Source organism: Theropithecus gelada, chromosome 14 (assembly GCF_003255815.1).
Source record: "Theropithecus gelada isolate Dixy chromosome 14, Tgel_1.0, whole genome shotgun sequence".
In the NCBI taxonomy this organism is placed as follows: domain Eukaryota; kingdom Metazoa; phylum Chordata; class Mammalia; order Primates; family Cercopithecidae; genus Theropithecus; species Theropithecus gelada.
This window is the reverse complement of record NC_037682.1, coordinates 115,054,422-115,125,419: the sequence shown is the minus strand read 5'-3', so window position 1 is coordinate 115,125,419 and position 70,998 is coordinate 115,054,422. Positions and strand designations below refer to the sequence as shown.

Genomic DNA, 70,998 nt, shown 5'->3' with positions numbered 1-70,998 from the left:
GTGTTGTAAAATGATCAAATCAGGGTATCTAGCATATCCATCACCTTATGCATGTATTATTTCTTTGTGATAAGAGCATTCAGAAGCCCCCCTTCTAGCTATTTCATAATATATAATACCCTGCTGTTAACCAACTTCACCCCACTGTGGTTCCTCAGAAAATTAAATATACAACTACCATGTGATCCAGCAATCCCACTGATGGATACATATTCAAAGGAAAGGAAAACAGTATATTGAAGACATATCTATACATCCCTGTTTATTTCAGTGCTATTTACAAAAGCCAAGATATGGAATCAACCTAAGTATCCAACAGCAAATGAATAAAGAAAATGTGGTGTATATACACAATGAAATACTATTCACCCATTAAAAAAATGCTGTCATTTGTGACACTATGGGTGGACATGAGCTCATTATTAACCAAATCCCTTCACTGTCAGGCATTAACTCTCTGTTACTTACAGCTGGCCCTGTGCAGGATTAGCATATTCATGGCCAGAAAAACAAGCCCAAGAGCAGAAAGTTACAGGTGTACACAGAAAACTGCCTTCAAACGTAGAGATCAATGCTAAGGGGGCCAGGCACGGTGGCTCATGCCTGTAATCCCAGCACTTTGGGAGGCCAAGGCAGGTGGATTACCTGAAGTCAGGAGTTTGAGACCAGCCTGACCAACATATAGTGAAACCCCGTCTCTACCAAAAATACAAAAATTAGCTGGGCATGGTGGCACATGCCTGTAGTCCCAGCTAGTTGGGAAGTTGAGGCAGGAGAATCGCTTGAACCCATGAGGTGGAGGTTGCAGTGAGCTGAGATCACATCACTGCACTCCAGCCTGGGCCACAGAGCAAGATCCCATCTCTCAAAAAAAAAAAAAAAAAGGCTAAGGGAATGGGATGGGGAATGAAAGAACCCTATTGAACACGGTATGCTAATTATTATAGAGAGTCATTGAAGGATTTTAACAGGAGTATGATGCGCTGTAGTTCAGGTTGTTAGTTTTGGTTGCCCAGGTACTTTATAAGATCCTTGAGAACAAAGCACATACTTTACATTTCTTTAGCACTAACCACAGCAATGACACAGTGCAGTTTACAGAGGAGGTACTGAATAATTGTGTTGACTGTCCAGGAGAAAAAGCATATGATGAATCCAAGTTAACTGGACCAAAAACAGACCAAATTAAAACTTTTACCTATAAAAATATTCAGCGTCGCCTCCTCTTTTTTGATTAGAAATTGAGATGGTATCTCATTATGTTGCCTAAGCTGGTCTCAAACTCCTTGGCTCAAATGATCCTCCCATCTGTGCCTCCTGAAGTGCTGGGACTACAGGGACAAGCCACCACTCTCGGCCTATCATCGCTTTCTACTAACTCTCTTAAAGTAGCCAGATGGTGCATGGACCACCTTGGTATCCAGGGAGTTAGCTATTATCTGGACTTTCTAAAACTATTGGTTTTAGAAAGAATTCAACCATTGGATGAGAGAATAAAGCCCGATTCACTTATTTTGTTTTTTATTTGTCTTTTTTTTTTTTTTCTGAGATGACTCTTGCTCTCTCACCCAGGCTGGAGTGCAGTGGTGTGATCTTGGCTCACTGCGACCACACCTCTTGGGTTCAAGTGATTCTCATGCTTCAGCCTCCTGAGTAGCTGGGAGTACAGGCGCATGCCACCACACCCAGTTAATTTTTGTATTTTTAGTAGAGATAGGGTTTTACCATCTTGGTCAGACTGTCTGGAACTCCTGACCTCAAGTGATCCACCTGCCTCCACCTCCCAAAGTGCTGGGATTACAGGCATGAGCCACTGCGCCTGGCCAAAATTTTATTTTTTATTTTACTTTTTTAGAGATGGGGGTTCTCACTATGTTGCCCAGGTTGGTTTTGAACTCCTGGGCTCAAGTGATCCTCCCATCTCAGCCTCCCAAAGTGCTGGAATTACAGGCGTGAGCCACCATGCCTGGCCCAAGCCTCTCTTACTCTCAGAAGAACAGAGTAATATTGCGGACGAAAGCACTGACTTTGGAGTCCCACCCAGAGGAGACACGGCTTTGATCCTTAGCAATTATGGGGCCTTGAGCAAGTGACTCAAGCTCATTAATCTTCAGTTTCCTCATCGGTAACATGGACATAGTAACAATGGCATTTACTTCAAAAAGGTTAGTGTAAAGGTTAAATAAAATAATACTCTCTGCCCAGTATAGAATTAGCATTCATCGTATATTATTATTAATAATATTTTTACTTCACTTAGAGTTATTGTTTATTTTATTTTATTTCATTTTTTTCTTTTTTTGACATTGCCTTTTTCCACATGCTCTAACACTTTAGGTTATTCTGATAGGTTTTCTGGAATACAGCTGTAGATTTACTATGAAGTTTAGGCCAGGACAGCTGTGGTGGCTCACACTTGTAATCCCAGCACTTTGTGAGGCCAAGGCAGGAGGATCACTTGAGCCCAGGAGTTTGAGACTAGCCTGGGCAACGTAGTGAGAACCTGTCTCTATTAACAAGAAAAAAAGTTTTGGCTAGACCCAAACTTTGGAGGACCCTCTTGTCTGCCTCCACTTGTTTCTTTAAGCCTATTCTGCGCGTGGAAACATCTTTATTTCCAATAGACAATTCTTTCCAGAAGTAGACTTTCCCCCAGGAAAACCTGTTTGTGGAATGAACAGAAGTGTGTGAGATGCCCCCGTGTGGCCTTCCCACCGTCTGCCTTGCTCTTGTCACTGATGCTGTCTCTGATCCATGTGCTCCCTGGAGAATCCAGACCCAGGCGTGCAGTATCTTCACTGAGCACCTTTACAGTCTGCAGCAAAAGGCCTGACCAGCCAGCACTGGACTGAACAGAGCCGCACTTGAGTATTTGTCTTTTCTCATTTGCATTTTTTCCTGATTTTATTGAGATATGTTCTCTTTGCAGAAGTTTGGAAAATGTATTAAAGTTTTAAAAAGCAGGAAAATAAAGCTCTTTAAAAACCACTCTAGGCCGGGCGCGGTGGCTGACGCCTGTAATCCCAGCACTTTGGGAGGCCGAGTGGGGCGGATCACGAGGTCAGGAGATCCAGACCATCCTGGCTAACACGGTGAAACCCCATCTCTACTAAAAATACACAAAATTAGCCGGGCACGGTGGTGGGCGCCTGTAGTCCCAGCTACTCGGGAGGCTGAGGCAAGAGAATGGTGTGAACCCGGGAGGCGGAGCTTGCAGTGAGTCGAGATCGTGCCACTGCACCCCAGCCTGGGCGACAGTGAGAGATTCCATCTCAAAATAAAATAATAAAATAAAATAACCATTCTAGGATATGGTTCTATATTTGTCCAACACGTGTTTAGCTGAATTTTTTTTAAAAAATAACCTTACAATCAAGTGCTTTCATATTGTATCTGAACTAAAACTCTTTACAATGTATCCTCCTGTTTTTCTTGCTCTGGCCTATATGCAAATAGAAACTGGGGGGTACTATTCTCTGCCTTCGGAGTGTGGATGTTTGTCCACTTTTGTACCTCCATTTCCAGGACACTCAAAAGAGCCGTCTCCCTCAACAGAGGGAGCCAATAGGCTGGCAAGAACAGCAATTCCCAGATCAAAGTCAAAATGACACCACGGCTGGGGTCAGAAGGGCAGGTACAAACCCAGAGCTGGGTAAAGACCAGCAGTCGGTTGGTGCCCATGTAAGGTGAGGAGTTGTCAATTCATTCACCTCTTAATGAATTGGCACGCTGGAGGATTTGATGCTGTTGCCTTCTCACGGCAATTATGAATTCAGCTTGCAAAGGCGGCTTCAATTCCCTGACTCACGGGTAGTCTTCCAGCCACAGCCTTGTCTAGTTTGCAACAGACATTCATGCAAATTGAGAGCAGTGAGTGACTTTTTGAGCGAATCTAAATAAAGCTCTGAAACCCAGCAGCTGCAGGAAATGCTCATCTTACCTCACTTGATTAGAACGCCTTTCGGGTTGCTAGGTCAGGAACTTCTAGGAAAGCTGCGGATGGGCTGCTGCTGTTCTACTGAGGGGTTCAAATCAGCTGAGTCCAGGAGTCAGAAAGTGGAAACTGGGGCTTCTCAGCTCCACATCCTGAAACGAAATAAATATATTACATTTATTTATTATATAATAAAGTTACATATTCTACATTGCTGAGAAATGATGGAGCAGAAGCCAGTGGATGATGCACTTGGGATGCCGAGGAAAGACTCGTCGGCATTCGCAGGAGGGTGCTGGGAGGTGCCTCCCGATGCCAGTTTCAACTCAGGATTTACAGTGGGAACTTGGGGCTGCATTCAAACAGGAGAAAGCTCGCTGGAAACTGCCCTGGCCAGGGGACAGATTGACAGAGGAGATGAAGTTGGGACAGATTTCTAGCTGTCATTCTGGCTTATTCCTGCTGACAACAACAACTCCAGGAAGACGTATCTATCTTCGATTTCTAGTGTCTTTCAGACACTCAAAAAGCTCTTCCTTAGTATAAACCCAAGTTTCTCTTACTGTCATTTGACCTCAACTGGTGTTTATTTCCTCTGGACTATAAAATGTCTTGGCACACGAAAGTTGGTGTAAGATAGTATGGTAAGCATGCTGCCACTGGAATCAGACAAACTTGAGCTTCAGTCTCAGATTCTCCACTTGTTAGCCAAGTGACTTCGCCAACTTTACCTGGCCACCCTGCACTTCAGTTTCTTCCTAAGTGAAATAGGCATAACAATAACACATACCTCTTAGAGTTGTTGTGAGGATTAAATGAGATAATATATGTAATGCTCCACAATTTAGAGGTTAGTAAATATCAGTTATAAATAAAATGTTTTTGAGAAATACACTGGGGAATCAATTAATCAATTAATAAAATAAAATGTTAATAGCAAACATGTATGTGGCATTTGCAATGAACCTGGCACTGTAATCCAATTTTTAATGCCAGCATATGAATTAGATTATTTAGCCCCACCCACCCACCTTTTTTTTAAGGCAGCCTATAATCCTTATATGGGTTAGGGTTTGCTTTTGTGTTTTTAAGCCACTTCTTGATTTTGGAAAGTAGAATTTAAAGGAATCTAAGGTTCTTGTCAATTTACTTGAAAAACTAAAAATCACCCTGTACTTGGTCTGTTCCAGAAAAATTATGAAATCCTTTTATCCCTTTTCCTTCTGGTCCAGAAGATAAAGGCCAAATCATTGGCTTATTAGGGATGAGATTTTTAAAAGCAGCCACTTCCTTACTCCTAGCTTCCACTTCAGTTACACACAAAAACAGGGCCAAGGGTGTGTCTCTTCTGTTCTGCATAAAAACAAGAGGCATCTTCTCCCTCTGAGATTTGACTCCTCTCTCAAGGTCTTCAAGGCCCTTTGGGATTGCTGACAATGCAGTTACTTATTATTTGGCCTATATTTACACATCATAAATGCCAGTTGCAGAGGAACCGTGATGTTATCTGAAGTCAGCTTTGTCCTTTTATGAACAAACTTTTCCCTGATTTTGACTTGTATGTCCTTCACTTCTATTCACCGCGCCTTTTCTTGCTCCCTCCCCTGCTCTCGACAATACTGAACTGCTTGAAATCCCCTCAAAGGAGGCCATATGCTCTACCTCCTCCTTTGCTCCGGGAAGAGAGGAATTCATTATCCTTCCCCCATGCCCATATTCAGACCCCAGTTGTGTCCACAGGACTCAGCCAGCTTTTCTTTTGTGGAGTTCATACAAGTCACTTTGTCACTCTTTCTGCACCATCCTCAATTCTCTACCAGCTTCCCTATAATCTCTTATTCAGTGATGGGAAAAATGACTGTCCTCCCTTTTCCCACCATCACCATGCGGAATGCCAGTCATCCATGGCAATAATGCTTCCCATAATCTCGCCTCACATGTTCTTTTCCTTTTCTTCTTATTTCAGAGAACTGCCAAATATCCATCAACTTTCAATCCAGTCCAGCAAAACATATGTGAGTTCAGTAAAGAATTGCTGGCCGGGCGCGGTGGCTCAAGCCTGTAATCCCAGCACTTTGGGAGGCCGAGACGGGTGGATCACGAGGTCAGGAGATCGAGACCATCCTGGCTAACACGGTGAAACCCCGTCTCTACTAAAACATACAAAAATCTAGCCGGGCGAGGTGGCGGGCGCCTGTGGTCCCAGCTACTTGGGAGGCTGAGGCAGGAGAATGGCGTAAACCCGGGAGGCGGAGCTTGCAGTGAGCTGAGATCCCAGCCTGGGCGACAGAGCAAGACTCCGTCTCAAAAAAAAAAAAAGAATTGCTGACTTACTGACCTGGATTTGAACCTGAAATTTCTCCCTCTGTTTTGTTCCTTGTAATATGCCAGAATGTATCTGTGTTGCTTTTATTGCTTAAAAAAAAAAAAAAAAAAAAATAGCAGTATTAGTTCCTTATTGAAAAATAATTCAAATTTGTAGAGAGATGTATAAATGTTAACAATTATGAATTCCTGATGTCCTTAACTCCAGTGCCCTCCACCTGCAACGCACCTCAGTCACTTAGCAAGAACCCTAAAATACAGACTTGCTTATCCTTCACTATGGCTCAAAATTAAAGATGCCACTCCCCCATATATCCTCTGTGACCATCATCAACTGTCCTTCCTCCTCACTCAATTGCTTGCCAGTCCTAAAGGCGTTTCTATTTTTATTTTCACCACCAGTCACACTATGATCCTCTATTCTCCTTTTCTATCACATCTGCCAGACTTGGCATATTATTAACCACTTCACAGACATATTCACTACCACCCTAGGCTGGCTCCTGTATTCGTCATTTATCATGCTGCTATAAAGAACTGCCTGAGACTGCATAATTTATAAAGGAAAGAGGTTTAATTGACTCACAGTTCAGCATGGCTGGGGAGGACTCAGGAAACTTACAATCATGGTGGAAGGTGATGAGGAAGCAAGGCACCTTCTTCACAAGGTGGCAGGAAGGAGAATGAATGCAGGAGGAACTACCAAACTCTTATAAAACCATCTGATCTCCTGAGAACTCACTATCATGACAACAGCACGGGGAAACCACCCCCATGACTCAATTACATGTGGGGATTATGTGGATTACAATTCAAGATAAGACTTTGGGTGGGGACACAGCCAACCCATATCAGCTCCATCCTTTTATTTCTCCTGTTCCACCTTGCCAAGTCTGCAGCCTTCAAGAGTGGTTGCAAACTGTTATTGGAGAAAATTGTGAAACGGTTTTAACTGGATCCACCCCGAATCTGTTCTTTGTTGGGTTTACTGATACTCACTGCTTTCCTTTACCTTTAATCAATCCATCATCGCACTTCGCAGACACTTTTCTATCTCTCTTATTCTGCATGAGGCCCTGATTCTGTTCAGCTCCCCACTCAAAGCAGATGACTTTATTTCCTGTTTTACTGAGCCATATTCTCTCACATTTGATAACTTCAAATTATTTTATTTCCACTTCAACATCTCTGTGTATCTTTCCTCTTTTTCCTCCTCCTCCCTTAAATCTGAGGTTAATCCCTCAGGCATTGCTCCTGATTCAAGTTCCTTCTTCCTCCTTGGAACTGTGCTCCTCCATCAGTTACCTCGCTTCTGTCACATCTTCCATCTTTCCTTCTGAGTTCATGTCTCAGCTTTTGTCTATATAACCTTCTCTAAGGAAACCCTTACTTATTCTAAAGTCTCATCATTTTCCAAACTCTCTTCCATTCCCACTATCAGATGCTTTGAAATTATAGTTAAACCAATCACATCCACTAGGTTTGCACCAACACTTCTTACTTAACATCTTCCAATATGTAATTGTCCCTCAGTCCCTCCAACTAAAGTCCTCCTAAGGTCATCAGTGATTTCCGAGTTACTAAGTCTCCCCGCCAATTATTCCCCCAATCAATTCTCTGCTGCAGAACTCACTGCTGACATGGAACATTCTCTCTCTTTACTCCCTAATGCAGCACTGTTTTGATCTCCTCCTGTGATTTAGTCTGTTCTCACATTGCTGATAAAGACATACCCAAGACTGGGAAACTTAAAAAAAAAAAAGAAGTTTAATGGACTTACAGTTCCATGTGGCTGGGGAGGCCTCACAATCATGGCAGAAGGCAAGCAGGAGCAAGTCACATCTTATAAGGATGGCAGCAGGCAAAGAGAGAGTTTGTGCATGGAAACTCCCCCTTACAAAACCATCAGATCTTGTAAGATTTATTCACTATCACGAGAACAGCAGGGGAAAGACCCACTCCCATGATTCAATTACCTCTCACTGGATCCCTCCCACAACAGGTGGGAATTCAAGATGAGATCTGGGTGGGGACACAGTGAAACAGTATCATCCTGTCACTTTGATCATTTTTTTTTTCTGTCTCTGTTACTGGCTCTACTGCTTCCTCTCCCTCCTAAATTCAAGTATTAACACAGGGTCTCCCTCTGTCACTCAGGCTGAAGTGCAATGGTGTGTGTGATCATGGCTCACCACAACCTCAGCCTCCCAGGCTCAAGCAATCCCCCACCTCAGCCTCCTAGTAGCTGGGACTATAGGTGAGTGCCACTACACCCAGCTAATTTTTTGTACTTTTTGTAGTGATGGGGTCTTGCTATGTTGCCCAGGCTGGTCTCAACCTCCTGGGTTCAAGTGATCCACCTGCCTCAGCCTCCCAAAGTGCTGGGATTACAGGTATGAGCCACTGCGCCTGGTTCTCAGACTTTCTATCTCTTTATATTCTCTTTTAAATATCATCAATTTCCATTACTTTGATTATCACTGTGTATGGATGACTCTCAGATCTGAATTGCCAGCACTTATTTTTTCTGAGGACCTGACTTAAATTTTCATTCAGTATCTGAAACCCAAAATATGCCAAACAAGATCTGTCACTTTTTCCCCCAAATCACCAATCCTGTTATCTTCTCTATAACTTCCACATACAAAATGGCATAACTTTTTATACATAATGTGGTATCAGTAGTACAAAAAGTTTGCCCAATCTACCATGACTAGAGTGATCTTTCCTCTTTTGCCTCATATCTTGTCATTTGCCAAATCCAATGTATTTTACCTTCACATTTTCTTTAGGATCAGACGTCTCCATCTCACACTGCCTTGCACTAGGTTCTCCTTCCCTCTTACTATGGCTACTGCAAATATTTCTCCTATTTTTCTTCATTCCATGTTTCCTATTCTGCCAGATTAATTTTTCCTAACTCTTTGCATATCACATGACTCACAGCTCCCAGTTCTCTATCAAACTAAGTCCAGACTCCTTAATAAGCATTAAGACTACTTACTTATCTTTCCAGCATTAACCACTATTATTTCTCTAAATGTTTCCAATGTTCAGATAAAGTATATCATCTACTTTCCCCAGCTCAGACCTGAAACTTTTCTGCCTTTATGCTTTTGTTGGTGTTTTTTTTTTTTTTCCCCTGCCAAGAATGTCATGCTTTTACATCCTGTAGAAATCCTATCCTTGCTTCAGGACGTGTTTTATTTTACTTTTTTACTTTTTATTTTAGACAGGGTTTCGTTCTGTCACCCAGGCTGGAGTGCAGCGGCCTGATCTCAGCTCACTGCAGCCTCGAAATTCTGGGTTCAAACAACCCTCACACCCCAGCCTCCCAAGTAGCTGGGACCACAAGCATGTGCCACTATGCCTGGCTAACTTTTGTATTTTTTGTCCATATAGTGTTTTGCCATGTTCCCTAGCTGGTCTCAAATTCCTGAGTTCAAGCAATCTGCCCACCTTGGTCACTGTGCCCAGCCAGGACCTATTTAAAATACACCTTCTTCATGTATCTTTTACTGCTTGGGGCTAAAACTTGTCCTCTGATCCCATATATCTTACCTTGATCTGCTCTGTGTCATTACTATTTGTAAATGTGCCACCTTGTCACAAATGGTGTGTTGTCCTCACTGTAGATTATGAATGTCTTTATACCATTTTCCAGGTATTTTGCTACGTTCTGCAGGCCCTCCAGATAAAAAGTTTTTCTAATTTCCCTGGGAAATTCAAAACCTTCTTACCCAGAGAAAAAATGTATTTATGTTCCTCATCCCCACTCTCCTATGCAGGTTTCTCATTCACTTAGGAGGTGAGTGAGTTCCTGTTGCCACTCCTTAAAATGTGGAGAACATAGAAAAAGTGGGGCCATCTTTACCACGGTAGCAAGGGGGAGTGTGTTCTCAAATCTTCATGTTGGGATTCTGAATGCAATTTTTTGCTCTAGAGGGCAGATCACAGCCTAGTGATGGGGACAGACCCCAAAGCATCCAGTTACAAGCTGTTTGACAAGAATAGGAGTGTGTGCTGTGGGAGGTATGGGAGGTGTCACCTTCAGGGAGTAGGGAGTGGGAAGAATAGGTCTGATTGCAGGATGAAATAATTCAGCTCAGTCAGGTTTTTTTCAGTGTGCCTCATTAATCATTCTGAAATACAAAGTCCGGCACTATGTCTTACCCAAACATTAGGTATAGTCGTGTTGTCTTGCAAGTACTTACTGAAATGTAATAACTCATAGATTACATTTCTGTTTCAGATAGCCTAGTTATAGAGGCCCTTCTCTTTCCTCTTTTCAGTCCTGGGGTTGGTGTACAAGGCCTTTCCTGGCCATACGGCTGCTGGGAAATCTGGGTTCAGAGAGTGGTGATTAAGAGAAATCAAAGAATAGAAAATGAAGAATGGGTGGGTCTGCCACATAGAAGCTGAATGACCAAGTCATTTAACTTCTCTTGAGTTTAATTTCCTAAATAAATAAATAAAGGCAGCAGTAGTGCCAACTCTTTATTTATACAGAAGGGAAATAAACTAATATTTATTAAGTTTATGCTAAGGGCCAGGCATTGTGCCAGTTGACATACGTTTAATTTATTTAATCCTCATAAATAGCCATAAAATAATAGGTAGTATAAATATTCTCATTTTATGTCTGAAGAAACTGAGGCTCAGAAGAATTAAATAACGTCCCCAAGTAACAAGCAGAGTGTCCAAGATAAACCTGTCTGGTCCAAAGGTGTCACTCTTTTCCATTGCTCTATTCAGCTACTCCAAATCACAATCTTACTTGAAAATGGCCGTGTCATTCGGTGAGATTTGTGGCACTTTGAACTTGAGAGAGTTGATTTAGGATATGTGGTGGAAGAAATTTCTAATCAGCAAAGCATTCAAGATTTGACTTGGATGCTGTTAAAGGAATTCAGTTTTATAAGGAAAGCAGAGCATTAAAGTTTGAAAAATTTGCAGCCTGACAATATGATAGAAAAGAAAATTCCATTTTCTGAGGAGAAATCCAAGTGGGCTGCAGAAATTTGCATAAGTAATGAGGAGCAGAGTATTATTCCCCTAGACAATGGAAAAATGTCTCCAGGGCATGTCAGAGGTCTCCACGGCAGCCCCTCCCATCACAGGGCCTGAGGCCTAGGAGGAAGAAGTGGTTTGATGGGCTGGGCCCAGGTTCCTGTGCTATGTGCAACCTAGGAACTTGGTGTCTTGTGTTCCAGCTGCTCCACCTGTGGCCAAAAGGGGCCTATGTAGAGCTCAGGCTGTGGCTTCACAGGGTGCAAGCCCAAAGCCTTGGTAGCTTCCACATTGTGTTGAGCCTGCGAGTACACAGAAGTCAAGAATTGGGGTTTGGGAACTTCCACCTAGATTTCAGAGGATATATGGAAATGCCTGGATGTCCAGGAAGAAGTTTGTTGCAGAAGTGGGGCTCTCATGAAGACCTGCTAGAGCAGTGCAGAAGGGAAATGTGGGGTCAGAGCTCCCATACAGAGTCCCTACTAGGGCACTGCCTAGTGGAGCTGTGAGGAGAGGGCCACCATCCTCCAGACCCCAGAATGGTAGATCCACTGACAGCTTGCACTGTGCACCTGGAGAAGCCACAGACACAATGCCAGCCCATGAAAGCAGCTGGGAGGGAAGCTGTACCCTGCAAAGCCACAGGGGCAGAGCTGCCCAGAACCATGGGTACCCACATCTTGCATCAGCATGACTGGGATGTAAGACATGGAGTCAAAGGAGATCATTTTGAAACTTTAAGATTTGACTGCCCTGCTGGATTTCTGACTTGCATAGGGCCTGTAGCCCTTTGTTTTGGCCGGTTTCTCCGATTGGGAATGGCTGTATTTACCCAATGCCCGTACCCCCATTGTATGTAGGAAGTAACTAACTTGCTTTTGATTTTACAGGCTCATAGGCAGAAGGGATTTGACTTGCCTCAAATGAGACTTTGGACTGTGGACTTTTCAGCTAATGCTGAAATGAGTTAAGAGTTTAGGGGACTGTTGGGAAGGCATGATTGGTTTTGAAATGGGAGGACATGAGATTTGGGAGGGGCCAGGGGCAGAATGATGTGGTTGGCTGTGTCCCCACTCAAATCTCTTATTGAATTGTAACTCCCACAATTCCCATGTGTTGTGGGAGGAACCCAGAGGGAGGTGATTGAATTATGGGGGTGGGTCTTTCCTGTGCTGTTCTTGTGATAGTGAATGGGCCTCATGAGATCTGATGACTTTAAAATTGGAGTTTCCCTGCAGAAGCTCTCTAGCTGCTGCCATACTCATAAGACATGACTTGCTCCTCCTTCCCTTCTGCCATGATTGTGAGACCTCCCCAGCCATGTGGAACTTTAAGTCCAATAAACCTCTTTCTTTTGTAAATTGCCCAGCCTTAAGTATGTCTTTATCAGCACCATGAAAACAGATTAATACATAGTGTGTCTTAAAAATAAAACTTTTATATTAAATGAGGCTAAACAGTTGCTTACAGAAAAAAGAAAAACAACTAGGAGGTTTTCATTCATGTTAATCCATGTGAGCACTCTAAATCTTAAGCCACTAAAGAGAAAGAAAGGAAGAACACAAAATATATTGGATTTTCCTATGTCTATTTTCTTAGATTTTATACTTTCCCATCATACTAGAAGTTTTATGAGTAAAGGAATTATTCCTACTTTTTCTCACACATAAATACACACACAGCACACTCATTTGAGAACTACGCAACATACAACAAGTTGTTAATTTCCTGGCTGATATGCACATGGAAGTGTCTTTCGATGATGAAGATCTTATAGAAAGATATTAAGATCTTAAGGCTTTTGGAGACAAAAAATCGGGTTTCAATTATGGTTCTGCCCATGCACTTGAGTGACTAAGTCATTTAACTTCTCTTGTATTTATTCCCTAAAAAAAAAAAAAAAAAAGGAGAATTCTAATAGTGCCTACTTTTTAAAATGGTTAGAAGGATTAAATAAATTTATCAATTTGTCAATGCATATCATTGTTCTGGGGCCAATGCATGCCCTTAAATATAATGATAATGATGAAAATGATACTGGATTAATGATAGATTATGAAAGCTGATTATTTCCCATCATGCTGAAGTGAAGAGCTGAGCCTATCTCTGTAAGGATTTTCAAAACTTATCTAAATAGGAACTGAACACTTCTTGGTTTACAGGACTTGACAAAATCCAAGACACACTTGTATTATCTCCTTTGTGCTTCCAGCAACTCTAGGAGGCAGATAATTAGAGAGAGAATTGGTTCAGAGAGATTAGGTGAAAAGGTCAATACTACACTATCTCAGAGCAGCACCAAGCATGGGACACAGGCCTCCTGTATACCACCTGAGCCTCATTTAATGGTTCTTTTTCTTCTTCAATAATATTGCTTATAAACATTGAGCCAATCAGGGCTCAGTGTTGCTCTTGCCCCAAACTTCAGAATAACAACAGGACTTTGATCAGCACCAAAGATAATGATTGTACTTACTTCCACAAGACATCTTGATATGGTTTGGTTTGGTGTCCCCACCCAAATCTCATCTCAAATTGTAATCCCCATGTGTCAAGGGAGGGACCTAGTGGGAGGTGATTGTATCATGGGGGCAGTTTCCTCCATGCTGTTCTTGTGACAGTGAGTGAGTTCTCACACAATCTAATGGTTTAAAAGTGTGTGGTGGTTCCCCACCCCACTTCCTGCCACAATGTAAGACGCATCTTGCTTCCTTTTTGCCTTCTGCCATAATTGTAAGTTTCCTGAGGCCTCCCCAGCCATGCAGAACTGTGAGTCAATTAGACTTCTTTTCTTTATAAATCATCCAGTCTCAGGCAGTTCTTTATAGCAGTGTGAAAAATTAAACAATACACATCTTTCCTTTCTGCCTATCCTAAGAGCTGCAGCCATATGCATGCCAGAAATGCATTAAAAAATTATGCCATGCTAATAACAATACTTGAAATATATTATAACTTTGCTTCTGGGGAGCTTAAAGTACTTTATCACTGATAATATTTTCTTTATTTCCATTTACATGTTTGGGTGATCAAAACTATATATTAATAGTGTTCTGGCTGAGGCATAACCATGGACTTTCTAGAGATTGGTCAAGAGCAGATGGCATTTCTTTTGTGCACAGGGTGTTATAGAGGTGGGCAGGACTCTTCTGGATGTCAGGAAAGCGTTGGCTTCCATAATCAGTCAGGTGATATTCAGTTCATTTCAACAAACATTTTTTGGCCCTGTCTTACCTGCCAGGTTCTGTGCCATGTGCAAATCCAGGAAGGAATTGCGCAATATAATCATAATGTCACTGCTTCCTATTCTAATCCCAAACTTCCCTTGGCTGGTGACAACACCGCACAGCTGGCTGGCAGGATGAGGGAATAATTTGGAAGAGCCTGATATCTCTCAGTCCCATATGTGCTCATTGGCCACAGTTAAAAATGAACATATTTCTTCCCTTTCCTTGTCCCATGGGGTGTGCACTATTTTTCAAAATCCACTTTGAATAGCAAAAGCAGGTTACTTGACTTGCCTAGGTTGGGCTCTGATTTTTGCATTTTGACTCTTAGTTCAGGTATATGTTGATCTTGACAAGCTTTTCTTGACATTTTTCTATGCTTTAAGAAGGTGCCCACAGTTATTCAGACTATCTCCCTTGTCCCGGGTTCCCCTGTACCTCCCTACCACCTACACTCAATGGATAATGTGGCTTCCTATTTTACCAAGATCAACGTGTGCGTCTTAAGGTCCCACTTTATCTTTCCTTACAGTGTCACTTCCACTGCTCCTGTCTCGAATTCCTCTCCAGTAGTCTCAGTGAATGTGTTTCATTCCTCATGAAAACTAACATCTCCCTGCATAGCTCCCATTCAACTCTTCCTTCAGCAGTCACGCCATTCCCTCCACCTCAAGATCCCTGAACACCTAGGCTTTGTACTCCCTCCTCTTCCTCAATCTCTGAGCATAATTAGCTGAAGTCCCCTCTAAGGAGAAGTGTCCTCAAGTCTAAAAACCTTCTTTTCCCTGGCCTGCCATGGCATTGCCTCTTGCTGGGTCTCTTCCTATTTCTCTGACTCTTGGTTTTCTGTTCCCCTATTGATTCTGGCCTCAGCTCTTCACTGTTTCCACACTATTCTCACTCCCTTCTTTATTCATTTATTCATTCACTTGTGTCCTCTGTGAAGAGGACCCAATATCTCCCTGGCACTAATCCAGGTGCAGGATGACAGCAGTGGACAGAACAAACAAGGCTGCTGTCACCAAGGAGAACCAGCCTGATGGGAAGAACAGAAAATAAGCAAGTACATACATTAAAAATAAGATAGTTTTGCATAGTGAGAGAAGATATGAAGAACAAGAAAGAGGGCGATGAGATAGCAAGTAGCTTCAGGTGAGGAAGATGGCAGGAAACAATCTTAGAGTGACCAGGGAATGTCACTCTAGGGTGAAGTCACTTGAGGCAAGACCAAAATGACAAGAAACCAGCCACAGAATGAAGGGTGTTCTAGGAAGAGGGGACATCAAATGCTAAGGCTATAATAATAATGATGGGAAATATTAACAGTGGGGAAAAGTTTGATAACTATGAGGTACATTTCTTTAAAATTAAGTGTAGTTGGAACATTTGTGGACAAGACAGAGAGTGGTAGAAATGAGTATGGAGAGATAGCCAGAGCACAAGGCCAACTTTAGGCCATGGTGACAAGTCTACATTTCATTGCAGTGTAGTGAGATGCCATGGAAGGGCTTTAAGCAAGAGAAGTTCACATCTTTTAGAATACAAAGATTGTTCTGTCTACTCTTTGGAGAATAGAGCATATGGTTTCACCCATTAATTGTGAAGGGAGAATGATTATTAAATTGGGAGGCCAAGCAAACATCAATGAGAAAGGATTGAAGCCAAAATGGCAGGAAAGAGGAAGGGATAGCTTAATTTAAATGATTTTAAAACTCTCAGAACAAGGCCAAGAGTACTTCAGGGAACTTAAGGTGCTTGCAAAAGTGACTGAGAGTGACAGCCAAAAATCAAGGGAAACAGCAGGAGAAAGAAAAGACTAAATGCTCCTATTTTCAGTACAGGAGAGGACAGAAGTGGTGTACGGAAAGTGGAGGTAAAATCCTCACAGTACCCAATTACAATGGGGTTGATAAACAATTAGAAAAGAACATTATGAATATTAGCAATTCACATGAATAGACATAAGAAAAATTTTCTAGGGCTGAGCCAGTTCCTGCTGTGGTAGTTGATAAAATTACCCAGACTGAAAATATCTCAGTCTGTCTATGTATCTCAGTCTTGGTGAGGCTTTCAATAAAATCATAGAACCTCAAAGATGATTGGAACTTTAACATAATCTATTCCAAATTTCTAACCTATAAAGATTTTCCTTCCTAAACATCCCAGTAGTTGCTTGGATAACAACTGCTTGGACATAACGAAAGGTAATTAGTCCTATTTTGGAAAGGTTTGAAATGTATTGCTGAAAATCTGTTCTTGTGTTAGTGTAAGCCATTGATCCTATTTCTTTCCTGTGGATGACTAGATGTCTAATTCCTCTCACAGATTCCTTTTATTGTAGATTTTCAGAATGTGTCATACTGTACATATAAAAAATAGGGAGCTATGTTTGGGTTTTATGATTGAGCAACTGTACTAAAGAATTCTAATTAGGCCAGGTGCAGTGGCTCATGCCTGTAATCCCAGCACTTTGGGAGGCCAAGGCGGGCAGATCACCTGAGGTCAGGAGTTTGAGACCAGCCTGGCCAACATGGCGAAAACCCTTCTCTACTAAAAATTCAAAAATTACAGGTGGGTACCTGTAATCCCAGCTACTTGGGAGACTGAGGCAGAAGAATTGTTTGAACCTGGGAGGTGGAGGTTGCAGTAAGCCAAGATCACACTATTGCACTCCAGCCTGGGCAACAAGAGTGAAACTCTGTCTCAAAAAACAAACAAACAAACAAACAAACAAAAAGAATGTTATTATTAGCTCATTGTCAAGGTAGAATGAGGTCTTTAGAAGCAGGCCAAAAGACTATCTCTTCTTTTTTTCTATTACTTCTTTGTTTTTAAATCCATGTTTGGATCATGTGATTGTCAAGCCTAGAGATGAAACAAGACTAAAGAAGAGAGATATATTGGGCGATTGAATCTGAATTCAATAAAAGTATTAACACAATGTGATAACTGGTTGAAACTAATACATTTTAACAACAATAAGTGCAAAGTTTCATAATAAAATTTCCAAAATTGCCTGTACAAGACATAATGACTCTGCAACAAGTCAAGTGAAAAATACTCAGGGATTTTAATTGAATTTAAGCTGATTATGACTAAGATGTGGCTGTAAATGTATTTGAATAGTTATATCCTTCAAAGCAAATGTAGCCATAATTCCACTGGATTTATGCTGGTCAGACCACACAGGGACCATCAGTTCCTGTTCTGGACGTCACTTGGAGAATCATGCTGAGAAACTGAAAATCCTCCTGAAAAAGCAGCCAGGGTGGTAAAGGATTAGAAACTACTGGAAAATACACTGGAAGAAACTAAGGAAGAGTAGCCCCAAACAAAAATGTCTTAGGGTGGATGTGAGGAAGCATAGCTCTTTTAAAGAGAAAACAGCATTAGGGCCACTTAATGGAGTTTGGAGGGGGAGGAGGAGTGTACGGAATTCAACTGAATATGAAGAACTTCCTTAAGCATTAGAAGAAGTGAACTTGTGAGGTAGAAAGGTCTCATCACTAAAAAGATCAAGGCCGGGCGCGGTGGTTCATGCCTGTAATTCCAGCACTTCGGGAGGCCGAGGCGGGTGGATCACTTGAGGTTGTGAGTTTGAGACCAGCCTAACCAACATGGAGAAACTAAAATACAAAATTAGCCGGGCCTGGTGGCGTATGCCTGTAATCCCAGCTACTCGGGAGGCTGAGATAGGAGAATCACTTGAAGGAGGGGACGGAGGTTGCTGTGAACCAAGATCGCGCCATTGCACTCCAGCCTGGGCAAGAAGAGCAAAACTCCGTCTCAAAAACATAAATAAAATAAAATAAAATAAATAAGATCAAGTCCATTCATCCGAAATGTTCCTGGGGGAAGTCACAAATTGGAAAAGAGGTTGAATTAGGTCAACTTTAACTTCGCATCCAAGTTTAACACAGTGTGTATGCTTCAAGGCCTAGTCCTCCAAACAGCACAGAGTTCACGGCCTGGTGGCTCCCTGCCCAGGAAGATCCGACTGGGGACATTCTGTTGCTCTGTGAGATGTCAGGAGGGAGCATTTCTTGCTTCTGGTCCACTCACCGTCAGCTGTTGCTCTGCTGTTCCATTTTGGAATATCAGCGTTAAGCTTCCCCTTTTGGAAAGAGCAGAAGAGGAGAAAAAGGAGGCTGAAGGAGGGATCTTGGATTACTCTTTTACTTCAGTTCCAGGCATTCCTAATCTGTTATGTCAATTTGAGTTTAGAGTTGAATGCAAAGTTTCAGGTTTCCCTTCCAGAGATGGGGCGGGGGCACTCGAACAGCTGCTAGGACTAGGGAGTGGCTAATAGTTGGAAGACGCCGAACACAATCTATAAAGGAGTAATTAGAGGAAAAGGGAGAACTGCAAAGAACCTGGGGAAGGGAAGAGGAGTCCTCTTGGGTCCTCCTCCCCTTGCGCTGACATTGGGATCACCTCACTGAATGATGAGGTGAACACAGGAACAGGTGCGCCTCATCTCTACCCCATTTGCCTTAAACAGGGATTATCTTGCTGAGTTTGCTGTGTCCGGGGCCAATTAATCAAGGCTAGACAAAGGATAGACAGCGAGAACTGGAAGGGATGGGGTCTGGGAGGCGAAGCTAGGAACCGCGTACAGCGCGCCTTGCAGATGACATCATTGCCTGAAAGAGCTCTGGCCCTCCCCTTCCCGGAGCTACACCCGGCAAGTCCGTGCGGGAGCTGAGTGGGTTTGCCTGGAGGGCGTTAGCCGAGGGCGGCGGTGCGCCCGAGCTCGAGGGAGGTGCGGCGGCGCGAGAGGGAGACCTGGAGAAACCAGCCAGCGCGCGAGCGGAGATCTCTGGGCTGGAAGTGTCTGCGCCGCTCCCGGCTCCGCCCCCGCTCGGCGCGGCGCTGGGCACTGGGAGGGGCACGCCCATTAGGGGGTGGGGAGTGTGCACTAGGGGGAGGGTCCGGGGCGGCGGTGGGGGCGGAGAGCCGCCTGCGCATGTCAGGGCTGACAGCACACACGGCCTGGGGGCCTAGAGAAGGGTTGCTGATCACCCGCCACCCGGGGTCGGGGCCCCGCACCATCCGGGGGCGAGCTCCCGGGAAGGGGCTCCCCCTCTACACCCACCCCCCCAACCTCTGACATCGCCGGCCGAACGAGAGCTGCCGCTTCCTTCCCGGCCCCGCTGCACCTCCCCGGGGAGCCGTGGGCGGGCGTGGACGGCACCGACGTGGAACGCGTTCTGTAGCCCAGACGGGCGGCCCCGGCGGCTTCGGTTGTGGGGACACGCCCAGCTGAAAAAGCGGTCAGGGTGGACGAAGCAGGAGCTGCGGGGCTCGGAGGATCCCAGTCCGAGTGCAGCAGATCCTGGGGAGGCGAGAGGTGAATCAACCTGGACCCTTCGACAGCCTGGCTGCTAGGCCAGCAGTGCGACTCCCTTCCGAGCTGAGCTTGCCCTGGACGCAAACGAGCGAGGCAGGGGCGCGAGTGGAAGCTGGAGTTCCGGGGTGGGCGGGGAGGCGACTGTCCGTGGTGCTGAGCGCCGGCGAGAGCGGGCGCGGAGCGGCTGATTATCTCCCTCGAAGTGGAGAGGTTCAGTGGGGTCGCTTTGGGTCCAAAGCCCCCGCCCGGCTCCAAAAGCCCCCAGGGCCTCTCCAGGCACCGGTGCTCGGCCCTTCCTTCGGTCAGAAAGTCGCCCCCTGGGGGCAGTTCGTCCCAAACGGTTTCCTCGAAAGAATCTGAGAGGGCGCAGTCCTTGACCGAGGGAATCTCTCTGTGTAGCCTCGGAAGCCGCCAGCCCCAGAAGATGCCTGCCTTCAACAGATTGTTTCCCCTGGTTTCTCTCGTGCTTATCTACTGGGGTAAGTACCAGCACCTCGCCATGCCGCATGCAGGTAACAGTAATAATGCTAACAATAACAACACATTGATGTCGTTGGTGACAGAAAAGAGCTCTGGCTGGCTTCCCTCTGTGCATATCTGCCAGACATGGAGATCGCAGGGGTTCCATGAGAGCTGGGATTTTGAGATTGGAAAGGCGCCTCACCACCGCCCTTTCCCGGTATTCTCCAACCTCCTTGGGTGATTCTTCCGCCCTGCCTCCAGTTTCCTGATCATTCCAAAGTATTTTTTCCCTTTCCCTTTGCTGAAAGGAAATGCAGTCACGTTCACGAACAAAAACCTCCTGTGTGGTTACATTTTATATCTCATCAAGGAGTCCATACTCCTGGAAAGCTTACTGGGTCTTCAAATTCGTTTCTGTATATTAAAAAATAAACAAACATGAAAGCTGGATGCATGAATTTTGAGAGTGAAAATACTTTAGTTGCTCATCATCTTCTTAATTTTAACAAGGAATGGGAAGAAAACAGGCTTCAGCCATTTACTGCTATATAGTAAATAGGCAACTGTGAAACGCATCTTTCTTTTTTTTGTTTGTTTGTTTGTTTATTTGTTTGCATGAACCTGTGGAACTAAGATGCTTTGGTGTTTGGGGAGGAGGGCTGGGTTTTTGCCTTCAAAGGTGGATAGATTATTGCTTGTCAGCTGTGAGAGACGGAGGTGACCTTCCCTCTCCAAATAAGGGAATCTTACACTTGGAACAGTAAAGACTGAGGAGAGTGTCAGAAACGGTCTTGGAGTGCCTGAATGTGTGTAAAGGGAGTTGAGTCTATATGATAATGTCTAATTGTGTGATTGAGACAATGTTTTACTGTATGTAAATATATTTCAGTGTCTGGATGTATGCATTAGCATGTGTCTGAGCATGTTAGTATAGACATCAGAATGCATGGGTGAGAGTATAGTAGTATGTGTATGGTGGGGGGTGGGGCGTCATAGTTCTGGGCATCTCTGCCTTGGTGTCTATGATTAGATCCTCAGATAAAATATAGGTTCTCTTCAGCAGATAGATTGCTTTACATGATCTTAGCTACCTTTCTCCATGCTAAAATCAATACCCAGGGTAATTGGGCACAATTGTACCCACCTGCCTCCCTGAAACGAGGCATGTGAGCTTATGTTCACGCCTGAACATGGTTGGCATGAAATTCATCCAGCCTATATGGTGGCAGACATGCTGATGGGAACTGCCTCTTTGCTTTAGTATTACTTTTTCAAGCCTCCAGGACTAACTCTAGCTGCCAGCATTATCTGGATTTTGCATGTGACCAGAGGCAGAGCCAAGCTTCCTGTCAAAATGCCTGATGAGACAGACTACTAGGAAGGTCGAGGAGGGAGGTAAAGTCAGCCCCAAGGGCAGACTCATCACCAGCCATCCCCAATAGAGTACCAGACCTGGAGACGGAGTAGCCATAATAGGTTGCCAATGATCTCACCTGCCTTGAAGATTAAGGCTGAAATTTTCTCAGAGGAGACTAAGGCTGGGGACAGGAGGCATAGAAGATGATAGCCTGGCCATATAAAAAGAATGTAGGTAGAGCTGAAGTTGTAGATAAGGGTTGGGGTGAGTCTCTGCAGAGACTTTCTTCCTAAACTCTAATCTAAGATTTTGAGATCCCTTTCTGAATTGCAGTGGAGGGAGAGAACATACTATCATCCAAGAATCTTTTAACTAGAACTTGTGCAACCTGCATTGGAGTCTCAATTTTGCCACTAGCTTACGATGTAACAACCTTAGAGTGCTATCTGGTTCTTTCTGTGTAATGTTTGGAAGTTGGCACGGGTGATATCTAACATCCTTTTTAGCTCCACAGACGAATGGTAGAGAAATCTTTGAAGAATATTGCTAGAATTGACAGAGTGCCCATCCCCTCCCCAACCCCAAAAAAACTTTGGAAGACGTGTACACAGTATGCCCATCTTTGCCCATTCTCAGTTTCTTTGCAACCTGAGTGTTGTCTCACCAAACTGAAAGGCTGTGGAAGGGAACGAGCAGTGGTTCAGGATACCTGGTTGTTACATGTAAGAAAAACAGCCTCCCTTCACCAGGCGCTGTGGCTCATGCCTGTAATCTCAACACTTTGGGAGGCTGCAGTGGGTGGATCACCTGAGGTCAGGAGTTCAAGACCAGCCTGGCCAACATGGCAAAACCCCATCTCTACTAAAAATACAAAAATCAGTCAGGCATGGTGGTGCACGCCTGTAATCCCAGCTACTGGGAGGCTGAGGCAGGAGGATTGCTTGAACCTGGGAAGCAGAGGTTGCAGTGAGCCAAGATAGTGCCACTGCACTCCAGCCTGGGCAACAGGGCGAGACTCCATCTCAAAAGAAAAAAAAAAAAAAGGAAAAAAAGAAAGAAAAACAGCCTCCCTTCACAGACACAATTTCATTTGATTTGTATGTAATTCCAATATTGGACAATGCTGGGTTAGATGCATTCCCCCTTCCAAAGTTGATTTTTTAATATGATATACAATATGAAGGGAAAGAGTCTTTCCATTTACTTTCTGCATGCATGGAAAAAAGTTTCCTTATTTCCTTTATTAAAGCATGTAATAATTTTTACTTTTTAAAGAGATTTTTTAAAAAAAATTAATACAGACAATGTGTCGCCATATTGCCCAGGCTGGTCTCTAACTCCTGGGCTCAAGTAATCCTCCTGCTTCAGCCTCCCATAGTTCTAGGATTATAGGCATGAGTCACCATGCCCAGCCTTTGAAAAAATAAATAAATAAAACCCTATACTTGCCTGTGCATCACAGTTTACAAAGTAATTTTCAATACATTGCTTGTTTCGGTCCTCATATCTCTCCCCAAGGTAGTCAGGGGAAAGAGTGTTCTTTCCAGTTTAGAGGTGAGAAAATGAGCTCAGTATAGGGAAAGGACTTGCTAGAGAACCTTGTTTTCTGATTTCAGTCTTCCAGTGCTCCTTCCAGCACCTCTCATGGACACAATCACCAGGAGGGCACCTGTCCTCCCATTTCTCTTCTGAGCTACCATCCCATCCCTCCCCTACACCATCACCTGTCCTAGGGCCTCACCTACTAGCACCTAGTACCTTCTCTGCCCTTCCTCTCCAGGCCTGCCATTCTAGTTGCCCTGTGCATTAGGGAGTGTTTTCCTCTCTTCCCCTACTGGTCCTTCATGCATCCTATTCAAGACCCTAAGTGACCAGCTAAACTGGCAGACCAAGTCACGTCAGGGTGTCAGAATCTAAAAATAACTTCATTTATTACCCCTTTTTGGAAATTGTTTATATTCTAATCAAATTTTTCATTATCTCAGTGCAAAGGAAAGCATTTTAGAGCAATCTTAGAAGGAAAAATTTGGCAATGTCCAAAGAAGAGAAAGATTTGAGGGCCTCAGAGAAGTTGGTTCATAATACTTTATTATCCACCTATGATAGATGGATGCTACTCCTTAGTGAAATATGATCATTATTAATACATCACGGTTTTCTTTCTCATACATTTCTTCATTATTATTATGGAAATTGAAGAGAAGAACAAAGGTCAAATGATTTGGTCAACATTATTCCAAGAGTTTGTTACTTTTAGTCAGCAATGTAGGTTGAGCTCCTGCCATATTTACAGCCTTCTTTGAATACCTAAAGGGCTTCATAGAAACAAAGACAGTGGTGGGCCGGGCACGGTGGCTCACATCTGTAATCCCAGCACTTTGGGAGGCCAAGGTGGGTGGATCACCTGAGGTCAGAAGTTTGAGACTAGCCTGGCAAACATAGTGAAACCCCATCTTTACTAAGAATACAAAAATTAGCCAGGCGTGATGGTGGGCACCCGTAATCCCAGGTACTCAGGAGGCTGAGGCAGGAGAATTGTTTGAACCCAGGAGACGGAGGTTGTGGTAAGCCGAGATCGTGCCATTGCACTCCAGCCTGGGCAACAAGAGCAAAACTCCATCAAAAGAAAGAAGGAAAGAAGGAAGGAAGGAAGGAGAAAGAAAAAGAAAGAAAAGAAAGAAAGAAAGAGAGAAAGAGAGAAAGGAAGGAAGGAAGGAAGGAGAAAGAAAGAAGAGAGAAAGAAAGAAAGAGAGAGAGAGAAAGAGACAAAGAAAGAAAAGAAGAGAAAGAGAAAGAGAAAGGCAGTGGTGTGCTGAAGACTCAAGGGATGGAGAAACAGATGTTACCTCTTGAAGCAAGGAGCAGCAAGTCATACTGCACAAGGCAAGCAAACAGAGGTGGGGAGACTTTGTGGCCATTTTTCAATGTACTCTCCAGGATCACATGAGCAGAGTTCTCATGCCCTGAAACTGGATTTTGACTAGGAGGGAAGCAGTGGGACTTGCTCTATGATGATACCTTGGATTATTGTTACCTTAGGGGCAACCCAGAAAGGAGAGGGGCTACCCCACTTGCTGCCATATCCCAATTGCCATCCTGACTGCCTTCCCTCCATTAACTATAAATGAACTAACTGTGCTTCTATCTCTGCCATCCCATCTACTTGTTCCCTAGAGCACATCACCTCTCACCTAATCAAAGATGTTAATCCAGAAAATCATTTTCTTTCATTTCTTTCATTTCATTTCTTTCAAACATCACCAGCTCTACTGTCATCTTCACCCAAACAAAATCGTCTTCCAATCCGATCCCTGTACCAGGCCTCTTAACTGTTTTGATTCCACCCTTGTGTCTTTCACTTCATCAGTTTATTCCCAATGCAGCATCAGATCATATGATCTTGCACAAATCAGATCCCATCATTCTTCCTCTCAGAACCTTCTGCTGCTCCTATGTTACTCTAAGCAAATGCCAAGGTTGTCACATGACCAATAAGACCTGCCGCGATCTGGCCCTGCCCATCCCTCCCACTACTTCATCCCCTTCTATTCTTACTTTGTTTGCCGTAATTTCCACATTGGGCTGTTTGCTGTCTGTTGAGCACAACAAACACACTCCTTTGGGCCCCTTAAGCCCTTGAGTAGCAATTTCCTGTGTTTGACATGCCTTCACACAGATGTATATAGCTTATACCCTCATTTCTTTTCTTCAGTGCCTGCTCAATGATACCTTCTCAGAAAGGCCATCCTCCAATGATCCTGTGAACACGCTGTCTCCTGTACCGTTTTGTTTTTTCTCACAGAACTTTTTACCATTTAATGTTACTGTTTTCCCTCTACCTCCACTAGAATGTAGGCTCCATAAAACAGGGATTCTTCTATTTTGTTTTCTGGTGTATTCGTCGTACCTAGAATAATGCCTGGCACCCAGAAGGTACTCAGTATATTTGTGAAATAAACAAAGGATAGAATAACATGAATAATGACATTTGTACAAAGCGTGTTCATGTAAATTAAGCCATAGAACTCTCATGACAAACCTACTAGAGAGATGTAATTTTCAGAATTATGTTGATGAATAAACTGAGTCTCAGAGAGATCACATAGTACATCAAACCCAGCTCTTCAGTTGTCAAATTCTATCTTCACCTTGCCTCTATAATTGTAACTGTGCATTCCTTGAGACTTCTTACTCCACTTCTGAGTTTGTCAACATGAAATGAATGAATTTATCTTTGCCAGCTCTCATTAAATATGAATGTGCCTCAAGTTTCCATGCTACATGGAGTTCCTGCTACATACCCTCTACCCCTCTGCCCACTCACAAACTTTTGCACAAACCACATTTCCTTTTTGTTCAATCAGCTCTATAATCAATACTTCAAACTCATCACATGCCGAAGATGTTTCTGATCAGTTCTCCCTAGATGTGGGCCCCCTCTCCATTAAAGTGGCTCACCATCTGCAGAAGCACTAGGCCCTCTAGAAGACTGTCAGATAAGACTTGCCCAGCTTGCTGGAGAGTTGAAAACCCAATTAAATTTATTTTACCTGGATTTTTAAAACTTTAAGTTAATTATGGTGCCACTCGTTTTTAAACTCTATATTTTAAAATGAAATACACTGCCTTCTAAGTCAATCAAACACAGTTTTTGGACTCAAAATTCATTTATGTCAGTGTCATGTTAAGCTCTAAATAAAACCGTCCCCTGCTTTTAGGAGAGAGCGCTCTGCCAGGAGATGAACAGGCTGACCATTAACAGTGGACTAGTTTTTAAATGTCAGTGTGTAATATTTCTCTTTTTCTGGGGGTTCTGTTTTTATTATTAATTCACGAAAAAATAGCATCAGAAGGGATCTTCAAAGTCTAATTCTAATTCTAATGTAAGAATCCGTGGTGGCCAACTTTTTTTTTTTTTTTTTTTTTAAGAGATAGGGTCTTACTCTGTCAGCCAGTATGGAGTGCAGTGGTGCCATCATAGCTCATTGCAACCTCAAACTCCTGGGCTCGAGCAATCTTCTTACCTCCTGAGTGGCTGGGACTACAGTTGTGTGCTTTCATGTTTGCCTAATTTTTATTTTATTTTATTTTTGTAGACTCAGAGGTCTCACTATGTTGCCCAGGCTGGTCTCGGACCCCTGACATCAAGCAGTCCTCCCACCTTAGCCTCCTAAAGTGCTGGGATTACAGGTGTGAGACACAGCACCTGGCCTCCTCTTACTTTCAAATATCCCAAACAATGCTGTGTACACTCTCTTACCATTCAGTTATTTGCATTTGTGAACAGCTCTAAAACCAGCAAATTCTTTTTTTATTGCATTAAACTTACTTTTTTCTTATAACTTTTAGGGTTGCGCAGAATCATATTTCTCTTCCACCTGCCAGCCTTCAAATATTTGAAGACAGATATGTTCTGTGTCCAAGCTAAGCAACTCAAGTCCTCCCATTTGTTCCTCACCAGACTTTATCTCCAGACCCTTCACCATCTCCTTCACCTCTGGGCATGCACTCTTTGAACAACTTCCTTTTTTAAAATATGACATCCTGAACTGATCGTAATAGTCCAGATTTGTTCCAAAAGCAGTGCCAAGAAGCTACGCCTCCTTCCTCCTGCACACTGTACATCTGTTAATGCAGCCCACATTTGCACATGTTTTGCTGGCAGCCTTGTCCCACTCAAGTTATTCTGAATTATCAAGCTGATATACTTGCCTCCTTTTAAAAAGCAGACTTCAAGTTTCCAGAGGGCAGAAACACCAAGTCTAGACCTCTGTGTGGCATGCAAAGTGTCCCACAGTCTGACCCCCTCCAGATTTTAACTTGCCTCACTATACTCCTCTGCATAGACCATTGCTCCAGCCTAGTGGTCCGCTCGCCATTTTCTTCACTGCTGCTCCAACCTCCACCATGTGTCAGAATTACCTACAGTTTTCATGCAACACAGATATAATTACATCTCTCCATGGCTTTAAAACATTTGATACCTCACACTGGAAGGGACACACAGCGGTCTTCACAGCGTGGGTCCTGTCTACCTTTCTAGCCTCATGTTTCACCATCCTTCTCTTCCTTTCTCCCCAGGCCAGCTGGGAGTAACTAACTGCCTGTCTTCTGTGAGCAGAACATAGCATGAGTGTGTTACTTGCTGTGGTCAGGTTTAATCCCTGGTTAGGAATTGTGTTCCCTATTAGGTTATAAACGCACGTAGGGCATAGTTAGTGTTTTATTCATCTTCGCATCTCTAGTCTAGCATCAGACCTGGCAGAGAGTGGATTTTTTTTTTTTTTTTTGAGACGGAGTCTCGCTCTGTCGCCCGGGCTGGAGTGCAGTGGCCGGATCTCAGCTCACTGCAAGCTCCGCCTCCCAGGTTCACGCCATTCTCCTGCCTCAGCCTCCTGAGTAGCTGGGACTACAGGCGCCCGCCACCTCGCCCGGCTAGTTTTTGTATTTTTTAGTAGAGACGGGGTTTCACCGTGTTAGCCAGGATGGTCTCGATCTCTTGACCTCGTGATCCGCCCGTCTCGGCCTCCCAAAGTGCTGGGATTACAGGCTTGAGCCACCGCGCCCGGCCCAGAGAGTGGATTGTAATGAATGGTAGGGGAATGAAGGGGGATGGATGGTCGCTGGGTAGGCGCATGCCCGGTCTCCCACTTGGGCTGTAAGACTTAGAGGGCAGGGCTCAAGTGTAATTTACTATGCTGCATCTCCACTGCCTCCGGGGAAAGGATTTCAGTCAATGTCTGCATTGGAGGTCTAGGCCTCCAATGTGTACCTGTTCTGAGCCTGTACACTCAGGGAGCGCAGGTGAGGGTGTAGACACGTGCACGTGACTTTTTTCAAGTTCGCCTCATGACTCTTCCTTCTCTGTCTCTCCTCCCTCCCTCCTTCTTCTCCAATGCCTCTCTCCTGTGCCCCTCCCCCCCACCTGCTGTTCCTTCCCTGTCACCCGTCCTCTCTGCAGCCAGTGTCTGCTTCCCCGTGTGTGTGGAAGTGCCCTCGGAGACGGAGGCTGTGCAGGGCAACCCCATGAAGCTGCGCTGCATCTCCTGCATGAAGAGAGAGGAGGTGGAGGCCACCACGGTGGTGGAATGGTTCTACAGGCCCGAGGGCGGTAAAGATTTCCTTGTATGTTAGACTGCTGACTCTGGCCTTTCTTCTGCTGGCCTCTGCCGTTCCCAGCCTGGCTCCTGACAGTCTGGGGGATGCCGAGCTAGCAAACACTGGCTCTTTCTCTTTCAAACACTGACAGCTCCTCAGCAGATAACTGACAGCCTTAGTGAAGCCCCAGCTTGTTTGAAAGAAAGGGCACTGGGCCAGCTGCAAGCACCCTTGATTATAGGCTGGAGGAAGCAGAGGAAAGAGATAAGCCATAAAGCCTACTATGTGATAGGCACCTTGACAGGCGTTTTGCAGGTGTTTTCATCTAATCTTCTGTGCCATCCTATTATATGCATTAAATTAATAAATAAATGGGAATAACACAAAGCATCATTATGTGAAATAACAAAGGTTAGCTCCTTTAACTCCTACAGTCCTAGTGAAATAGGAAAGACAGGGATGACCAAGAGTGATCCAAGGGTGATATTCACCCGGGACACCCAGTACAGCCACATCAGCGAATAAATTATTTTAGACAGTTCTCTCATGGATACTTGCTGTGCCAAGTCTCCTAAGTGGCTGAACCCCCAGACTTATCCGTGATTTGGAAACTGAGAGATTCACTCCTGGCAGAGCAGGGAGTCTTCCAGATTCTGCTCCTGCACCATGGCCAATGTCAGTTCTGGTTGGTTGGTGCCAGTGGCAAAGTGGTTGTCATATATATATACACACACACACACACATGCGCGCACACACACACGTATATATGTATGTATGTATATATTCTCTCTCTCTCTCTTTCTCTCTCTCTCTCTCTCTCTCTCTCAAAGGAGTCTCCCTTTGTCACCCAGCTGGAGTGCAGTGGCATGATCTCACTCACTGCAATCTCCACCTCCCAGGTTCAAGCGATTCTCCCACCTCAGCCTCCCCAGTAGCTGGGACTACAGGCATGCACCACCATGCCCGGCTAATTTTTGTATTTTTAGTACAGAAAGAGTTTTGCGATGTTAGCCAGGCTGGTCACTCCTGGCCTCAGATGATCCACCCACCTTGGCCTCCCAAAGTGCTGGGATTCCAGGCGTGGGCCACCGCACCTGGTCGGTTGTCATATATTTTGAATACCACCTTAGAGATGACCATTATTTACTCCTTCACTGACTCTGGAGCCAGGTCGCCTGGGTTTGATTCTTGACTTCACACTTATTAACTCTGTGTCTTTGGACATGTTGGTCAACCTTTCTGTGCCTCGGTTTCCTCATTTTTAAAGTGGGGATATAAAGCAGAGCCAAGTTATAGGGCTGTTACCAGGACTCATGAGCTATAATTTTTAATGCATTAAAAATAGTTTCTGGAATATAGTAAGCACTATGTTAAGTGTTTGCTAGAGAAAAGATAGACACAGAAATGAGGAAACTGAGGTTCAAAGAAGTTTAATTAATAACTAAGACAGCTTAGACTCGAGCCAGGTGGTCTAACAGCAGATACAAGGCCCTTTTTATGGCACTGCTTTGCCTTCCTGGGAGCAAGTTTCTCCTTCACAAAGATTTGTAACGGAGACAACAGAAGGGTGAAACTGGGTTTAGCTTGCTCTTCTTTCTCACTATCCTAAAGCCGAACTCATTTCTGACTCTAGCTTCTATGTGCCATTCTGATGTAAATTTGCTACAGTCAGGTGCCAAGACTGGGACCAGCGGAGACTTCCCAGAGCCTGGCTCAGGTTTGACAGTGACACGTCAATGAAGCTGCAACTGAGGCTAGCCCCCAGCTGCAGGAGGCTGGATGGCTTGGCCAGATGCAAAGGCCCCCAGGGACTTCAGGCCTGGTCATGTACCACTGATAGCTGCCACTGATAGATGCTTCCAGGTCTGCCCAAAGTGAGGTGGATCAGAAGGAGAAGAAGAAAATGAAAAATAAAATGATGACAGCAAAAACAGCCATGGAAGTCCAGAGCAAGGCTGTCTCATAGAAATGTGTGTGATTGTGGCAACCTTCTCTGTCTATGCTGTGCGATACAGTGGCCACCGGCCACATGTGGCTATGAATAATTGAAATGTGGCCAGTGCCATGGAGGAACTGAGTTTTACATTTTATTTAATATCTAAGAAATTGAATTTAAGTAGCTACCTGTGGCTAGTGGAGACTAGAATAGTCAGCACAGCTATAGAGAGAGAGAAAAAAAAGGTGTATTATGTCAGAGGGTGGAAGTGTTGAGGAAAGAAATTTAAAAGATGAGATTTCAGTTAAAGTTCAGTCCAAAGCAAAAGATGTGACGTGTGCCTCTCTGGTGATGGCTCTCTGCTCATCTGCCATGCTTCAGCATCCTGGGCCCCCTTCCTGTGGCCTGGCCCAGCCTGTCCCACAGCCCCTGATGAGTACCAGCACAGAGAGTCCAGTTTTAAAGCCAAGGCTTTCACATGTCTTTATTACTAATGAATCTGCCTGTCTTGCTGTCTCTACCTTGTTCTCTTGCTGGTGGCCCTGGACACCTCTTACTCTCTTGTTCTCTCCTTCTGTCTCTTTCCAATCCTGTCTTTCTCTCAATGTCCGCCTCCTGGGCTCCCATACCCTTCTCCCGCCTGCCTTTGTTCTCCCTCTTTCCACCGCTTTTTTTTCTGCCGAGCTTCTTCCTGCACACCCCTGGCTGCCTCTGTCTTCACCACGTCCACATGCGCTGATGCTTGCTGCCTCTGCCTGTCCTTCCCTGTCTTTGCTCCCTTCCCTACCCTCCTCTGTGCCTCTTCATCCCACCCCCACATTCTGGGTCTGCTGGTGACATTGTTCCCTCTCTTCCCTGTCCATGCACAATTCTGCTCCTTTTCTCTGCCCTGTCCGTAACTCAGCTTTCTCCTGCCATCTCCTCTCCTGGCCCTACCCTCGTCTGCTCCTCTATTTGCAGATCTACGAGTATCGGAATGGCCACCAGGAGGTAGAGAGCCCCTTTCAGGGGCGCCTGCAGTGGAATGGCAGCAAGGACCTGCAGGACGTGTCCATCACTGTGCTCAACGTCACTCTGAACGACTCTGGCCTCTACACCTGCAATGTGTCCCGGGAGTTTGAGTTTGAGGCACATCGGCCCTTTGTGAAGACGACGCGGCTGATCCCCCTAAGAGTCACCGAGGAGGGTGAGGCTGAGGCACAGGGTCTCTAGGGCGTCCTGCTCTCTGTGGACAGGGAAGGGTAGGACAGCAGTTTTCCACATGAGTGAGGCCCTTAAAGAGTGCAAAAACCTGTGTATTTGGAATGATGACATCTACAAATGTCACCATTGACCCATCTTCCTCTGGTGGCCAGCTTCCTGTAAACCGCCCAAGCAGCTTGTCTTTCTGTGCCTTTCCTCAAAGCAGAAAGGCTTGGAGATGATAGAATGAGCTCTTCCTGGTCCCGGAGAAAGAGGCTAGCCTCCATGAGGCCTAAAGCTACTGATTCAGCTAGGCCTTCTTCTCTGGCCTATGTTGAATCCCTGACTCAGTGGGCTCAGAGAAATCTCATGAGGTTACCTCGAAGTCATCTCTCCTTCTGCCTGGAGGCAATACATGCCTCCAAGCCAGGGGTTCTCAAACATTAGCAAACCTCAAAATCTCCTGCAGGGCTTTCTGGAAGCCAGCCTTTCTGCTTTTGTCGGTGGAGCCTGAGCGTTTGCATTGCGTGACACGCTGCCTGGCAGGCAGTGCTGCTTGCTGGGACCACACTTTGAGAACCTCTCTCTAAACCAAAGTTTGACAATCTTTTCTTCTTTTGTCTTGCTTCACAGTAATCACATGTGCCACCCCTTCCCCATCTGTGGCATCTCTTATTACATAGTTCATTCTCTGCTGGGAGAAGGGGACAGGTCAATAGCTCTCTAGCCTTGTTTAAAATCTTTGGACTCCTACAGCTAGTTCCGTGTTCGTGCGTGGGAAGGCCTTTCAGCAGCCTAACTCAGGTGTTTCTGTTGCAACCGGAGTCCTGCATCCTGAGCGGGGAGTTCCAGCCTTTCTCAGTCTATCTCCAGCATTATCACTGCTGGTGAGCCGGCCAAAGCGTGGGGCATGAAAGAAAAGATCAAGTTAAAGACAGGGCTCTTCTTAGAAAAAAGGATCCAGGAATCCTAACCTCCAGGCCACAGGTTTATTCATTTTTTATCATGTCGTTGTGATAAAAATAATGAAGCAAAGTTTCAGTCCTCAGAGTGAATGAACGAACGGGTCAGACGATATGACTAAAATGGAAGGTAGGTCAATTCTGAAAGTGCAGAAGGACTCTCAGGGCTCCTAAATTCAGACCCGATGAGTCACTTCCCTGCTCTGAGCCCCGCTGCTCTGGTGTGAAATGAAGGGGTGGGCCAGGGGCTCTCTAAGGTACTCCCCTGTTCTGAAGTTCCTTTAGCCCCCGTTTGTTACACGCCTTTCCTCCCGGGGTGGGGCCCTGGCGCCCTCTCCTGGTCACCGTCTGGAACTTTCGGTTGGTGCCTGCCAGACCCTAGCACAGTGTCCAACTGTCTCCACCTCTGCTCGCTCAGGCTTTTGGCTCCAGAGACCCTCGTGCATAGCTGGTGGGAAGTGTGGCAAGGCTGAGCTAGTTCGTCTGCCAGGCACCAGAGCAAGCCTCGGGTAAAAACAGAAGGAAAAACAAGTTTATTATCAGAGCCACAGAGCCTCGTGGATGGTCGGGTGTGAAGGAAGCGTGGATATCATTTATTTAATCCAGAGCCTCTGGATAAAGGGCAGACATCAGACTTGCCCACATTGGCTTCCTCCAAATGTAGACACCTCTGCAGCACCCTTGCAGGTGTGAGATCGGCAGGGGTGAGTGAGGTCATATGCGAGTTGAATGACTCCCCAGGTGATTGGAGGGCGCAGCTCTGGTGCCCCTCATTTTGTGGCTGGGAGAAGAGTTCTCTGCAAGAGCAAGGGGCTTGCTCAGGGACATGAAGCAAATTAGCACTGGAAGCAGGACGAAAATCCAGATTGTTTGCCTATCCTGCGGGCTTTCTTTCCACTGCTGCTTTTCCCGCCGCCACCACCCCCACCACCTGCCACTTTTTCTTTTTTCTTTCCTTTTTTTGCCTCTGTGACATCAGATACTCCCTGCCCTCATCTTGCTCAGAGCTACGCACCCCTCCCCCACCATGACACCTGCCCACCAACCCCACATGTCCTCCATTCCTGTGGTCCTAGAAGGTCTCCCTGGTTCTCTTTGTTCAAGTTGGGTTTGTTCTGGCATAGGCTGTCACCTCCTGGCCCTAAGGCAGAAACCTGAGGCCTCTTCACCTAGAGGTAACTAAAAATACTGAGGACAGCTTCCTGTATTGCCATTTGTGGGATACTGCATTTTGAAAGAGAAAGCATGCTTTAAGCCAAACAAATCATAAATAATGCACCAGGTGGTAGCAAGCCAATGAGACGTTTGAGCTGTACGGCATTCTCACGTGCCTCACACTGCATCTATAACCTCTGGCTCCAGCTGGAAACCTGGATGATCCTGGAGCCTTTGGACTGCTTTCTGGGCTGAAAGTTATGGCAGGCTGTGCTGTACTCTTAACAACCAAGGATTTGGGGGTGACTTAGATCCAATGGACAACTGCAGATCATAAATCTGACTTGCTGTTGAGAGCTGGCAAGGGGAGAGGCGGCTGCAACATTCCTCCCAGTAGCAAGGCGTAGATATATCAGGATATCTGCCATGTAGTATGTTTTCATGTTCCTTTTTGTTGATCATGAAACAAATAAGATAATCTTTATTTTCACTCATTCAGTAAGTACTTATTGAGCACTTTAAATATTCTAAGATTTACACAGCAGGCAGATAATCCAGAAATAAATATGTTCTCAATAAGCACACAGTCCACAGAAAAGAAAGATCAACACAATACAACTCTTATAACAGATGGATGAGAAAAGTGCATGGAGGCCGGGCGCAGTGGCTCACGCCTATAATCCCAGCACTTTGGGAGGCCAATGCTGGAGGATCACCTGAGGTCAGGAGTTCAAGACCAGCCCGGCCAACATGGTGAAACTCCATCTCTACTAAAAGTATAAAAAATTAGCTGGGCGTGGTGGTGGGCGCCCGTAATGTCAGCTACTTGGGAAACTGAGGCAGGAGAATTGCTTGAACCTTGGAGGGGGAGATTTCAGTGAGCCGAGATCATGCCATTGCATTCCAACCTGGGTGATAAGAGAGAAGCTCCATCTAAAAAAAAAAAAGAAAGAAAGAAAAGAAAAGTACATGGAGAAGGTTGTGAATAGCTCTGCATGAGAAGTTGGGGATGGTTTCACAAAGGGTGGGACCTCATAGGAATCTAGAACTACTGGGAGACTGCAAAGCAGGAGAGGATATTAGCACAGAACTAGCCACAGGTGAGAGACACAATCCAGGAAGAGGGAAGAGGAAGAAAAGTTCACAGATTCTAACATACCACAGTGTGTAGCAGTTTTTTCTGGCCAACCAAATGGAAATGACGTAAGAAAGCCTGGATTGTGAAGGCCCTTGCATGTCATGTGAACAGAGTTGGGACTTCATCGTGAGGGCAGTGTGGAGCATTGAAGAGTTTTCAGCAGGGAAATGGCAGGATCCTAACTGTTTCAAATGTACAGCCCTGGGGACAATGTGGTTGATACACTAAATCCTCCAATATTGATGTTTGGTTTTGGGATGACCTGGAAGGTCTTGTTTCTAACCCAGACTTGTAGAGAACATGCGCATATCACATGGAGGCTGTCTGTGTTGGCCCTGAATGAGTTTTCCAATGCTCTCTCCCCAGGAATACCACCTTCCACCATCGGCAGCTCAAAAGACAGAGGCAGCTGAAATAAGGCATGTTCCTTACATCTGTGTAGACTTTTAATCTCACAAGACGTTCTGAAATACATTAGATAATGTAATATTCACAAACCCCTGACTGGTGTTATTATCCTCATCCTACAAACTAAGAAACTGAGTCTCAAGTAAGGGAAAATGTTGTTTACATACCTGTAAATAGCAAAATGGAGAGCCAGCTCTAGATAGCTCACTTTGAGGCCAAGATTCCTTCCACTGCTCTGCTGCTTCTTCCAGGCATCCCACTCCCTCTTCCCTGGCTCCTGAGCAACCGACGACAGCCAGTGAGAAAGCCAATGGTGGGAGAGTCAGGATTTGGAATTCCTTTGACATCTTCTTGAGTTTCTTTACTCAGTCTTTATTTAAGCTGTATTTTAAAATATGGCTCCAATGACGGCCCTAGGTTTGCTGGTCTTACATATTCTGAGCCTCATTCTCTTTCTTTCAGCCGGAGAGGACTTCACCTCTGTGGTCTCAGAAATCATGATGTACATCCTTCTGGTCTTCCTCACTTTGTGGCTGCTCATTGAGATGATATATTGCTACAGAAAGGTCTCAAAAGCCGAAGAGGCAGCCCAAGAAAACGCGTAAGTTCAGAGATGCCAAAGTAATAATGAAAGCTAGCACCCTCAGAATGCTTGCTCTCACAGGTGAGGTGCTAAGCAGTTTACATTCATCCTCCACCCTCTTCCTGATCGCTACTTAAGAGATAGGCACCATTATTATACCCATTTTACAGATGAGAACACTGAATTTGGGAGCAAACTCTCCCAAATTCATTTTTCTCATCTGTAAAATGTAAGGCAAACTCTTAATTCAAATATCGTCCATGCCTATGTCCTGAATGGTATTGCCTAGGTTTTCTTCTAGGGTTTTTATGGTTTTAGGTCTAACATTTAAGTCTCTAATCCATCTTGAATTAATTTTTGTATAAAGAGTAAGGAAGGGATCCAGTTTCAGCTTTCTACTTATGGCTAGCCAGTTTTCCCAGCACCATTTATTAAATAGGGAATCCTTTCCCCATTTCTTGTTTTTGTCAGGTTTGTCAAAGATCAGATGGTTGTAGAAGTGTGGTATTATTTCTGAGGACTCTGTTCTGTTCCATTGGTCTATATCTCTGTTTTGGTACCAGTACCATGCTGTTTTGGTTACTGTAGCCTTGTAGTATAGTTTGAAGTCAGGTAGCGTGATGCCTCCAGCTTTGTTCTTTTGTCTTAGGATTGTCTTGGCAATGCAGGCTCTTTTTTGGTTCCATATGAACTTTAAAGTAGTTTTTTCCTATTCTGTGAAGAAAGTCATTGGTAGCTTAATGGGGATGGCATTGAATGTATAAATTACTTTGGACAGTATGGCCATTTTCACGATATTGATTCTTCCTATCCATGAGCATGGAATGTTCTTCCATTTGTTTGTGTCCTCTTTTATTTCACTGAGCAGTGGTTTGTAGTTCTCCTTGAAGAGGTCCTTCACATCCCTTGTAAGTTGGATTGCTAGGTATTTTATTCTCTTTGAAGCAATCGTGAATGGGAGTTCATTCATGATTTGGCTCTGTTTGTCTGTTATTGGTGTATAAGAATGCATGTGATTTTTGCACATTGATTTTGTATCCTGAGACTTTGCTGAAGTTGCTTAAGGAGATTTTGGGCTGAGATGATGGGGTTTTCTAAATATGCAATCATGTCATCAGCAAACAGGGACAATTTGACTTCATCTTTTCCTAATTGAATACCCTTTATTTGTTTCTCTTGCCTGAGTGCCCTAGCCAGAACTTCCAATACTATGTTGAAATATCACTTAAGAAATATTAAACATTTGCTTAATTCAAACATCACTTAAGAAACAAAGCGATGTTTGAATTCAGGCCTGCTGATTCTTGGCCAGCACACTTAACCACTAAGGCAAAGACCATCAGCTGCTACCACAACTCATTAAAGTAATATTATTATATCTGGGCATGGTGGCTGTCATGCCTGTAGTCTCAGCATTTTGGGAGGCTGAGGCAGGAGGATCACCTGAAGTCAGGAGTTCAAGACTAGCCTGACCAACATGGTGAAATCCTGTCTCTACTAAAAGTATAAAAAATTAGCAGGGCATGGTGGCACATTCCCATAATCCCAGCTATTCAGAAGGCTGAGGCAGGAGAATCACTTGAACCCGGGAGGCAGAGGTTGCAGTGAGCCAAGATTGTGCCACTGCACTCCAGCCTGGGCGACAGAGCAAGACTCCATTTCAAAAAACAACAACAATAAAAATCCAAAAACACAACAAAAAAGTAACATTATTATAACCATTCTATAAATGCCAAGCAGTCTCATAGCAGCTTACAAGGCACACAGATAGTGAGAGGAGAGGCTGAGATTTGAACCCAGGTCTCTCTAGTCCTAATGTTCATGCTCTTTCTATCACGTTTAACTGTTTGCTTTATACCATGGAGCTCCTCAGGTCATCTGGGCACTGCCCTTTGCTAGCAAAGGAGCTCCAGGCAACATTTTCTTTCCCCTAAAGCCTGGTAGTGCTTAGATGTCCTGAGTGGGGACTCTAATCCTCTAATGTCCAGCCTGTACCTCAGCCATTTGCTCTGAGACTGTAGTCACTTGAGGGTGAGCATATTTGAGAAATGATGGGGTCTGTAAGAGCAAAGAGTCTTAAGAGATCATGCTGGCTGGTTATCTGGGGAAGGGAAAGATAGAAAAAGCCCACAGATTTCTAGCAACATTGCTGAGGCAAACCCTAAAAAGTCTAAGCTATTACCAGTTAGAAATGTTTGATAAAGAAAGCATCATTTTGGCTGGGAGCAGTGGCTCTTGCCTGTAATCCCAGCACTTTGGGAGGCTGAGGTGGGCATATCAGGAGGTCAGGAGATGGAGACCATCCTGGCTAACATGGTGAAACCCCGTCTCTACTAAAAATACAAAAAATTAGCTGGGCGTGGTGGCAGGTGCCTGTAGTCCCAGCTACTCAGGAGGCTGAGGCGGGAGAATGGCATGAACCTGGGAGGCAGTGTTTGCAGTGAGCTGAGATTGTGGCACTGCCCTCCCGCCTGGGCGACAGAACAAGATTCAGTCTCGAAAAAAAAAAAAGCATCATTTTGCATGATCTCTCTGATCTTAGGGAAGTAAAACATTACAAATGACTGAATATAAGGAGAGAAAGAAGCGTGCTGCTGAGGGAGGCAGCAATTCCTGGTGACTTCAGTGCTTGGATTTTAGTGCTTGGATAGGAAGAACCTACAACTGGGCCTGCACAAGAAACAGAGTTGGAACCGAGGCCCTCCGCAGAGCCAGAATCCTCAGAAGGTTACGACTCACATAAAGGGTAGTCCAGAAAATTATCAGCCCACCAGCCCAGGGAAAACTTAGCCATCTTGGCCTAACTCCAAGTAGAAAAATAAAGATTCTTGAGAATTAGTAACCACAAACCTGCTCTCGCAATGTCTGAGATTTCAATATATACTATCCACATGACCCAGGAACCTCTGAGCTGAGAAATGCAGTAAAAATTAGTCCCCGGCCAGTGATAACGATGAATGTCTCATAGAAGGAAATGAAAGCCATTCTGAAGGAACTCACTCTCAGCCAAGGCCTAGTAGGACTCCCCAGAGAGAGCACTGCTGGAGCTGACTTCATAGTCCAGTCCAAAACTAAAAGACACGGCGAAAAGTCATCTAGCATGAGCAAGAGTGAAAAATGGCAGGATTGAATCCCAGGAGCTTTAGACACAAGAAGGACCCAACAAAATATAAAAAATAAGCTTGCCCGGTACAGTAGCTCACGCCTGTAATCCCAGCACTTTAGGAGGCAGAGGAGGGAGGATTGACTGAGTCCAGGAGTTCAAGACCAGCCTGGCCAACATGGAGAGGTCCCATCTCTACAAAAAATTTAAAAAAAAAAACAGCTAGGTGTAGTGGCGCATACCAGTGGTGTCGGCTGCTCAGGAGGCTGAGGTGGGAGGATCTATTGAGCTCAGGAGTTTGAGGCTGCAGGGAGCCGTGATTGCAGCACTGCCGTCTAGCCTGGGTGACAGAGCGAGGCCTGTCTCAGAAATAAACAAATAATAAAAATAAGCTTGTTTAAATAGTTAGAGCAATAAAAGAAAAAGCCAAAAGCATAAGAATAGAGTAAATTTCTCAGATACAAGAACAGGCAGATTTGAATAGAAACAAACAAAATAATCTGGAATTGAACAATATAGCCAATAAAATTTAAAACTCAATGGATTGGTTCTACAGAAGATTAGATACTGATAACCAGAAGATCAATGTGAGAAAGTTCTACAGACTGAAGAACAGAGATGGGAAAAGATGAACCATGACAAAGAAATCTAAAGGAAACAAAATGGGAAGGTGTATCAGAATAGAACAGAGACACTGGGCACAGTGGCTCACACCTGTAATCCCAGCATTTTAGGAGGCCGAGGCAGGCAGATCATGAGGTCAGGAGATCGAGACCATCCTAGCCAACATGGTGAAACCCTGTCTCTGCTAAAAGTACAAAAATTAGCTGGGCATGGTGGTGCATGCCTGTAATCCCAGTTACTCAGGAAGCTGAGGCAGGAGAATCCCTTGAACCCAGGAGGTGGAGGTTGCAGTGAGCCAAGATCACGCCACTGCACTCCTGGAGACAGAGTGAGACTCTGTCTCAAAAAAAAAAAAAAAAAAAAAAAACTAGAACAGAGAAGGGAGGAGAGACAGTGTTCAGAGACAGAGCGGCTAAGGGAAGGATGACTCTTCAGATTCAAGATGCATAATATACTCTGAGCAGAATAAATAAAATATATCTACACCTAAACACCAAGCATCTTTAAAGTGATAAATGGCAGCCTATAGCAAATATCATCTATGTGTTGAAACCTCAAATGCCTGTAATATCAGGAACATATCAAGGAGACTACCTCTCCCTGTTTCTATCAATATTGTATCGGAAATCCTAGGTGAAGACCAACTAAATACAAGGAAGAAAAAGACTTGGAAAGGAAGAAACTAAATGATCATTATTTATACCTACTATTTACATAGGATACCTAAGAGAATCTACAAAAATACTATTAGGACTAGGAAGAACGTTCCACAAAATTGTTGATAGAAATCAAAATATAAAAATCACCTGTATTCCAGCAACAAATTTAGTAACATATTTAAATATTTAAAATATTAAAATGCTTTTAAAGTTACAATAGCAACAAGTACTCTCCAGTTTCTGGGATAAATTTGACAAAAATATACGAGACACTTAAAGAAAAAGTTACAAACCTTTACTGAAAGACTTTAAATGTAACTAGATGGAGAATAAAACCTCAAAAGTGTAAACAATTTTCTCCCAAATTAATCTTCAAATTCAATGAAATTCCAATCCAAATGCCCATTAGATTTCTCAAAGAACTTAATAAACTGATCTTAAAAGTCACATGAAAGGCTAAGTGACCAAAAATAGTCTAAACCAAGGGATAGCCAGATAATACGTGTTTTAGGCTTTGCAGGCTCCACAGGTCCCTGTCACGTATTGTTCTTCTATTTGTTTGCAAATAACTGTCCTTAGCTCTTAGGCCATAATTTGCCCACCCTTGGTCTAAACCATTTCAAAGAAAGAGCAGTAAATTTGCAAGAGGTTGGTAGGATTTGTCTTATCAGAGACAAAGGTTTATTTTATTTTATTTTATTTTAATTTTTTTGAGATGGAGTCTTGCTCTGTTGCCCAGGCTGGAGTGCAGTGGTGTGATCTTGGCTCACTGCAAGCTCCGCCTCCCGGGTTCACGCCATTCTCCTGCCTCAGCCTCCCGAGTAGCTGGGACTACAGGCGCCCACCACCATGCCCGGCTAATTTTTTGTATTTTTTTAGTAGAGATGGGATTTCACCATGTTAGCCAGGATAGTCTTGATCTCCTGACCTCGTGATGCGCCTGCCTCAGCCTCCCAAAGTGCTGGGATTACAGGCATGAGCCACTGCGCCCGGCCAGATGAAGGTTTCTTACAGAGCTATCAGAATACAGAGTTTGTGATACTGCACAGGCATACGAAGTGGACAAACAAAAAGCCCCTAATCAGGTTAATGCATGTAGGAAAACCTGATATGTGAGACAGATGATGTTATAATCATTGAAGGAAGAATGAACTGCCCAGTAAGTGGTCCAGGAAAAATTCCTAATCTATATAGAAACAAACAAAGAAAAACACAAAACAAAATTAGATTCCCCATCTCTCATACTAAACCAAAATAAATTGTCAGGGGATTTAAACTCAAAGTAAAAGTCAAACTTGAAAATTTCATTAAGGGAATATAAGAGAATATCTTTATCACCTTGCAATAGAGAAAATTTCCCAAATAAAATACAAAAGGCACAAATCCAAGAGGAAAAATAATTTTGATTACATTATATGTAAAGAATCAGCTGTTCATTAGAAGACTCCATAAGCAAAATTCATAGACAAACAAGAGACTGGGAGAAATTGTCAAAACGTGAAACCATCAAAGAAAAATCAATGTGAAAAAGATAAAGATCTCAGAAGAACTGGAAAGCAAATGAACAGTCAAATTTCAGAAGTAGAAACCCAAATAGCCTATAAACATGTGAAACAACTATAAAATATAATTTCACAGCTGTCATTTTGACCAACATTTAATTTTATTTTATTTTTGAGACATGGTCTCACTGTTGCCAGGCCGGAGTGCAGTGGCGTAATCATGGCCTCAACCTCCCAGGCTCAGGTGATCCTCCCACCTTAGCCTCACAAGTAGCTGGGACTACAGGCACGTGCCACCATGCCAGGCTAGTTTTTTGTATTTTTTGTACAGACAGGGTTTCGCTATGTTGCCCAGGCTTGAACCCTTGGGCTCAAGCAATTTTCCTGCCTTGGCCTCCCAAAGTGCTGGGATTAGAGGCATGAGCCTTGGCCAACATATTAATCTAACTAAATGCTGAAGACAACATGGATAAATGAGAAGCTATACACTCCTGGTGGGTGTTCATATACATATATGGGGGAAATGATTATTTTAATCTGCAGAAAAGCTTGTTTTTCTCTTGGGAAACACAGCAGAAGGAAATGCAGAGTTGTTCTATAGATCCTTGCTCCTGTGCCCTGCTCCTTCCCCCTCTTGTGTTCCCACCCCAGGCACTGAAGCTCTGATTCCCTTTCCCTGTGTCCTCTATAGGTCTGACTACCTTGCCATCCCATCTGAGAACAAGGAGAACTCTGCAGTACCAGTGGAGGAATAGAACAGGAGCAGTGTGACATGAGGTGACCTACAGGAACATGGGAGGGGAAGGCAGATGTGGATGGCAGATTGTACAAGTGACTTCGTTGCCCACAACTGAAGTGACTTTACATTTAGTCCCTTAGGTCACTGTCTACCCTGCCTGGGGTCCCTGCCCTCAGGGTAATTCTTTAAGCCACAAAGCTCTGTATGATGTCAGTGCTTCAGAAGGGAACTGCTTTGGCCTGAGGGTCGAGGCAACCTGAACTTACCCATGGTAACAGAGGCATAGGATTCTCCAACTCCCTTCTTTGGTCAAAGAATTTTGGGGCTGGGCTGGGCTGAACTGGGTGGGAAATTCTCAGTGAGTTATTTTGTCTTTGGTAGGTGGCCTGAACACCTGAGGGACTGGACATCCCATGTTCAGCAATGTCAGTGGCATCAGGAGGGTGCCCCAAGGGCCCCATTGCATCCCTTCATGCATCCATCCTTCTATTCATTCATCCATACATCCACCTGCCTCTGAGCTTTCACCTCTGACTTCCTAACTCCATCAGACCTCTACGTACCATAAGACTCTGCCAGAACCGAGAAGCCAACATTTCTACATAGACTCAACCTCACCCTGTCCTAGTTTTCCAACAAGACACTCCAAAGCCAACTGGATTTCTCCCCTGTGCTCCAAATGACTTTGTACAAGTGCTGGAGTTAGCACCTCCCTCTGCCCTTAACTGGCTGGAACTGGTTCATTCTCCATTACTGCAAGAGAATGGATGTCTTAATAGAAGGAAGCAGGAGTGATTAGTTCGGGTTACAGCAAAAGTGTGTCATGAACTTGGATTCCTTGAAGTCAGTTTTGTCAAGTTCATGGCCCACTTTGCTACAGCATCAGAGTGAAGCATGCCTGTCTAGGTTCTCCAGTGACAGAAAGATCCTGAAGCATGGACTAACATGCTTTCTGGAGCTTAATTCTCCTGAGCTAGATCCTGATGGGTCTCTAAGCTACCCTCCAAGAAGACAAGGACAGGAGACTTGGGAAGGACCAATGGTAATTTAAGTGGCTCTTCAAAAGTCATGCAACATGTTTCTGAACATGTTCTTGATCCTACTGCGAGAATGTATGTGTGCCCTCCCTGTGAGCACACTACCTGGGCATTAGGACTGAAATTCCTGAGTTCTTCCTCTCAAAATTTCTGTGCCACCAGTATTATTCCTCATTTTACAAATAGGAGGCAACTAAGACTCATACAGGGCTAACTGAATAAGAGGCTTAAGAGGATAAACTGGAGCAGAAATAAGCCTTAGGTGCTGCCCAGTTTACACTTCCTGGGATGGATTTTTTTGTTTGTTTTGTTTTGTTTTTTGTTTGAGATGGAGCCTCTGTCACCTAGGCTAGAGTGCAGTGGTGTGATCTCAGCTCACTGCAACCTCTGTCTCTTGGGTTCAAGCAATTCTCATCCTCAGCCTCTCCAGTAGCTGTGATTACAGGCATGCACCACCACGCCTGGCTAAATTTTGCATTTTTAGTACAGACAGGGTTTCACTATGTTGGCCAGGCTAGTCTCGAACTCCTGACCTCAAATGACCCACCCACCTCAGCCTCCCAAAGTACTGGGATTACAGGCGTGAGGCACTGTGCCCAGTGGATAACTTTGTTTCTGGAAAGACTGACATTGGACTTGTCTACGGCAATGCTTCTTTCACAAGCACACACTGGGCTGAGGTCACCTCTGATAGATTCAGATTACTAGAAATTGGCCAAAAGAGCAGAGAGAAGAACATGAGGTAGACTTAAAGAACTTCCTTTATGTAAAGATTTGTGAAATACCCTCCAGAAAGAGAGTGCATCTGAGAATGATATTTAAACTAAGAAAAATGTTTAGTCTGAGATGAATCATGAGCAAATAAGTGGTGTGAGAGGGAAGGGATGGGTAGGTGGTTTCCAAATACTTCACTTATGAATGCATAATTTTCCGATTTTTTCCCCTAGCTTTTGAGGGAGCAGAGAAACTGGAAAAAATTTTAGTCGATATCTCGTGTTTCATTTTAACTGAGTGACAGGTCCAAGTGTGACCTCCTTCAGCACCTAGGGACAAGAGAGGGCAAAGATGCTTTACAGAATGTAAGAAGATGAAGGTGACTGGGATTCAGTGAGAGAGAAGTCCCTCAGATCTGGGACCTCCCTTTATAGGGAAAGACCATATTCCATTGGTTTAGAGCTTTACTTTAAAAGCTCATTTTTTTTTTTCATTCTTCCATCCCTAGGAGAGTACTTAAAACCAGACTTTTTTTTTTTTTTTTTTTTGAGACAGAGCCTCACTCTGTCTTCCAGGCTAGAGTGCAGTGGCGCAATCTCAGATCACTGCAGCCTCAACTGCCCCAGGTTTAAGCAATCCTCCCACCTCAGCCCCCAGGTAACTGGGACTACAGGCATGCACCACTATGCCTGGCTAATTTTTGTATTTTTTGTAGAGACAGGGGTCTTGCCATGTTGCCCAGGCTGATCTTGAACTCCTGGGCTCAAGCAATCCGCCAGCCGCAGCCTCTCAAAGCACTGGGATTACAGGCATGAGCAACCGTGCCTGGTCCCAAACTAGACCGTTAACACATTAAAGAGTCTGATTTTGTTGAAGAAAATATTTGCAATAAATTCAAGACTCTTCTTATTGGTAATTTTCCACACAGTCCCTCTGAAATTAGGTAGAGAATATAGATCTTTTTAACTTTGTAGTTAGGAAAATTGGCCTTAGTGTGACATTTTTCCAGTGCATAGCTCGTGGATACCACAGCTTGCGGTAGTAGCAAGATACTTACTATCACTGCGTTTTCCTCAGTGTTCCAATAGCTCTTGTATCTAAGTTGAAACAGGCAGTATGCATGATTGCCTTTTTCTCTTCTTTTTTAAAAAACCCAACTCAGATGCTGCTTGCATGGCTTTTAATGAAGCTGAATGGTACCTATCACTTATTTATCCTTGACAGGTTATCTTCCACACTCTTTCTAACTTCTCCATTCTTCCCATTCTTGACACTTTCATTAGAACTATATGGTTTACAAAGTATTTTCACTTAACTATTTTATTTCTTCTCTATAACTGGTCCTTTGAGGTCAATATTATGAATACTCACATTACAAAAGAAGAAACTGAGGCTCTCTGAGGTTAAGTAGCTTTACTAAATTATAAGGAAACCTAGCTGGTAGGTAGACAGCAAGAATCCAGGTCTTCTGACTCCTCTTTCAGTTCTCTTTCCACTTAGACCATAGCTGCTTCATTTTCTTATTTTTTAGCTTCCATCTAACCATTGCCTTTCTTGCCTGTCCTAATGTTCTCCATCTTCTCTCACCCCTAATCCCACTCACTGCTTCTCTACTACTTTGCTTTTTGGTGGATGCTAGCAATGTGCTTTGAGAGTCGGTCCTATTTTGGTTCTCTTTCTAGTTGGTTTGTGCATCATTATTTCTCCTGAATTGCAACGAAACTCCTTCCTGGGAGATTTGATCATGACTGTAAATCAACAAGGTACTGTGATCACCAGCCTACTTCCAATCTCCACCCACCTCCCTGTCTCTTCCCATAATCTTATAAAAGACCCAGACTAGATGTGTGTTTCTCTGGAAGCTTTATCTGGCCTGATGTTGCTTATTAAAGGGCTTAGAAGAGTTCTCAAGGGCTATTATTATCACTTTGGAAACCCCATCTGTTGTCTTGGTGCTGGATATTTCCCATGTCTGATCCTCGGTAACACAATTCACTAAAGGCCAAGCTTGGCTCAGTCTGATTTTCCCGTTCTTACTGCTTCACAGCCATGAATGTGATTGCTCAATCCAGTTGGCCCCAAGAGCACCTTGCCCTGTTGACCTTCACTGTCACCTCAGTCTTGAATCAGAGCCTCAACCTCAAACACTCCTTGCCTGTCCCTACCCCAGCCTTTATTCTCACCACTTGTTTAATGGCATGCCCCTTTAGTTTCTCCATTCCCAAACACCCACACACTCAGACTTCCTTCTCAGTTGCAGGTTTCTCCTTAGATGTTCACCTAGAAATATTACTAGGAAAGTCACTTTTCAAAGCAGGAATATGCTGGGAAGTGTGAAGAGCAGTGCATGGTTAAGAGACAGCAGCTCCCTCCTCTCTCCCCAAAATTATTGGATCAAAACAAGAAATTCCACCCATCTCAGAATCTGTGAGTCCTCCTCACATAAATCTGAGGGAAAAGGCTGTGCCATTTCATCTTTGCAGGAAGAAAGAGAAGCAAGAGCTAGACACACTTCAGAATATATCTTAGTTTGTCCTTTCCCAATTTAACATGAAAATGAAAAAACAAGAACAAAAAAAACAAAAGAAGCCTTCCTCTCACCTCATTTTGTAAATGAAAAATCCCTAATTCAGTGAATTCACCTAGTCACTGCAAATGTATCTGAATAGTGCTTGGTGTGCTTGCCCGTCTGATCATCCACTCATTCTAGTAACATCTTTTTGCACCCACTCTGTCAAGCGCTAGCCTAGACCTTCAGTGTGCTATGCAGTCATCAGTCTGAAAATCAGCATCACCCAAACCCTACTTAATCTCTAAAATCTCAGCTGGTGGACAGCTCATGATTACTCCAGCCCACTTCCTCCCCCTTAGTTGAGTTCGCAGCAGGACTCAGGAGATAAGCACTTCCAAGCAAGTCTGATTTATACACCAACTCGGGTCTCCAGCCCAGGCCAGCTAACCCTCAGAGCCAGCAATGCTCTGTGCTTCCTCCCTGTGTCACCGCTTGGCAAGAGCTGCCTCTGCTCAGCAGTGTGTGTGATGGAGAGGGAGGCCGCTGAGGGCCGAGTGCTTGCAGGCTTGTGAACCGCCATCCAACACAATCCACACACTCTTAGTCTTGCAACAGATAGAAGTATTTTCCATGTTATCATCTTCATATCGCTTTTTCTTGATTTTCCACAGCCAATCTTTTTCCAAACTCTAGAAATGTTCCTGACCACCTAAGCCCTCAACAACATAATGCCTGTATGTGCTATTTTTCAGTAAACTCCTTGTTCATGTCAATAAAGTATCCCTAAAAACCACTCTCTTTGGTTTTGTTCTACTTACTGTGTCTGCCCCATAGACTATGCCTTCCCCCAGCACCTCAGCCTGCTTCATATTTCCGTACTCAATCTGTGGATATGCATGAGAATGAAAACCATGTGATAGCCTCACATTAAACACACACTAAATGTGTGATCTGGCCTCTCTGCTTCCCTTTCCTCCTCTACCCTAATACAAAGGAACACAAGAGTCACTTATGTTCTTGCCTGACATCAAACAAGTTTCCTAACCAGGTAGCAAGGAGCTCCCTGCAAGGCTGACCTAATGAAGGGAGGAGCCAATCTGGCTCTCAGCTCCACCAGTTTAGGGAACATAAAAGAAGAAGGCAAAGCAGTCTCTCAACATTCATCTTCCTGGAAGTGTTAAGGCCCGAAGAGGGAAAAGTTCAACAAGAAACCATCGTCAGGATTCACAGTTCACCACAATCTCCTACAACAACAGTACTACTCATCATAAGATTAAAAATCGGCCAGACGCAGTGGCTCACACCTGTAATCCCAGCACTTTGGGAGACTGAGGCAGGCGGATCACCTGAGGTCGGGAGTTCAAGACCAGCCTGGCCAACATGTTGAAACCCCATCTCTACTAAAAATACAAAAATTAGCCGGGCGTGGTGGCAGGTGCCTGTAGTCCCAGCTACTCGGGATGCTAAGGCAGAAGAATTGCTTAAACCCAGAAGGCGGAGGTTGCAGTGAGCTGAGATCACGCCATTGCACTCCAGTCTGGGCAACAAGAGTGAAACTCCATCTCAAAAAGAAACAAACAAAAAAAAAGATTAATCATCCCAACACTCTGGTAAGCTGAGGCGGGAGGATCACTCGAGGCCAGGAGTCTAAGACAAGCCTGAGCAACACAGTGAGACCCCATCTCTAAAAAAAAAAAAAAAAAAGCCTGGCATGGTGGTGTGTGCCTGTAGCCCCAACTACTCAGGACACTAAGGTGGGAGGAACACTTGAGCTCAGGAGATCAAGGCTGCAGTGGCCATGATTGCACCACTACACTCCAGCCTGGTTCACACTGAGACCGTCTCAAAACAAAAGAAAATATTTTAGTATAATACCAGCTGCCATACTAAGAACGATGTGTTTTTTAAATGTATTATCTCTGACACACTGAGGCTTGGAGTGACAGATGGGGCGTATGGCCACACAACTGGTAAACAGTGATGCTGCACTTTGTACTCAGATCTGACTCCGAAACTTACCCATTCCAGTCGATCCGGCGGCCTCCGTCCCGCCTGTGAGAAGGTGGATGGCCGCGTGTATGTGTGTGTGTGTGTGTGTGTACAAGTATACCTACACGCATGCCTTCAGGACCTGCTGTGAGTCCACTTGGGAAGACCAGAAACATCTGAGGTGACGAGCACTCATAAATCAAGCAATAAACACGCACACCATTTATTATTGTAGTTCAATACTTTTTTCTTTTTAATTCATACTGTACTTCCATGGCTCTAGCTACTTTACATTAAGATTTGGCTGGGCAGCCTTGTGTGTTTCTAGGTACTAGCAGTAAGTGTTCCGACCTTGCGCACAGCGCCAGGCAAAGTACAGTTATAGATCCAAATACAGACGGCCAGACAACTCGACTGCACTCGACCCGTGTTCTTTCCCATAGATGGCCCAGTGCAGGTGTTGGGGCTGCTCCCTCTGCCTCACCCCACTCCACCTCATGTCAGGATTATCCAGGGGCCACTATGGCCTCTGACCCATCCCTCCCCACCTTGGAGTCTAGGTTGAGTTGGGGAAAAAGCACCATGGGTTTGGGAAGATGGTCTGGTCCATGCAGAGAGTGGTCTGGCCTTTAAGTGCAGGGTAGGAAAATGTGGGGAGCCACAAGCTATTGTTGGCAAAAATGGCTGCTTTGACTATGCAATCTCAGCACGGGGCACCCAAGCCCCAGGCCAATGCCCCAGACAGTCAGCTGCCTTGCCTGGAGCAGAGGCCACCCTTTTGCTTCTGCAATGTCTTATTGTATTGAGAGAAGCAAGGAGGGCTGAAGAATGACAATGTTCTTTAAGCCTTCGAATGTTGGGGAGATCATCCAGCATCAGCTCCTCCTGGCCGGCAAGGTGCTGCTCATCAGCTGCCAAGACTCCAGTCCGGGCTCCAGGGCCTGCTGAGGATCTCCAGTCACAAGACCCCAGAGGTGTTGCACAGAACATCAAAACAGGGAGCTGGCTGGGCCCTTCACAACCATGGCCAGAGCAGAAGTGAGGTAACAAGGCTGGGCAGAGCGGTGGGAAGGGAGCTCTCTAAACAGTGTGCAAATTCCTGCTCTGCACTATGACAGCAAGCAGGGGTCTTAAAAGATGGCCTTCCAGGAAAATGCTCCTCTCAGACCCAAAATGCATCTTCTGGAAGAAAACACAGAGGTGAAGGGGATTGGGGCCAACCTGCTGGAGGTTGGGGGAATGAAAGTCAAGGATGTGAAGTGGTGAATGGGATGATTGTCCCATAGCCTAGAGACAAGTGGTGAGGGTGGGGAGAGTCAGGAAGGGGCCCTGGAGTTTCCTCCTGGAGGAGGCAGGCAGGGTATGAGGTGTAGGGAGACCAGAGCCCTGCCATCTGGGGGAGGGAGAAGAGTGCTATTTCTCCTGGGGGCAGTAGGAGAAAAGGGCTGGCTTTGGCTGCCCTGCAGAGCTTAAAGCAGCGACACGGTATGGCACAGAAAGTACCCTTCTGGGACCACAAGCATCCAGAAAGATACTTCCCCTAGTCCCTTCTCCAGGACCTCATCCTAGGGATGCTGCCTGGAAATGTAATAGGTAGAGTTCAAGTTTGGGTGGGGGCAGGGACACGGAGAGAATCCACTTCTCACAGAGCACTCCTCTTGAGCTCTCTTGGTCCTCGCCATGTCAGTGTAGGTTCTTAGTGTCAGTGCTCTAAGGCAAACCCAAGAGTTTTAGCCAAAGCTTCATACTAAATCCAAACCCTATCTAGACCAAAGAGAAGTGCTAGGACCAGAAGTGGTTTCTCTCCACTGTTTCTTCTACCAGTAAGGAGGAAGGACAGACAGATGAAAGGCTTCACAGAGCCTAGAGATAGAAGATGAGCTCCATTGAAAAGAATGTTCTTCTCCCAACTCAGAGAAAGTCCAAAGGAAGATCCCTCCACAAACTAGGCCAAAGAAGGAAGAAACTCTTCTAGGTGAATACTGAGCAATACATCAAGCTCGCTCGATCTCTCTCTCTCTCTCTCTCTCTCCCCCCCCCCCCCCCACTCTACTGGGCGTCCCCAGCCCTCCGAGCCACCTAAAGAATATATTTTAACCACCCTGGGTCTCCTGGGAATGCAAACACTGCCCTACCACGCCTCTAAATACTGGGAAGCTTCAGCCTCTGGGCTTGTTCCCTCCTGGCAGAGTAACTGAGAAATTCCACTCAGTCTTCTCAGCCTCTGGCCTAACCCCCAAGATGATGTCAAAGCTAGAACCTACCTTAAAGATGATCTAGCCCCACTCCCTCCTGTGACAGGAGGATACTGAAGCTCAGAGACGGGCATGACTTGCCCAAGGCCACAGAGCTCAGTCAGTGGAAAAGTCAGGACCCAGGTCCAGGTCTCCAAACCATCAGTGCAGTGCTCTTATACAGAGCTTCAAGCAGCTGATCTTGCTGGCCTGAGATGTAATCCTCTTGTCCCCAAAGAGGTGGATGGGGAAGGGAGAGAGTCACACCCATGATTAGCTTGTCTGAGGCCAGTCTTGTCAATGCTTTCACAGTAAGCTGTAATGGAACTTTAGATCCTATAGTAGTTCTTCACCTCGTTAGAAACTGCAAATTCTTTAAAACTGAGTGCAAACTCTCAAACATTGTACCACATAAGTCATTACAGAAAGACTCCTGTGTGTCCCTAGTAAACAAAAACAAACACAAAAAGCACTGGCTGGAAGAAGTTACATAAGTAGTGATTTTTTGATGCTCCCTTGTAGACAGCAACTAGCTAGGCTAATGGCCAGGAATACAATGCTATTTATTTGTTTCACTCCCAGACTTATCTGCAAGGGTGAGTTAAGATCTCTTTCACAAGCTATTAACCAAGGGGGAAGAGATTTTGTTTGGGAATGAATAGAGTTGTTGGTTTTCTCCTGGTATGATAGTCAAAAAATTATTGGAACAGAGAGAGCCTACAAGAGACCCACAATTCTTAAAGCGCATTCCCTATGTGCACACATTGTCTACTGGGTTCAAATCACTAAAAAACCAGGAGGGTTCTTCTGACATACTCAGTACCGCCCTCCCTGCCACCTTCTCCTGCTGGGAATGGTCCTGAGAGGTAAAGCAGAAGCAGAACAACTCCCCGCGGCCAGGTCTGCTCTGTCACTTGACTCCAAACAAAGAATCCTTTTAAAGTCATCCCACAGGTTCCACCATGGCACCTTGCATCATTAAATAACTTAAGTAAATAATTATGTATGGAATAAATTCGGGAATCTCCAATTTTTGCATTCAAAACTTTCTGGGAATAGTTTTGGCTTCTGACTGTGCCAAGGGGGAGATTTCCAGCAGTCTGCACCATGCCTCCTTCTTTGGCTCAGAGCCCATGAGCCTTGATCCCTACCAGTGTCCCTTACCCAAAGTCCTAGACAAGAACTGAACAAGGACACACTGGGCTGTGCGCGTAGGCACTCTTCACAGGGATTACACGAAACTGCATTTCCTCCCATCTCCTCTTCTAGGGGAGGAATACCTGCTCTGGCTGATGACTTGGAGCCTCCTCACCCTCCTCCCTTGGAGGATGACCTGGGCATGGACCTTCCTGTTTTCTGATCCTGCCCTTAGGGAAATACCAAGGCCTTATCTTCACATGGAAAAGTCAGAAACTGTAATTGCCACAGGGAATTAAAGGCCATTCTAAGAGAAAAATACAACTTTGTGGGGTAGATGAGTGATAAAATCTTCTGTCTTTTGGGCTGATGTTCTGGGACATCTGGGACATCTGGGGTTCCTTCTGCCCCTGCATCAAGAAGCCCAGGAGAAGAACAAGCAAGACTGAAGAGCTCTGCATGCCCAATGGGCTGTGACTCTTTCATGAATCTCCACAAGCTCTGCCTGGAGCTGGTGGGACTCTTTTGATCCTTATATGAAGAAATAGTAGTTAGTATATGAGGGATGATGAATGTGCCCAGAGGGCCCCGTGAATTCAGATAAATGCATGGTGCTAGTGGGCCAACGCTGAAAAGGCCCTGAATGTCTCACTCTTTGAAGCCAGTGCCTTCTACTCCTTAATGATCTTACACCTCTGTGGGGCCAGAGACCAGAGCAGGATTTGTACTCCACCCCCTGCCAGAGCCCCCATTCCCAAGTCTGAGAAACTCAGGATTTGGAATGACTCCCTTGGGGCATAGATTTCACTTGGCCTTTTCCTGCCCAAACACATGCACCTTTGCCAGTTCCTTCCCTCCAATGGCTTAGATGCTTTTTCCATGTGCAAGCTATCTCAGACAGTTGTCTCCACTGGCGAATGCTGGTTCATTCCAAGAGCAAATGACGCTGGCAACCCATCGTGGTGCTCACCACTCACAGTGTTCTGTGGGTGAACCCTGCACCCCGGACGTAGCGAGGGCCTTCTCTTCCTCTCTCAAATCCTGGAGGGCCCAGCACACCCTGACTTATCCTGGAAATCACACTGACAGCTCCAAGTGAAGGCCTCAGAGCCACAGACCTGACTTGCTTAGAAGCACTAAAAGAGGTTTAATAAGGTCAAAAATGCTCCACCCTGGCTAATAAACAATGTGCTCTTAGGGCACAGAAAACAATAGGACTTTAGGCACTAAAAAGTGACACTTCGCCCAGATCCAGCCTGGGAGAAGACCAGAGAGAAAGTGGGTGGGAAAGTAAGAAATTCCCAGCCCTTACTGCGTCCACACCCTACATAGGTCGGAGGACGGTGCAGGGGTGATGGAGGAGAGTATCCTTCAGAACACGGGTCTTGGGAGCCTGCCACCCGCCAATGCAGCCTTCCTAGCTTTCCAAGCATCCTCTCCATCTGAGGCTCAGTACGGTCCGGATCAAGTGGGCGGCCAACCCTAAGAGTTTAGACTGGGCTCCCTTGATGTTTCTGTGTTCCCAAGAGAATGCCTGGGGAAGCCTGGGGTAGGGAAGAAAAGATTCTCTTTTATTTTGGAAACAAATCAAAAGGGGATCAGGGAACGAAGCACCTTAAGCAATGCCGTCTTGAGACTTCTTTTTGAGACCCTAGGGTCTTCACAGGCATAACTTTGGCTCAACATTTCCCTTCTAAGAGCCAAGAATGGCCAGCAAGGGAAGGGGTGGGGAACAGAGGGTGGGAGGAGGGAGATCAGGGGTGGTCAGTGCTGAGAGGCGGTTCCTGCCCTCCTCAGCTGCTCCACCCCAGGAAAACGCTGCTCCGGCCAGCACAGGGAGCGGGAGGGCCCGCTCCTTCTCCCTGGTACATAGGCATTATCTCTTTTTTAAAATCTGTATATAATATATATATTTATATTCTGTATATATATATATATATTTATATATATATTTATATGGTCTATGTACATGTATTGCACAGGCCTCTTGCAGCCACCCTGTTCCTGCCTTGTCAATGATAGCGATTCCTCTTTTCTTCACTTTCCGACGTGTAGTCGCGGGACCTGATGCCATTCTGAAGGTTGATGAGCGAGTCCTTCATCTGCAAGACAGAAAACCCCACCCCAGGCCTGGGTCTGCGCTTTCAGTGGGATTCTCCACCGAGCAGCCCTCTCCCCACACCCGCCTAGGGCAGGCCTCCAACCACGCCATGGGGCTGAAAAGAGTCGGGCACCTAAAGCAAGGCTGGTTCTCTGGGCACGCTGTTTCAAGCAGAAAGGGGACAGTCAGGCTGGGCGCGGTGACTCACACCTGTAATCCCAGCACTTTGGGAGGCAGAGGTGGGAGGATCGCTTGAGGCCAGGAGTTTCAGACCAGCCTGGGTCACACAGAGAGACCCCATCTCTATAAAAAATTTAAAAATTAGCCAGCCCCTGTGATATGCACCTGTAGTCCTAACTACTCAGGAGGCTGGGATGGGAGGATGGCTTGAACCCGGGAGTTCGCAACTGCAGAGAACTATGACTGCACCACTGCACTCCAGCCTGGGCAGCAGAGCAAGACCCTGCCTCTTAAAAAAAGAGAGAGACAGAGAGGGAAAAGGAGAGGGAGAGAGAAATAAAAGAAAAAAAGAGAGGAAGAAAGAAAGGAGACAGACAATCTAGCATGGGAAGCCCTTGGGTAGGGCTTACTGGGTCTCAGTGCTGAATCGAGAACTCTCTTGAAGTGTTCAACTGCTACAAAGAGCCTCTCAGGCTGTCACTGACTTGATCTACTCGTTTCATCTGGTTTCCCTGATGATCCCTAATATACCACATGCCTGTCTTTGTACATTTAGCCACACTGTTCCCCCCACCTGGGAATCTTTGTGCTCTTGCCTATGCCAATCTCACCCATCTGCTAAGGCTCAGAATAAATCCAAACTTTCTCCAGCTCTCAGTCATCCCTCTCCTTCATGGTCTCTCACACAGCACACTCAGGCTCTGGACTTCAGTCATCTTTCGTTGCTTGGTTTCATGTTTGCTAGGACTAGAACTGTGTCTAATCCTTCTCTTGTGCACCCAGGGGCACCACGCAGAGAACTGGGTAGGTTCCTATTAGGTACCTACATCAGCAAATTAACATTTTTAGGTCACAGACTGCAGTCTAAATGGGAGACTAGAATGGAGCCCGGCAGGAGAATTCTAAAATGGCCCATCACACCACATATTTAAATACTCACATATTTACATACTGTCTCTGGGTAAACTGCTCTGTTACAACACAAGACAACATTTCTGGGGTAAATGGTTACAGATTTGGGGAAAGTCTGGTCTCCCTGCTTAGTCTACCACTTTCTTCTCTCTAGTTCATTTATATCTTCTGCTCAAGACAGAGGAGGAGGCCATTCTGTTATTTTAAAAGTTACTTTTAAAGAGATTGAAACAAAACAACTCTCTTAATACTTATCGTGTAGAGTCCACTAGGCTGTAAGTCTGACAGCCCCAACCCCCAAGTTAATGGGCCCCGTTCTGAAATAGAATTCTAGAGTTGGAAGAGACCCCTGGGTCATCTAGTCCAAATGCCCCAATTTAATCGATAAGTTCTTTATCCATCATCATCTAGTTACCCCTTGAACACTTTCAATGTTGGAATCTCAGTTCTCTACAGCAGCCTGTTTCATTGCTGGACAGCATTAGCCACAAGTTGTCTGCAGTTGATGATGAAGAAAAATTACTTTCTTAAACTTCTAGCCCAAGTTCAGTGCTCTGGAGTTTTTCAGTAAGTCTAACCCTTGACACCTGTTGGCCTAGATGTCTGAAGACCACCCTGTTCTCCTCACCCCCGTGTTCCCTTCTCCTGGGTTTGTCCTCAGTGCCATCAACCATTCTTGAAATGGTAGGGCTTCTAAACTCCTCACTATGCTTTTTGTCTTCTTTTGGTTAAAAAAAAAAAAATGCCCTCCTTAAGTATAGTGACAAAGCTAAACACATCCAACTGGGTCCTGATAGCTGCATTAAGATTCTTTTCCCTTTTTTTTTTTTCTGAGATGAAGTCTCACTCTGTCACCCAGGCTGGAGTGCAGTGGCGCTATCTCAGCTCATTGAAACCTCCGCCTCCCAGGTTCAAGCAATTCTCCTGCCTAAGCCTCCCAAGCAGCTGGGATTACAGGCGTGCGCCACCATGCCCGGCTAATTTTTATATTTTGAGTAGAGACAAGGTTTTGCCATGTTGGCCAGGCTGGTCTCAAACTCCTGACCTCCAGTGATCTGCCCTCTTCGGCCTCCCAAAGTGCTGGGATTATAGGCATGAGCCACCACGCCCGGCCTCTTTCTCCTTATTTAGAGCTAAGACCCAAAGAATGCAAGGAAATAAAGTTTAATTTTAATGAGCACCACCCATATGCCATCAAATCCTGATGACAGTTCCATGAAGCTACGATTACAATTCCTATTTTATAAACGAAGAAATGGAAGCTCAAGGTCCCTTGCTCATGGTCACAAAATTAGTTAGTGGCAAGGCTGGGATGCCATCTCTGGCTGGTCACAAAACGTCAGAAAGTCAACTCTTCAGGGAGAGAAGTTGTCATGTAGCAGGGTAAATTGTGAGTCTATCACTTTCTAATTCTCTTGCACAGCAGAGGCAGGTTCCTGCTCTCTAGGCAACCACATGGAGGCATATATTATAAGATACTAAACTATTCTGGGGAAGCAGGAAGCTCCCTCCCCCAAGGAAACTAGGCTAATTTTTGATTTTGCCTCAGGATGATTTGCCTAAATAGTTGATCTCGTTTTGCGGGGGGGAATACAGGCAAACTGTACAACAAAGATGATGCTACGACAAGAAGACAAAGTACAGCCATCTTCCCAGACTATCAGTGCAGTGCCACCGACTGTCAAAGGAGGGGGCGGTGAACATTTGAAAAAACTCAAAGACATGCCCTCTGGGAAGACAAATCTCTGTAAAAGGGTTGAGGGGGTTCTCTGTTTAAATGCCTGTCAGATGGTTATGGTTACCAAAAATAGAAATAAAAAGAGTTCTCCTTCCAACTAACCTACAGCTTTCCTGGTGCACATTCAGTGGGTCATTTTATTGTTATTATTTTGTAGAATACACCTGCATTTCTAGCAGCCCACTCAAGGAAGGCTTTCCATTTAGAACAATGCATGGCTTGGAGGAAGAATGAATTGGAGGGAGAAGTCTGGAGGGTGGTGATAGAGACGAGGATCTTTCTCACAGCATAAGGGAAGAAGTCCCCGCTCCCAAAGACTGGGGCAAGCAGAGAAGGTGGGCATCTCACCTGGTCAAGGAGCATCACTGAGGATTTGATGATCTCCCTCCATTTTTGGAGCTCAGTATCGTGGTACTTTTGTTGGGACTCTAAGAGCTGGGCCCATTCTGTCTGAGACTGGGGTAACCTGTGGGGTAGAAGAAGGGGTACCCCAGCAGCTGGAGTTATGCTCAGCGAACTGTCCTGTGCTCCCAGACCCCTAAAGGACAGAGAGTCACATCAGAGTGCTTTGTCCTCTGCCCACTGCCCCTGGTTCCCCTGTGCCCCAGATCAGAAGTGGGCTGAAACTATAGGGAGAGATTCTGAGTTTCCCTGTGGGGTTTTCCCAGAGGGCTATCCCTTGGGCAAGGGCAGTGAGGCAGTCCCAAGGAGACTGGGAGACAGGTGTCGTGGCACTGGGTGGGATGAAGGTGGAGGTGAGGGGACGAGGCCAGGATTACCTTTCTTGGAGCCTTAGACCCTGCCAAGCAGTGAGGGTCTGCGTGGTGTATTCCAACATCCAGAGTTTGTAGAAGAGCATCATGTTAAGGATGACCAGCAGCACCAGACTAGGAAGGAGACATGGGGGAAAAAACCAACAGCAGTGAGATGTCATCTGAGCCTAGGGCATCCCCCATCCCAGAGGCTGCTGTCCCTGACCAGTGGGCCATCCAAAGCATTGCAGTGAGTGAGTGAGCTGGAGGGATGCAGCACAGGGGAGAGAGAAAGAAGCAACCTAATCTGGACGGGCCAGGATACAGGGGAGAGCCATGGAGAGGGGCGTGGGATGAAGGCACTAGAAAGGAGAGATGCACAGGCACCAGAACCTGGGCACCTGGGGGAAGAGAGGTATGGTGGGAAGGAAGAGAGATGAGGGGGTAAAGGAGTAATCATAGAGCCAGTACCTGAAACAGATCCTAATGGGAGCAAGGAAGAAAAATGGGGAGGAGGCAGAGGTTAGAAACAGGCAAGTGTGGGGAAGGGGAGAACTGCACTGAAAATCAAGCTGGGAGCGAGTGAGAGTATATGAGAAAAAAAAAATACTAGAAGCAAAGACACAATGGATGAGAAGACCCAGCAAGGACAGGGCACGAGAAAGCAACAGACAGACTCTTAGTATTTCACGGGTGCTAAATTGAGAAAAGATTCCCCTTACCAACCCAACCTTAGGACGTAATTGAAGGGTGAGACGGAAGGAGGAATTCCACTGGGTCCCTAGCTCTGCCAAGGATACCTCTTACAGACATTAGCAGAACTTCCCGCAAGCTGCAAACTTCCCTGCCTCAACCTGATACCAGCGGGCAGGGATCATGGAAGCAGGCTGAGGTTTCCCAGAGTCTGGGTCAGAACTGGTGAGAGACAGGGGAGGCAAGGATCATCCAGGGGCTGGAGGGGCTGTGGGGAATGAGGAGTCACAGAGAGACTGCAGGAATTCCCTCCTTCTCTCAGCCTCACTGGCTGCCTAAACATCACTGTATTACAAGCTCATAGGATGGAGAGAGAAGACATCATCGTGGGTAGAGAGGATCCAGAGACACACAAAACTGGATGCAAACCCTGGCTCACCACTTAAAACTCTCTTAACTTTTGATCAAGTTTCCTAGCTTCTCCGACCTAGGGACAGTAACACCTATCTTACTGGGATTGTTCTGTAGATGAAAGGGAATATATTGAAAAATATCGTGGCACACTATAGGCCCTACACAAAGGGTAGTTCTTATCACTAATGGGGGAGATGTGGACACACATAAGAAGAGAGAAGATGACAAAAAACGAGAAGATAGGCCGGGCATGGTGGCTCAAGCCTGTAATCCCAGCACTTTGGGAGGCCAAGGTGGGTGGATTGCTTGAGCTGGGAAGTTTGAAACCAGCCTGGGCAACACAGCAAAACCCCATCTCTACAAAAAAATTTTAAAAAATTAGTCGGGTGTGGTGGCATGCACCTGTGGTCCCAGCTACTAGGGAAGCTGAGGTAGGAGGATTGCTTGAGCCTGGGAGGTGGAGGTTAGAGTGAGCTGAAATCATGCTACTGCATTCCAACCTGGGCAACAGAGTGAGAACCTGTCTCAAAAAAAAAAAAAAAAAAAAAAGGAAAAGAAAGAAAAAGAGATAAAAGAGAGATGGATAAAAGACAGCAAAGAAAGAAAAGCCTATGCGATGCCTTAGGGTTTTCAAAGCGTATGCCTGTGCAAGAGGTACTGTGTTTCTCATCTGTGCTTCTGGTACTGTGGAAGGTAGACTTCTTTAAACTGGCAGCCACAAATTTCTGGCGCTGCTGTCTTCTCAGGCCTCTCTGAGTTGTCCGCAAGGCCTTTAAAACTTTTGTGTTGAATTTCAATGCCATGGTCTTTAATTTTATCAGCACACACTGGGTCATCTGAACACCCGCCTCTTTGGCACAGCCTGCTCACGATCTTGGTGCCTGCATTTGGGTTTATGTTTGCAATCCTGTCTGTGCTAAGTGAAGGTCAAGGGATACCCCTGTGTGCTGTCTGAGTGAAGGCTGCACAGTGGTCGACACAGGGAAAGGAGGTGGCTGAGTCACGCTGTAGCAGGCACGTGGGGGCAAGAGTCTGCCAGACACAGGGCAAGCTGTGCTGTGTCAGCCCGTCCCACATGCAGGCTGTCGGCAGACACTCCGCCTGGATCCTGTAGCACTGAATTAGAGTCTGATCATTCTAAACTTACAAAACCAAAAGGTGAGTTGATAACATGCTATACAATTTGCTCAGGAGTGCAGGCCTTCTCCACTTAAAGTCAAAATGCAGAAAGAGCTTAAACACAGAACTAACCTGAGGTTACAGTGCTCTACAAACCAAAATCCAATACAAGAGATTTAATTTAACAGAACAATGGCATGAATCACATTAAATCGATGTTGCTAAGTGTGACTTTTACTAGTTTTACAGTTACATTTATTGATTGATTGATTGATTGATTGATTGATTGAGACGGAATCTCGCTCTTCTGCCCAGGCTGGAGTGCAGTGGCGTGATCTTGGCTCACTGCAAGCTCTGCTTCCCGGGTTCAAGTGATTCTCCTGCCTCAGCCTCCCGAGCAGCTGGGACCACAGGCACCCGCCACCACACCCAGCTAATTTTTTGTATTTTTAGTAGAGATGGGGTTTCACCATGTTAGCCAGGATGGTCTCGATCTGCTGACCTCATGATCCACCCGCCTCAGCCTCCCAAAGTGCTGGGATTACAGGCGTGAGCCACCATGCCCGGCCTACAGTTACTTTTGTTTTTAATTTTGTAATAATATCTTCATTTCTTATGCTGTCATCAGAAGAATTTTGCATCTACTTTTACGTGACATATTAAAGTCACTGAAAGAGTCCACCTTACGTTCCTCATGGCTTCCCCTCCTGTAAGTGATCCCCAGGGCCATCCTAGACCTTGTCTTCTTTGTCACACTCTCTACTCTCTATGATGCTTTCATTCACACCATGGCTTTAATGCTCTGGATAATTAAGCAGGGACTGCAGCTTATACTTGTCATCTGAGCTCCAGGACCACATCAGCACAAATCTGTCACCTCTTCCTGGATAACCTATGGCACCTCAGACACACCTGGAACTGTTAATGTTTTCTTTGGAAATGCTTTGCTAAATTCCAGATGTCTGTGAATGACACGACCATGTATGGTCCCTCGAATTAGTAGTTCATCTTCCTTCCCTACACCACCAGATGGGTGATGAGTCTGCCTCCCAGCTCCAGGCCTTCATCCAACCTGACAGCTGCTCTCACCTAGATCCCACAGCTCACTCTGACTGACCTCCCTACCTCCAGTCTTTACTACTCGAATCCATCTGACATATTGCTCAGAGTGATTTTTCTCTTTGGTACAAATCTGAGCATGTCACTCCTGGGCTTCCATCAGTTTCCTGAGGGTGAGGCTGTGCTCTGCCTCTGCCTCTCCGAGAGTGCTTCAGTGAGGCCAGGGTCACAGAAGCAAGACTGAACTAGAGACAATCTGGTGCACAGTGCGCAGCAGGTAGAGCCCACATCTGGCCAGCTGCAATGCTCGCACCCACCCATGCCCCACACTTTTGAAGCATACACCCATCCAAGGAAGGCGTGGGACTGTGCAGTGGGCTGAGCCAAGTGGAAGAGCTGTCCTTAGATGTCCTAGTGCTTCTTGCCCAAAATGGTTGAATAAAGCCCTGGGCAGCTGATGGCATGGACTCGTTCCTCAGAGAGCTAACTGTTCTCCCATCGTATGTCTTCTTTCTTTTGACTTTACTTTTCCCTAGCACAGCATCTTTCTTCTTTATTTTTATTTTTTTATTTTTTTGAGACAGAGTCTTGCTCTGTTGCCCGGACTGGAGTGCAGTGGCGTGATCTCAGCTCACTGCAAGCTCCACTTTCTGGGTTCATGCCATTCTCCTGCCTCAGCCTCCCAAGCAGCTGGGACCACAGGCACTCGCCACCACGTCTGGCTAATTTTTTTGTATTTTTAGTAGAGATGGGGTTTAACTGTGTTACCCAGGATGGTCTCGATCTCCTGACCTCATGATCTGCCCGCCTTGGCCTCCCAAAGTGCTGGGATTACAGGGTGAGCCACTGCGCCTGGCCAGCACGGCATCTTTCTATGCAAGTTACTGAGCCTACTGTTTTATAATATCATAGCAATTATTATAAATAGTCTACATTAAAATAAGCATCCACTTTTCCTGTATTGTAGGCATTGATTTTGTCTGGCTACCCTGCCAACGTGTGGGCTCTGTGAGTGCACAGTTTCAGTGCCTGGCACAGAGCAGACACTCAGAACATCTAATGAACGAATGGACTCCTAAAATGCCCTCTAGCATTTCTCTGTTCGCATTTAACCATCTGTGCAGGAATTTCAAACCTTCTGTCTCTCTCACCCACTTGAAACTGAATCCCTGAAGGGTATGGATGCTGCATGAAGCATTTTCTTCTGAAGGCCTAGCATACAGTAAATGCTGAACAAAGCACAGAAAGAGAAGCAAAGAGGTAAGCAACAGGCAGAGCAACCAAACCAGACAGAGACTAGAGGACAAAGAAAAAACCAGGGAAAACAGTAAGGGTGCTCAGATGCTTCAAGAGACGAGGGCTGGGGCACCAGGCTGGAAAGGGAAGGTGGTGAGGGCAGGATAGGAGAACCTAGAGTCCCTTACACACAGCTGATAACCAGCAGCAGCTTGGACACGCTCTGCAGGTGGAAACCATTGGGGGTGTCCTCGGGGATATGCCGCGTCTGCGTGGAACCTGTGGGGAGAATTAAAGAGACCATCACCATGGTGACCCACAAGTCCAACAACTGCTGGCGGGGACACTGGTCAAACAGCAAACCTCAAAGACTGATGGAAAAATGTCCACGACACTGCGACAGCAACGATATGCTAGACAATGCCAGCTCTCCAAGAGGAGAAGGCAAAATCCTCAAGGGCAAGGTCACAGGTTGGGTCAGGTAATCATTGAACAAATGAGAAAATCAACAGGCCCATGTAGCCAGGATATATAGGCCCAGGACAAAGTGATCTTCAGCTACAGGAGGGGACATGGCACTGGGCTAGGACTAAAGACAGCTGGCTTTTGGCTCTGGATCTATTCCTAGGAAGCTACATGATGGTGGACAAGTCATGTAAGCTCTCTGAGAGTCAGTTTACTCAAATGCAATGTCAGTCAAAATCTTAAAGGCAAAACATGCAACATGGAAGTGCTAGGGGCGAAGCTAGGGGGCATGCAGAAGACTGGCACTCTCCCCTCTTCTTCTGCCTCCCCTGTCCCTACCCAGCTCAATTAGTTGGTCTCTAAGGCCCCTTAGAGTCCCAAGTTTCCAGGATTCAGCAAAGACAAGGATGTGAATGGCTGGGTGGGAAGAGGAAGAAATATTAAGGGAGTCTATGGTCTGAGAGGGCAAGCCTGGATTGGCCCATGGGGGTGAAGTGAAGGGGGACTGTCTTGAACTCCCTGGTCTTTGTGTAATGAGGTAATCTCTGTGGTCTGAGCTGTGGGATCTCCTTAGTGTATTTCCCAAGAACTTGGAAGCTTCATACTTGAGCCTATGCAGGTAGCCATGGAACTAGGGCAACACGAAAGCATAAACACTAAGGCAGCTTTTGTTAATTAGAGCACACATATGGGTTCAGTTGGGGCTGAGGAACTTAAAGAGCAAAGAGAAACAGAGCATTGGGAGCCTCAGAATTAGTGACTTATGTTCAAATTATATACAAATTATATCCAAGGCGCAAAATGAGTGTGCATGTGTGTGCCTTGGTGCGGGCATGCAGCTCCAGCCCAAAGCTCAGTTCACCCCACCTGTCCCCACCTGGCACACACCTGCCACATGTTTGATCCTGTGGCCCACATCCTCATCTGTGGGCGTGGTGACCGGGCTCATCACCTCTTCCAGGTGAGGGACTCGCAGGTGGGCATGGGGACGCTTCCTCCTCCGCACCGTCGTAGTCTTGCTGGCCTTCTCTTTGGGAGATTGTCTGTGCATCTCAGCCAAATAGGTGCTCTCCGTTTTGGCCAGCTCGCTCTCTATCAGAGAAGAAAAGGCCACAGGAGACGCTACTTTCAGCCCTCCAGATGCAACTCTCTGCAGAACCATTTTCCTATTCTGTATTCTGGGAAGTTGGGTGGGTGGGTTGATGACCCTCAGAGATGCCCCTGAGCCTCAGGAGGTACTTCTGGGACCCAGCCCCAGTCAAACCCTTCCTCTGGGGTTGTTCAGCACTGCAAGGAACCATATGCTCCCAATATCTGCACCCTCATGTATACAATCTGGGGCATACACTTCTTAAATAGATGCATTCACAGGCATTTTACAAATACTTCTTGTCACAGAGTCACTAGGTCTGTGGTTCCTTTTGGGGTGAAGGGTGTTATAGATCCCTCAAAGATCTCCTAAACATCCTAGACACAGTCTTGAAAAATGCACGTGTCCACACACATGCCAAATTTGGTGTCCACATCGGGAGCAGGCGTGGGTACCTCAGGAAACGACTTCACCTTTCAGTCTCTGCCTCTATTCTCAACACCATTCCCCTGAATGGTGGGCAGCAGGAGTGCAGTTTATCGTCTCTGCAGCCCGGCTTGCACCAAGGATTGCAGCGCTCACCTAAATGGCGGAAGTAGTCCTCCAGCCCACTCCAGAAGTTCTTCTCGATGAAGGTTTTCACTAACCCCCAGGGCTGTTTTCGATAGCGCAGCTCTGTGGAGACCCTGAGGAGTAAGCCAGACAAGATCAGTCATTCCCTGGGTGGACCTGCCTCTGCGGGGAAAAGGGAAATTCAGGATTAAGGCCAAAGCCGCTTCACATTTGTACTAAACTTTGTAAGTTAAAAGGTCTTTCCACATCCATCACATCATCTGATCTCCAGGACCACCCTCTGAGCTCAGTGGAGCTGGTGGATTTATCCCCATTTTATAGATGAGAAAACTGAGGCATGGATACTTAAGCAGAGCAAAGGCTAACAACTAGGGTTCTGACTCCAGAGTTCTCTTATGATGGCACACTGCCTCCTCTCAGGGGTCTCACATAGGGCCCAGCAGCCTGCCTGCCAGGCAAGGGGAGGCTCTGCCTGAGGTTCAAGTCGTTTGAGAAACTGATACTGAAAGAAAGTAAGATGGCCCATCCTTTCATCAGGGTCCTTCTCTCCTTCTCTAGAGACTTTTAAGTCTAAGTCAAGTTCTGGGGTTTTATGACTTTAACCTTTAAAAGCATCAGTCACCCTGGGCAACATAGTGAGACCCCATCTCTACAAAAATAAAAATAAAAATAATTAGCCAGGGGCTTGTCTGTAGTCCCAGCTACTGGGAAGTTGAAGCTGAGGCTGCAGTGAGCCATGATTACACCACTGCACTCCAACCTGGGGAAGAGAGTGAGATCCTGTCTCCGAAAAAAAAAAGAAAAAAAGAGTATCACCTACTGCTGGCCGTGCCTCCTGCCTCTCCACTGCACCCCAGACTTCGCCGGCTCTTGCTCTTTTCCAAGTACTCCCGCTCCCAGTTGCTGGTCGCACTTCTGCCCATACCCCCTGCAGTATCAGCTCTTTTCTCTCCTATGCAGCAGCCCTGCTCTTTGACTCCCCCTTAGGTTCATCCGCATCTGTCAATATTCTCCCAGCTAATCCATCCCACCCCATCCCACCCTGTGACTAAGGCTGCCAGCCCACCCTCATCCCCCTCCTCAGGGATGCCACCTCCACCCATGTCCCAATGGGACAATGCCTGTACTTGGAGACACCTCACTCCCCAACTCAACAACCATTGACTGCATTGTGGATGGGCACCTTCCTATAATGGTCTGTTCAAGGTCAACCAGCTACCTCTGCAGGGCTGCAGAGAAAAGACGCAATTGAAAGATCTTCTGAGGAACCCGGAATTAAGAAACCTAGGCACTGTGGAGGAAAGGATAAGAATAGGAGGGAGAGAGAAGGAAGGAAAACAAAAGAACGCAGGAGGAAGAGAAGGAAGGCTGAAGGAGGAGTACATGTTCAGGAGGACGCACAGAACACCCAATCCCCAAAAAGTAACAGAGAATGAAAAAGATGCAGGCCCTCTTTTTTAAGAGATAGGGTCTTACTCTGTCTCCCAGGCTGGAGTGCAGCTGTGCAATCATAGCTCATTGCAGCCTCAAACTCCTGGGCTTAGACGATCCTCCTACCTCAGCCTCCCGAGTAGCTGGGACTACAGTACATGCCACCACTCCTGGATAACTTTCAATTTTTTGCAGACACAGGGTCTCACTATGTTGCCCAGGCTGGTCTTGAACTCCTGGGCTCAAGCAACCCTCCTGCCTAAGCCTCCCAAAGTGTGAGAATATAGACATGAAGCACAAAGGTCCTTCTTGATGCGCACTTGCTGAAGCCCAAAAGATCCTTGTGCAACCTTTTACTAAACTTTTATTTGAACTACATCAGTGAATTTTTGGCTCCTTACAACCAAAAAAACTTGGTCTAAGGTACAGGTAAACGGTCTGATGATTTTCAAATGGGTGTGTGTCTTGCCTTTTCAATTACACTACAAGTTTCTTAAAATGTCAGGGTCGAAATTTCTTCCTTCCTTTGGAGGCACATCACAGTGCCCAGAACCAATTATTTACTCAATCAGTGTTCTCTGGACTCTGATAAGTGCAGGCCCAGCTGGGTGCTGGGAAGGAAGTGTGAGTGGAATGGAATTCCTGTCCTCGTGGAGCTCACAGTCTAACACTAATGGCAATCCACACAGCATGGTGGACAGAGCACAGGTTTACAACTCTAAGATCCGGGTTTCAGTGCTTACTAAAGACATGGCTCTTGGCAAAGTTCCTTAACTTATACGAAACTCAGTTTTATCTGAAAAATGAAGATAAATCCACCTCTTCGAGTCATTCTAAAGACTCCGGCGAAGGTAGGTAAAGCGCGTACACTATACTGTATGAGCCATACACAACCAATAAATAGCAGTAGCTATACAAGCTTTACTAACAAGATGTACAGAGTGGACAGAATAATTAACTCTTTCAAAACCGGGTGGTGGGTGAGCCTCCGAAGGCTTCGGAGAGAAAGCAGAATAAAGAGAGTGAGCAGCCAAGCACACCCCACCTCCGCCTTCCCCGTCAGGAGCAAATGAACGTTCTCTAAGGTAAGGACCCCCGTCTGACTGCCCAGCGCCCTGCACACAGCGCACCTGAGTCGGCTCTTGTTGCGAGCCACGCGGGTGAGCGTGTAGCGGTTGATTGTGTAGAAGTAGTCATGGTAGGGCACGTCGTGGGTGAGGACTTCGGCATCTATCACGTAACATTCACTCTCCTGGCTCGCCTTGTACATGGTCTGTGGGCAGGAAAGGTCCATTGGACAAGACTGAAGAGGAGCAAGAAGCTTGGAAAAGCACCTTCTCCCGCCTCCCCCAGCCCACCCCACCCCACGACTTCTGAACAGGAGAACTGGAATCAATGGAATCAGCAGCATCTAAACAAGCAAGATGCCACCACTGCTTTGGGGCAAAATGACACTTGCGCCCTGAAACTCCTTCCTGACATCTGCCCTGAATCCTTCAAGACAGAACACGGGAATTTCCAGCCCGCTCTTCTGTGCATCTGCCGGCTCTGCTCACCTGTGTCTCCCTGACAGTGGCAGTTTTGGGAGCCAGAGGGTTGGTAAGGGTGATGGTGTAAAGAATCACTCGGCTCTGGTTTCCGTTCTCCTCCTTTTTCCATGGATGGAAGATGATATCTAAGGGTAGAGGAGAGCCCTGGAATGAGGAAGGGAGGGCAGAGCCCCCCTCCCCAATCCGAGTTTCCCGTCCAAGTGACCTTCTGGACTGTGCTTACTACTGCCTGGCCCCCAAAAGGAAGCCAATGGGAGCCCGAGGGCCGGGCGGAGGGTGGGAAGAGGAGGAGTCGTCGAAGCAGAAAGAGGCTCATTGTAGCATTGTCAAAATTCTACACAAGGCTCCAGAATGCTGATTGTTCCTGGGGCTGGGACAGGAGGTCTTGGGGCCACCTACGGGGGTGCTGGCAACACTGGCGTTACTGTGGCGAGGACCTAGGGTCCCTTGGGAACAAGTCCTCTCCTCTAAGCCATAACCTCCCCGTGCCCTCAGCATGCCCTCTCCTCTTGGCACACAGGATCGCTGATGCCCAAATGCTTTGTAACGGCTGGATGCTTACAGGTCCCTGCTGTGGGAAGAGTTTGGGGGAAGGGAAGGAGGCAGAAGCACAGAGGGTCAAAGCATGAACCCCCAGATCCCAGATGTGAGGCCCGGCCTAGCTCCTTTTTAGCTGCGTGAGGTCAGGCAAGCACTAACAGTTTGAGTTCCAGCAGCCTCATCGGTGTCCACACACAGGGTAGCTATGAGGTCTGAATGAGACAACGTCACAAGCATGGCATAGAGTGGGTGCTGCCAGCGACGGAGAGCCGCTGTGCTTTGCTAGACGGTGAGCCCTGTGAGGGCAGGGACAGGGCAGGTCTTACGGGCTGGCATCAAGTGCCTGGTGTGCAGTGGGCAAGGGTGAAGCTGCAGTGCTGGTGAAAAGGGAGGGCAACAGGGCCTGAGGGAGCTCCCACACCACAGAAGGCTGGAGAGAGGGTGCCTGGGCCCTCAGGTGGCCGAGGGAAGGAGGGTGTGTGGGAAGAGGAACAAGGAAGGGAAGGAAGCAAACGTAGAGAAGGAAGAAGCGAGGACGAAGAGGGAGGAATGGGGGGTACAGTCCCAGCAGAACGGACCAGAGAAGCGCCGCTGCTCCATGAAGTCCCGCTGGAAGGGTGAGTTGGTGAAGAGAAGGTCATAGAGCTTGTCCACGCTGAAGTTGAAGACTTCATTCACGTACTGCCGGCCACTCAGGTCCTCATAGAAGGCCTGGACCTCCCCTGCACAGAAGAGAGGATCAGGAAGTAGACAGTGACAGCGGAGGGGCAGGGGGCCCCAGGGACATCCTCCAACTTATGTCTCTGGCTAACATGGGCACAGCCACCAAGGGTATGGAGAGACTACAGAGCAGGATAGCTGAGCTCATGGGCACGGTTTAAGACTTTGCTTTCAGTCTCTTTCCTTTGCTGGGATGCACACCATTTCCTTTAGTTGACACTCTGCCCATTCCTTCTCTACAAGGTGTTTGGGAATGTACGATTTGCTTTTACACTTTCAAACCTCCCTAATTCAGTTGATCTTAGACTAAAATTCAAATAAATGACTACTTCTCGAAGTTGCCTAAACCCAAAGAATGGGGTTTTGAGAGTCTGTAAGTCAACTCCAATCAACAACAAATTGTAGTTGTAACCCATGGCATAGGTGTGTTTGAGGGAATGTAGACTAATCTGGAAGTATCAGTGTACAGAACTGCTGCTAAGGCTGGGGCTGGCCCAATAGCTATGACCCCTAACTACACTTCTGTAAGGCAGCCTATTTCTACCATGAAGTCAAAACCTACTCCCCCTTTTAAACTTAGGATTACAGCTTCATCATATAGTAAAATAAGAATTCAAACCAGAATGAGAGGCACACAGAGCAAGGTGTGGGAGGGCTCCAAAAGTGGAGCTTCCTTCAGTCTCAGGGATGCAGAGCCCTCCCAGCACATCAATGGTCCATATACAGAAGATCACCAGCCAGGGAATTTCACCTGTAATCTGAATTTTCCAGCTGCTACAGGAGAATGCATCTGAGGATACAGGTGAGCTGCTAAAGCCTCAGTGCTCCACCTGAGTCCTTGGGACCCCTCAGTCCCTAATTACTGCACCTGCGTGGGGGGGTATGTGATCTCAGGAGGAGGCTGACCTTTCTGGCACCCCTAGGACCCTGAGGAAACCAGAGAACTCTGAAGTACCCTGTAGGGTCAAGTCCTATGACTGCACAGATGGGTACCGCACAAGCGCAGCACAGGGGGTATTCACACCGTCGTTTATGCGAACGGCACCTCGGAACTAGGCAGTACCCAACCCATGCAGTCATTTGTGCTGACCCTGGACTCTACATGGGGGTGGGTAAACCAACCAAAGGTTAGAAAACCACTGCAGGTGGCCCCTAGGAGAGGTGTCCACAGATTCACAAGGGAGCACTGTGTTCATACGCTCACTAGTCATAACAGACCTCTCATTCAATGGAGGAAATCCATCAATTGATTTCTTGAATGCTGAGAATTTGGCTTCTCTCCATGGAAGGTAAGAAGCAGCATGTTCCCAAAGGAGGTCCTAGAAGCTAATCCTACGCAGGCATGAAGTTAGAAGCTACCTGCTTACAAAAATTAGAGAAACAAGGGAGTCTCCAAACTCTATTTGACTCAGCAATACCTTTTCTTCTAGCTGGGCCTAAACATCCCATGCTACAAAACTTGCATTAACAAGTTTTGCAACTATCTTGAGGCCATTTCTGTGAAAATCTAATTATTTCCAGGGAGCAGCTGACTGGCGCCTTCCTTGTGGCTTATACACATTGCCTAGCCTTGCATGTCTTTGAGGGTAGGGGCCACAAGGCAAGCCAATGTCAACAGGGGGTAAATTTAGTGACAAGACTAAATGACAGAACAAAACATTATCTATGAGAGGCTCCTACAGCAAATAACTGAAAACAGGGATGTAGACTAATAACACAGGTACCTTTTGTTAAGGAAGCTCTGCTCCCATCTTTCCACCAGAAGCCTAGAGAGTAACTCCAGTCCCCACATAGAGATTTCCTTTTAGCCTTCAAAATAGAGAAAGGGCCACTCCAGACCCGTTTTCAAATGCCCACCTTCATCGTGTGTGTCGGAAGAGTCACTGAGCTCAGTGGGGATGTCCTCATTGTCATTGAAGTCCAGTGAAGGAGAGTTCACAGGAGCGATCATCTCAATCTTCTCCCCCATGATGTTGTCAATAGCGAGCTCCTTCTCCAGGGACCCGTCTCCCTCCAGCGCCTCCTCCTCCAGGGGCAGCCCATCAAAC

The 70,998-nt window shown here is 45.8% G+C and overlaps 2 protein-coding genes across 7 annotated transcripts in view; one reads left to right on the top strand and one right to left on the bottom strand.

Annotated features, from left to right (window-relative positions):
- Positions 1–19,463: 19,463 nt before the first annotated feature.
- SCN3B (sodium voltage-gated channel beta subunit 3) lies at positions 19,464–47,070 on the top strand. Of its 2 annotated transcripts, XM_025356220.1 has the most exons (7): positions 19,464–19,846; positions 20,246–20,325; positions 28,627–28,790; positions 31,660–31,885; positions 36,007–36,145; positions 42,707–42,792; positions 43,136–47,070. In XM_025356220.1, exons 2-6 carry the CDS (start codon positions 20,271–20,273, stop codon positions 42,768–42,770), a joined length of 648 nt encoding a protein of 215 aa, XP_025212005.1. In that variant the 5' UTR covers positions 19,464–19,846; positions 20,246–20,270; the 3' UTR covers positions 42,771–42,792; positions 43,136–47,070. The 2 variants fall into 2 exon arrangements, with proteins under 2 accessions (XP_025212005.1, XP_025212006.1); XM_025356221.1 differs by having other exon boundaries at positions 19,467–20,325.
- A 2,162-nt stretch (positions 47,071–49,232) lies between these two features.
- LOC112606835 (GRAM domain-containing protein 1B) overlaps positions 49,233–70,998 on the bottom strand; it is a 277,260-nt gene continuing 255,494 nt past the window's right edge. For 3 of the 5 annotated variants that reach the window (XM_025357753.1, XM_025357754.1, XM_025357755.1), the window contains 11 exons: positions 70,808–70,997; positions 68,809–68,952; positions 67,697–67,815; positions 67,271–67,413; positions 64,719–64,822; positions 63,935–64,138; positions 62,770–62,860; positions 58,532–58,543; positions 58,088–58,195; positions 57,657–57,774; positions 49,233–54,479 (listed from right to left, as the gene is read on the bottom strand). In XM_025357753.1, coding sequence (XP_025213538.1) covers positions 54,390–54,479; positions 57,657–57,774; positions 58,088–58,195; positions 58,532–58,543; positions 62,770–62,860; positions 63,935–64,138; positions 64,719–64,822; positions 67,271–67,413; positions 67,697–67,815; positions 68,809–68,952; positions 70,808–70,997 — 1,323 coding nt within the window. In that variant the 3' untranslated portion in view covers positions 49,233–54,389. The remainder of the gene's footprint in view (positions 54,480–57,656; positions 57,775–58,087; positions 58,196–58,531; positions 58,544–62,769; positions 62,861–63,934; positions 64,139–64,718; positions 64,823–67,270; positions 67,414–67,696; positions 67,816–68,808; positions 68,953–70,807; position 70,998) is intronic. The other 2 variants (XM_025357752.1, XM_025357756.1) reach the window with 2 other exon arrangements.

Excerpts from the sequence above, each read along its gene's own strand:
- SCN3B (XM_025356220.1), top strand. The coding sequence starts at position 20,271 with ATGCCTGCCTTCAACAGATTGTTTCCCCTGGTTTCTCTCGTGCTTATC. Across the intron at positions 31,886-36,006 it reads CCTAAGAGTCACCGAGGAGG|CCGGAGAGGACTTCACCTCT; the intron begins GTGAGGCTGAGG and ends TCTTTCTTTCAG. Across the intron at positions 36,146-42,706 it reads GAGGCAGCCCAAGAAAACGC|GTCTGACTACCTTGCCATCC; the intron begins GTAAGTTCAGAG and ends TGTCCTCTATAG.